The sequence below is a fragment of the Falco peregrinus genome, chromosome 2 (assembly GCF_023634155.1).
Source record: "Falco peregrinus isolate bFalPer1 chromosome 2, bFalPer1.pri, whole genome shotgun sequence".
Lineage (NCBI taxonomy): Eukaryota > Metazoa > Chordata > Aves > Falconiformes > Falconidae > Falco > Falco peregrinus.
Window position 1 is genome coordinate 14,038,050 of NC_073722.1, and position 59,951 is coordinate 14,098,000.

The 59,951-nt window shown below is 38.1% G+C and overlaps 2 protein-coding genes across 6 annotated transcripts; one reads left to right on the forward strand and one right to left on the reverse strand.

The window, feature by feature from the left end:
• Positions 1–2,236: 2,236 nt before the first annotated feature.
• On the reverse strand, positions 2,237–43,895 carry ANAPC10 (anaphase promoting complex subunit 10). Of its 5 annotated transcripts, XR_008746110.1 has the most exons (7): positions 40,923–41,260; positions 34,499–34,615; positions 32,413–32,503; positions 31,537–31,657; positions 12,574–12,705; positions 5,668–7,050; positions 2,548–2,622 (listed from the first exon to the last, which is right to left on the reverse strand). XR_008746110.1 is itself a non-coding variant. In XM_055797599.1 (5 exons), the coding sequence occupies exons 2-5, from the start codon at positions 34,611–34,613 to the stop codon at positions 2,392–2,394; spliced, it is 558 nt and encodes a 185-aa protein (XP_055653574.1). In that variant the 5' UTR covers positions 34,614–34,615; positions 42,033–43,895; the 3' UTR covers positions 2,237–2,391. The 5 variants fall into 5 exon arrangements, 3 of the variants coding, with proteins under 3 accessions (XP_055653574.1, XP_005243379.1, XP_055653572.1); XR_008746109.1 differs by lacking the exon at positions 5,668–7,050 and having other exon boundaries at positions 2,485–2,622; XM_055797599.1 differs by lacking the exons at positions 5,668–7,050; positions 12,574–12,705; positions 40,923–41,260 and adding an exon at positions 42,033–43,895 and having other exon boundaries at positions 2,237–2,622.
• Positions 41,456–58,656, forward strand: ABCE1 (ATP binding cassette subfamily E member 1). Its single transcript, XM_055797596.1, has 18 exons — positions 41,456–41,596; positions 47,245–47,403; positions 47,900–47,985; positions 48,500–48,597; positions 49,011–49,128; positions 51,061–51,198; positions 51,367–51,436; positions 52,595–52,691; positions 53,662–53,751; positions 54,346–54,467; positions 55,159–55,380; positions 55,871–55,930; positions 56,017–56,075; positions 56,245–56,355; positions 56,447–56,589; positions 56,680–56,802; positions 57,772–57,883; positions 58,129–58,656. Exons 2-18 carry the CDS (start codon positions 47,301–47,303, stop codon positions 58,174–58,176), a joined length of 1,800 nt encoding a protein of 599 aa, XP_055653571.1. The 5' UTR covers positions 41,456–41,596; positions 47,245–47,300; the 3' UTR covers positions 58,177–58,656.
• Positions 58,657–59,951: the final 1,295 nt, after the last annotated feature.

The window sequence follows — 59,951 nt, forward strand, 5'->3', positions numbered from 1 at the left end:
CAGTATGAGCAGGAATAGCTCTCTAAAGATGCAAAAATGATACCTACTGAGGCAGGACAGAAATAAGCATAATAAGACTGCACTGCCAGGCCTGTTCCTAGTCTACTGGGTAATGTTTGTCATTGAGCAATATTACTTTGACTTGATTAGCCTAAAGATAACAGCTTCTGCTTTGAACTGTGTACCCTTATTTGTTTATGTAACCCTTGAACTGCTACCCGAACCATTCTTGGGGATGGTTCATGTAGAATGTATTCATGTCCTTTTGAGGACTGGTCTTCTGTGAACTAATTAAAGAATAAATGCAAATATTATTTAAGTACATAATAAATAGAATGACATGTAAGAGAGAAGAAAACATTAAAGCATCTTTGAAACAAAATATTTTAAGTGTTACTGACCAGAGTTCAGAAGATGTACCAGAGAATTATCTGTGGTAGAATCATTAGAGTAGGGAACAGTGGGTTGAGAATACAAAGCTAGGATAGATAACCACAATCTTACCTTCTTGGAGAAAATGGAAAACTGCATGACTAAAAATCTCCTTTTGTAAAAAAATAAATAGATTTATCAATAACTTATCAAGAATAACTGAATAAATGTATTTTTGGTGGGTTGTTTTGTTTTGGGGGGTGTGTGACAGAAAAATACTAAGTGGTACATAAAAAGTACAAATTCTGCTTCAAATAAGTGAATACAAATGTACAACTCCTTAGCACTATAACAAAATCCACTGAACTAACAGAATTGGTGAAAAGCATGAATTCAACCAGCTTCTGATAAACAGGAATTCTGCTGTTCATACATCCTTTACATGGAAAGGTAAAGTACCATTAAGGTCCTCCTGAAATGAATGAATCCACACTTAAATACAGAACTCAGGCTAGTCATGGACTTCTCTAAAAGGTTCAGCATCAGGAAATGCCTATTTTAATTACCCTCCTAAAGACTCTGGAATTCAGCCAGTGGACAAAACTGTTCAGTAAAAAGCTTACTTCATAAGTATATAAAGTATTTTAACAGCTGAATCTTTATCTTTCTTTGACAATCTTCCTGTTTTCCTCCATTTCACTTCCTTTCTCCTCTGGAGGATGCGGTATCATTGTTTGATGAGCCTCCACTATTACCAGCCTTTCCTTGATAACAATTAAGAGGAGTGTCAGAAGCTTTTCTTGGCTGAGATTAGTCTGGATTTACCATCAGCTTTTATGGTGTTAGAAGGAAGAATGGGTCTGATCAGTACTGAACATTTTAAAAGAAACTCTTGTACTTCAAGAGCCTCTCTTGCTAAAATGTATTTAATATTTTAAAAAGGTGAAATAACTAGTAATCAGATTACAAGACATTAGTAGAGGTGTTAAATATTCCTATTCATAGCAAGCAGACAAAGCATACACTGTCCTTGCCTTGTTCTTTACTTAAGAACATGTTAAAGAAGGTAATCTCACACTCATGCTATAAGTTCGTGTTATACAGTTGATTTCTCAGTACTTTAGAAGGTGCATTGGACCTTCAGGTTCATTCCTACTGTTACTGTACTCCTAATTCTCCTCCTGTTTTGAACAGCAACATTTAGATAACCTATACTCGATTTATCTACATTAATGCATAGGCTATATTCAGTTATTTGGAAAGGTTGGGTTTTCTTCATGTTGTTGTGATCTTCATTGCATTATTAGTTACTGGACCAGGCTCCCCAGGCAAGTGGTCATAGCTCCAAACCTGTCAGAGTTCAAGGAGTATCTGGACAATGCTCTTAGACATATGGTTTAGTTTTCGGCAGTTCTGCAAGAAGCAGGGAGTTGGACTTGATGATACTTACGGGTCCCTTCCAACTTGAGATATTCTACAATTCTACGATTACTTTACAGTTACAAAGAAGGCTAAATCCATGCAGATGATCATTAAGCAGGAGAAAAAAAAAAACCCAAACACATACAGAAAAGGGTACAACACATTAACATAAGCAGTGTCAGGAAAATACTACTGGCAATGTCTTTAAACCATGTCTGTTCAAGAAGAATGCTCAAAAAAAAAAAAAAAAGGAAGCAACTTCTAAGTAAAGGAATGAACAGTAACACTATAGAATGAACTGTTTCCATGCATGATCATTAGGGGAAGAAATCACCCCAAAAAAACCCCAATTGTATTATATCAATTACTGATTTCCAGTCACAAATAAGTTCTTTTAAAGTACCCAAGCTTTTTTTGTAATTCAAAATTACAGACTACAATATACTGTAACACAAGATTATCTTTATTTCAAAATTGTACAAAGTATAAACAGAAAATATAATTACACTGCAGTAAACCCTGCCCTTTAACTATTTGAATACTTAAACAATGATACTGCCATCAAAATATGCCTTTATTATTTCTCATCAAGAAATTTTATCTTATTGAGCGATACATCATGAAATCAATTGTTGTACATCTAGGAAATTTACCAATAGAGCTCTCTTCCACTGGGGTGTACACTTTGATTTGTCTCATGTGAGTGTCTCTTCCATTTTGGTGATTCGCTAGAACAGCAATCTGAATCATAAATGTGCGAATAGGCTTCTTATGAGTATCTGTTAAAGGAACATGAATCCAGCCGCTTGGTTCCACTAATTCAAGTTGCTGCCAAAAACAAGACAAAAAAGCAAAACATTCAGAAATTGTTAACATACTTAATATAAATGATCAGATATTAAATCTGTTTTATAGAGCAGAGTCTTCCAAATCAGATTTTAGTTACTTTTTTAAATGAATTTGATATAGTACAGTGGAGTAATCATAGCTAATTTACTGCTGGTGTAATTGGATGCAAGTTGGTTCAGCTGGCTACAGTTCTGTTTGCTTTTGCCTTTCAGAATCTACCCTTTTTTGTACCTTAACATAAAAATCAATATAAAAGGTACAGACTTGAGTATAAATCCAAGTCAACACAGCACTACTTGGAGCTTGTTACTGAAGTACACTGCTCAAAGATGACAAAAATATGCATCTTAAGTTGTTTTATCTAGGCAGTCTGAACCAATATGCTAGAATGACTTACGCAGGAAACCAAATCCACACAAAATCTGGTTTGCAGAAATTCCTTACATTATTAGGGTGAGGAAAAGGAAGGTGACAGAGGAAAACATACAGGATAACTCGGACTTCATCTCATCCGTGTGTCAAAACAGAAGGCTGGCCAATTAGTAATTGCTGCACAGCCATTTATCACATTCTAAGGTCCATTTTGATTTGGCTTTTATACAACAAACCAAGTGTGGTTTTTTTTATTTTAATCCTACAGAAACTAATGTCAAAGCATTGGAAAAGAATTGTGTTTTGTTAACTCTAAACCACATCACTGACATCAGCAAGCTGAAATCAAGCTAGATGTTATGCAGAAGTGTGGTAACAGCTTTGTTTAAAGCTTGTTGCCCAACTTCAAAGCACAGTTCAAAACACATATGGAAGAGTACACAAGTAAGCAGGAGTCTTGAGGGGGAAAAAGCCAACCCCAAACCCAAAACAGTTGTCCACAAGCAAGTGGATTTCACACAGCTAAGCAAGTAAGACTGCTGTTCTTAGCAGTCAAGTCCCTCTAAGAAAGTTCTATGCTACAAGCAGCTCAAAATGCCCATCTTTCTCCTGAAAATACTGCATGACAAACATCCTGTCAAATGCCTTGCCTTTGCTGAAGCTTTCAAAACACCATCTGAGATCTACTGTTTCTGAGGCAGCAAACACCCTGAGGGAATGACCCAAGAAACAAGTTTAAAGTAAGTTTGATGACTACTTTAAGAGATCAAAAAACTCTCTCACACCTCCACCTTAAAAAAAAAAGGAAAGAAAAAACCCACCACAACCCAAAACTCTCCACTGCTGCAGACTGACCAACAAATAATTTCCAAAGCATTAAATTCACTAAACCTTAGCAGCAAATTTTTCACTCCAGAAGATACGGACTTCCACAAATGCACATTGACTTACTTGTTGTAGCCCTGTGCCTTTCAAAAATCTTTTTTTTGCATAGGAAGCATCAGGTAACAGTTGGTTTTATGAAGCGATTAAACTCATGTACTGTTGAAGAGGCTTTGTAATGGGGAAATTTATCATGGAGACGTAGTAGTCAACGGTTTGATTAAGTATGCTTTCCATCTCCACAGTGAACAGAAAGGATGAGGATCCCAGTAATATCATATTCAACTAGTACTAAGGTAGAGAGGCTATTTTAGAAGATAATTAAAAGGTTATTGCTAACTAAACTTGAATTTTAGTATTATTCTCACTCTCACCATTTACAAATTTTGACTGCTGATTCAAAGTGGAAAATTCAAGTTCCCAAGGGATTTTTATGCTTGGATCAGTATGAAATTGATTAGTTAATACAGTAAAAGAAAAAATTAGCACTTTCTGTAAGTTGAAATCATTGGTTTCAGACAGATCCAATATAGTTCAGGTTGGCATGCTTTATTGGGAAAGAAATTGCAAAGACTGAAATAATGACTCCACCTCCAGAAACAACGGATTGGCAAAACGGGAGTATTTGTACAAAAGCAAGTTGGATGCTTACTAAGTTCACAGAGAAAATCACATATTTTATCTCAAAAGAATTATTAGGGTCATGAAGGTAAGCATTGGAAAGTTAAAAGTTGCAAAGGTTATTTTACTAATGTAGTAATATAGTTGTATCTTATTAGATAAACTTTTGATTACACGTTTCCCAATGCTTTGTTTCACCCCTGATCAATGGGAGGTGGTCATATGCTTTATTTATGGCATGTTATTTTTCAGTTCTGCTACAAAGGCCACCAATTGCTTCATGAGCCTTTCTACAGAAGGGACAAGTAATTTCTACATCTGTAAAACAAAGTTTCACATTAAATAAGCCATTAGGTTAATTAGATTAAAATATTCCCTAGTTCCAGATGTCAAATTTCACATAGTTTAAACCTGATTTTTAGTAACATACAGTATTTTACATGAGGCTTGGCTCCCACTGAGTTCACTTGCAGTTACAAGTGTCTGCATTTCTGGAAGTTGTAAGTGTTCTCAAACCAGCTACCAGAAGACACAGTCTGAGCAGCCACTTCAGAACAGTTATTTGAGCGCATCATGTAACAATACCACGACTAAGCACAGATTGCACACAATTCATCAAGCAGCATTCAATTGCCTGAGCCACAAAGCCTTCATTTTTATTCCTGAAATCTCTGCTTCACTTCACAAGTTCAAACTTCTGTAACATATGAATACACAACCTTCACCGTAGAAATCTATCCTGATTTGTCCTCAGAACAGACCCCTTTCCCCGTTGCAATTAAGTAGGTGCTACTTGGACAAAGCATGCAACACTTGTAAATAAGTTGGAAGCTGTACTACAATGTATTAAAGCGCAAGAGGTCTAAGTTAGACTTAAGTGTTTAAAAAAAGTGAGCTCTATTTTTGCCCTCTAAAGAACAGTGTACTGTGACATTTGAGTTTAACTTTTTAAATTGATGCCTACCTAGTTCAGTAAAATGATTAAAACCTTGAGACCCACTCAACGACTGAAGTTTAAATATAACAAACCCCAATAATTATTATCTGAACATCCTCTAGAAAAGGAAGTAATATTTTGCCAGTATGACACACATTTTCTGCGACCAAAGGAGTAGTACAAATCAGACACACACACACACACACACATACTCTCCTAAATTCTTCTTCTCCGCATCTGTCATGTTCTTTTAGATGAATGAGACAGTTTCCTTTTCCAGAGGACCCAAGTCCTTCAGCAGGGATGAACAGGCCATGGGAATAGGCGGTGGTGATACATGACAAAGTGCTGTCCACTCTTAGTTCAATGTCAGCACCCGGATCCAGCCATTACAATTCCTAGCAGAAGTAGGATGAAATATGCAGCTCTACACTGCCTGGAGCACTCCCAGCGTGAACAGAATCTAAAGGAAACTTACTGTGAAGTTTTAAGAAATTCCTATTAAGCCCATGAAAATGGCAACCTTTCAAAGCCTTGTAAACCGGCCTGGAAATTTGGGTGGATTTTTACAGGGAGGCAAAAGGCATATCCTCAACACAAAGGCTGAACTATTGCCAAATTTCAAATCCTTGCTTCAGAGCTTGGGGGCACTGGAGCATCAAAGGAAGACACCAGAATATTCTCACACAAGCAAAATAACATACTCTTCACTAGCCTTATTCTTGGAACAGAACTGCTTTGGCTGAAACTTTAAAAAAAATTCAACCCAAAGCAGACATCTGGCATGGAAAAATCCTTATGAACTGAACTTTGGCAAAAGCTATAAAGTAATTAAGAGTTAAGCCTTAAAAAGGAAAGGGTCATGCAACCTTAAATACAGGTGGCACTAGCATCTCTACCTACAGTAAATACTATACTTTAAATCGATTTCAGTTGACTTTGCTGTCAACCCTGTTCTTCAAAACCACTAGCCACTCTATAGACATACATATATGTTTCACCCCAACTCTACAGCATAAGGCCATTATGAGAAAACGCCAGATTGTTTCCTCCTATGTAGGTCATTAAGAATCAGTCACAATTAACTGGCTTCCAGGAAAGTTTTAAAAATCAGCTGTATTATTAATTACCCGAGTGAAACTAGACATTGGAAGTTCTACTGTTATGTGTTTGCCCAGCAAAGGTTAAAAAAAATGGAAACAAAGGAAAGAATCGATACAAGTTCAACATTAGTAACTCAGGACAGTTCCTGCAGCTGTAGACTAATCTTACATACAACATACTAAAAGCCAGGGTTGTGGAGGGGATGGACTTCTTTTGTGTGTTTTTTTTGTGGGGTTTTTCTGGGGAGGAGGAAGGGGGGTGTGTGTTTGGGGGGTTTTTTTGTTTGTTTTTCTTCCATACTATAGATTTTGTGAAAAGTGGTAAACAACAAAAGCATGAAAGTCAAAATAAAGGAACAAAGGGATAAAAATTGAAGTGGAAAAATCACTCACCTGTCCTTTGCTGCTGCAATACACTCTTATCTATCTCTTCTCCTGCTTTGTCTCCATCGCTTTCTTACTTTTCCTGTCCTTTGTGTGCTACAGCTTTACCTATGGACATATACTCCCACTCCAGTAATCCGTGTTATTTCGAAAGCCAAAGCACAAATAATATTCTCAATGGAAATCTCTTCCCAGGCCAGTTTAATAGCCCTGTTTCTTCACTTTATTGTACATTCCAGAGGTTCTACAGAATTCCATACACATTTGGCAAAGCTACTGTTGCAACTAATGGGTGTTCTACCATAGTAGATGCAAACCACACAAAATATGTATCAAACAAAAAAATAATCAAGGCCAAAGCAACTTGACGCTACAGCTCAGAAAGATGACTGAACACAAGACCAGAGATTTTACAAGGAAGCTTGTTCTATACTGCTATTGCTGGCCTCCTTACAGGGTAGGCAGGAAATTATTTATCCAAAAGAAGGCTTGTCTATTGTACTCAATCCTATTTAAATCGAATATTGACCTCTTTTCCATACCCAGTGATATTCTGCTTAAATTCTGTGAAGTCTTCAATGCAGCATGTAACAAACTGCTACTTCTACTAGGCTTAGAAACCCAGCCCAAGTGGTTTGCTATATTTACAGGAAGCTAACATCCTCAGAAAAATACATGATTTTTGTTGCCCTATGAAGATATCTCTTGTGAAGATACAGAAAGGAAAAGAACTTGCTATAAGTAGTTTCATATTCAGGGTCACTTTACAAACACATCCCAGAGCATAAGCTAGACAGGGCTCCCAGATTTCAGAGGATTAAGTTTTTCTGTGCATGTTTAAGAAAAATCAGCCTGTTTTCTTCCCTGGAGGGAAAAAAAAAAAAATCTCTTCTGAACACACATACTGACAGAAAACTGAGAATTACTGCTGCCGTCACAGCTTCAGCATGATACATGATTCTGGGATATTGGTACCTCATCACATTTCCATTTAATCATGTGTACCACTAGATCTAAATGGCAACAAATATTTCTAGCGGCTGCCTCTAAAACAGGCTGCGAAACCTAACAGTGCTTGATATTGCTCCTACTCTTCTCATAAAACTGTTAAAGCTGCTGCTTTTTATTTTAGTGACTTAGCCACCTTTGAAATGAAGAGGAGTGGCTAGACTCTTCTTCACAAATACAATTTTCCTTTTCTATGTGCTTAACTATTTCTTACCATAAAGTCATATTAAAAAAGCCTAAACTTTTCAGAGGAGAGGTTCTCAACAAATAAAGCATTATTCCAACCAGAAGAGGATTATAAAACTAAGTTCCAGAGAAAATAAATGCTATCTTCAGAAATGAAATATTTATCAATATAGAGATTTTCTCCGAGTTGAGAGATCAAATATGGGAAAGGCTTTTCCCTGTTTAGCCATTGTTTCATTACAGCTATCCAAATATGTTTCCACGACTGGGAAGGAGAAAGAAGGCTGGCTAAATTTCCAAAATTCTCTTTCTGTACCTGACATACCCTACCATATAGCTACCAGGATTCAGAATCAGTAGACCTCTGCATAATTCCAAGTATTGGAACTGTCAACACATGAAGTAGCAGAGCTTGGGTTTCAGCCATCACTTCACTTAGGAAGTAAGAGAACCAGTTAATAGCAGTGATGCACCAGTTCCAGCAGAAAAATGAAGCATGTCCAAAAGAAACTTTGCAAGTTCCAAGTGAGTCAAAGGAGGGACACCACATTAGCAGCTCAACAAGAAACACAGAAACACGCTCAAAGGACCCACTGTGAAAAGCACACTTCTTTACTCTAACGAAGCAACGACCACCTAAGGAGGTGGCTCTGTGGTCTTAATCAATCACCTACTTAAATGGTCAAGAAATCTAACTTCAGTCCATTAGGTAAGAGAAGTTTTCCATTCTTCCAAATAGCAGTTAATGAAGAGTCTAGAGGAACATAGTCCACCCCTCAGGAAGATTCAACTATGGATTTGGGCAGACAGGAGACTTGTTGCAGAATAAGCTGTATTAGGCAGTGAAATTTGCAACTATTAAGAATTCCTATCATATATAAGCTTTATGTTCAAATGAGCTGAAAGTAGTAACTTTTTGAAAGACTGGGAAGGTTTACAAAGAGAAAGGTCAAAAAGAATCCTTGCAAAAAGTTTTATATAATCTCATTCAGACTACTGTGCTCTAGATTAAAAGTAGTAAAAATTAACCAGTGTCCACCTGTTAGAAAGTTGTATCCGATTAAAATAAAGACAACTGAACATACAAGCCAAGCTAGAAAGAGTAAGTAAGGTTTCCTGATATAGATTACCAAAATAAGTATTTGTCAACAGAATATGTATCTGAGGCTAGAAGCAGCATAGACATCAATTAGACCAGAGACTCTGGAAACACTAGAGAAGTGCTCAATCAGCTCAACAAAAGAGGGGAACACTATGACAATGACAAAATATATTAGGCCAAATTTTTACAAATGCGCTAAATTTTACTTCATTTTGCACAGATCAGTTTTAACCATATCTTGCCGAGTTTCTCTCGGAATCATTTGTACCTGTATAAATCAAATACATCAAGTGTGCCAATTCAGTTTATGCAATTAAGCTGTTTGCAAGTGACAGTGTATATATGTCCAGAATCACCCATATAGCTTGTCTTCATTTCACTCATTTCTGAGCTGTTGAATGAACTAGCAGGAAGTCTCACAAAAATTAAATATTCCTTAGAAAGTGCTCTGTAAAGCAAGGCTTCTGCTTTATTATGACAAGCAAAAGCAGTCACCATCACCTTGATAACCTTTCACTGTGAACTCCTGGTAAAAGGCAGACATTTAAAAACTGGACTTAGAGCCTTTGATAGGGAAGGAATCTGCTAAGACAGTATGTTATCCCGCTGTGAGGATCTCATCCTTTGAAGTATGATCAGCAACGTTTTAAATACACTTTACAAGTTGTGGAAGAGCAACAGACTGAGGTGCAAAAAGGATCCAAACCACAGAAAATTTATTTTTGTAAAACAACCAATACATCATAAATAGCATAAAACCATTAAATTGGAGGCTTGTGTAATGCTTGGGACTAAAAACACAATGTTTCTGCATCACTGGAAACTTGCAAGTAGTTTTCACATAAGACCTGCAATGGATGGATGGAGATCTGCAGCCACATTACTGACACAATGCAAAAAAAGCTATCGACAAACTGTCTGAAGTCTGATCAGAGATTTATTCAAACTACATCCTGCCCCCAGCTCATTGCTATAGTTACCAACATAAGCATCAGTATGAGTTTGCCATGGCTATCTAACAGGAACTGTGATACAGAATTGCCAGTGGGCATTACCTCAGGGACACAAAAATACATTTGAAGAACTGGAATTCATCAAAACAGCATCATATCTAACTCCTATACTGCCTAGTGGTTACCTACATAAAAAGAAAAAAACCAAACAATCTCATTCTATTCTCATTTCCTTATGATTTAACACCTAAATTACTATGGTTTCTTAGAACAATGTAGTTTAGCTGCTATGATTGAACCTGCCACACCTCCAAGAATCGCAGTTACTGCAAGTAAATAGCTACTCTACAAGAATGCATTGAAAAGTTCCCAGTGTTGGTAACCAGCAAGCCATATCCTCCTTGCATGGTGGGCCAAGGATTAGCATCTATAATGCTTAAATAGAGATTCTTATAGTGCCTTTCCAAATTTAGTGTTTGGATTACACATGCAGCACAACACATGTTGGAAAATGTCAGTGGGTAATATCACATTGCTACCCTGTAGATCACAGAAACAGGTATGTTTCTGAAGTAAGCAGATGATGTCAATTGAGCTATGACAGAAGTGATTCACCAGCCAATTTATGAAATTGCTTGACTAGTCCATTTTGATATTCTTTAGAATCATGTGTCCTGATTAGAATTTCCCCATACAGTAAAAAAGCAAGAAACCATTTGATTTGATTCTGCTGAAAAACCAATGCAATCTCTTCCCAGCTGTTCTCCATTGATTCAGACAGAATTTCAACGCTACGATAGGAATAAACCTAGGAAGAACACAGCACTGAAGTTTAATCCATGAAATGTTAAACAGGGAAAGTGAGGTTTCACATCATTATTGCCTTCCTAGTTTGTCTCCGAAATCAGAGGAGAAACATGTAAGAGGACAACAATTAAATCTTAGATGTGATAGGAGTCTCTGGTGAGTACGTACGCAGATAAAACTATTGTCAAATGGGTGAAAATGGGATACAATTGCACATGCTGTGTAACACCAAAAATTTTATGGCATGCACTTGCAGGAAAAACAGCTGTTTCAAAAGTATCAAGTGATAAAGAATCGTAAGTACTGATGTCTGCAAAAGGGTCAAGGCTGTACTGAACTGCCTGTATAAATAACTTCTGACAGATGAAATCACTTCAGTGGAAATTCCACAGGCTGATAAAGAGATGGTCTGGACACGTCTGGAGGGGGCCCTGTCCGTGGTACTTAAGCAACCACCACCCTGCCCATCACACTCGCACTGCTGTATCTGCTCACAGTACCTGACAGTAACACTTGTACAGTCAGGTACACGCAGCCTGAGACACAAATAAATAGCCTGCCAAATGGTCAATTACTGTGGATTTGTCAGCAAAAACTTTTTTAATTGTTATTTCAGAAAATACTGTCTGCTTAACTCTGGGTGGCAGAAAAAAAAAAAAAAGAGCAAGTGAAAGGAAAGAAGAAAAAAAAAAAAATAGACAACAGTCTTTGAATACTTCATCTTCCAGAATTTGGCTGAAAACAACTCTCCATTCTAGAAAACGTAACTACAGAAAACATCAGGAATTTGTCACAAACTGTTTGCTAGGAAAGTCTCCCTGGAAAGAAAGGAACTGTTTTCACATTTGTTGAGGCAGATATACTTATTTTTTTTTAATATGTTCTGTGATGGACTACGCATACTAAGCTCAAAATTAATTGAAAAAATATATGTCAAGATGCATATGATGTTTCAGAGAAGGCCAAACGTTAAATAGGCTTAGACAGTTTGCTCTCAAGTCCCACATCTTCAAAATCCTTTTTTTGTTGTTGAGCAAGGTCACTTGAACTTTCACATAATAGAGTTTATACTTGACACATCCATAAATTAAGTCTCATTAGAGAAGGACTGTCTGTTTCTGTATGAAGTGGCAGCCAACCTATCGACTGGAACTTAAGAAAAACACAAAAACTTTCTCCCTGTCCCTTTGAAAAGCTGCGTGATCAAATTAGCAAACAGTGACGACAGTTTTGTATGGAGTTTCACATGGGCATGTATGGAAAGAAAGTCTGAAACACTAAAGCAAATCTTCAACCCACAGCAGGAAGCAATCTATGTTTAGTTTGGTTTCAGCTAAAACAGATTTCATCTTAAGAGGAACCTGTTGCTTCAGAAGAAATCCCATCTCCAACTGAAATCAGTCATAACAGCTGTGAAATTCTGGATGTCTAATGAAAAATGGCTTTCAGAATTCATTTAAGGATCAGTGAAGAGCAGAGGAAGGGAAGGCAAACATATCCTAAAGCTCATTAGTATTCTCCTGCTGGGACCTACATCTCATTAACCAGCTGTCACAATAGACAGGAACGTCATACCTTTGATGGTGCACTGCTATTAAACTTTGAGAAGACTCCGGGTACCAAGGGAAATCCTTCAGACCTACAGGGACTTGGCTCCAATGTGAATCTCAGTTACTTCCCTTGAGCTTGGCAAATAGTATGCTGAAGCTGAAAAAGCAACAAAAAAAATTCTTGAGCTTATACTGTAGAGTGGTGGCCTGGCTGACAGTGACAAAAATAGGTAATGCCACCCAACACAAACTTTCTGCTTCAGTTTGCCTACTTCTGGTACCTAAGTTGTTTAAAGTCTAAGTTGCAGACATACTGGAACAGACTGCATCTGGACAGTCTCGTCTTGGAAATGAATGACAGAAAAGCCATTGTTTGCTGCAAGCCTTTAAACTTCCCAAAATTCCAGCATTCTGAAAGAGGGATGAAGGATATATTTATATTATTATTTACCCAAAACCACCCCACGGTACTATCCAACTAAAATTATCAGTAGCTCAGAGTATTGTAGATGCAGATGGGAGAAAGGAAACTGTACATTTAAACCCACAAAAAATTACTACAAAAACATAGAGCCAAGACTGCACATTTAGAAACTAGTACAAATCCCATTTAGTGAAATCAAACATTTTATACCTTTTTGGAAACACTTCAGATCATAAAAGCTTATCTTACTGCAAAGTTTTTTCATTTCACAGACAACTAAGGAGGAGGCCCCATATACACAAGATAACAGGTAAGTATCCTGCTAAGTAGGAGTCTGGCAGATGATGAGCAACTGATACAAGTCATTCTTGGCATGCTACGTGACAGTACAGAATAGAACCAGAAGACAGTAACAATTTTATGTTTAAAAGAAGATAAACTGTTGTAAAAATTGATCAAACTATTGCATAAACACGGAAAATGTGATTAACAGAACTGTTTCTTCAAAAACCCTTCCAGGAAGTTTTACCTGATCAGAAGACAGGAAAAACACAGGGAGACTGCTTTATAGAAAGGAAGTGTCAGACATTGCCACAAAAAAACCCCAACAATTCCCCAAGTTCATTCCAACAAATGGTACTATCTGTATTCGAACTTTCTAGTCACAACACAAAACAGTGACAGAAGTATCAAAAAACCCCTGTCTGGTTAAGCATATGGACTAAAATTTTCATAATAAAGGAAATGGGGTACAAAGTTCTCAAAAATTACTCAAGATAACACATTATTAGCCCATTAATTTAATTTCTTAGTCATGAATTTCAGTTCCCACCACCCCGCAACAGTACTGAAAAGCCCTAAGATTGCCCAATTCCTGTACTGAGATCTAAAAACTTTAGTCCCTCTTCAAAGCAGCAGCCATGCAAAATAAGGACATCTACAATTTCCAGGTGAGTCAGGCTGCTCTCAGGGAATATAGCAGCACTTCAACCATCTACTGAAGAGAGGCAGGGGAAACCAGGAAGCAGGATAGCAGCAATGAAAGAGCTATACAAAGAGAGCAGAAAACAGATTGAACAAGAGCAGTGGAACATGCTACAGCAAAGAAGTTTGAAAATATATTTTAAAACCCTCAAAGTTCAGGTGAGTTTACATTACAAATGGGACTGCTGACTAAAGAACAGGGCAAGGTGTTAATATTGGCAGCTGCCTTTTCATAAAAGGTAACAGAACACCACAGGATCCTACAAGAAAGGAGAGAATAAGCAGAATTTCCTGTATGCAAAGAAAAAAAGTGCTTAACAAGTAATGATAGTAGGATTTTCTTGTAAAGTGATGGCCTTATAAAAGGTAATCTTAAGATGACCTTGAGGCAAACAGAATTAAGACATCAGAAACAAGGAGACTGAACAGCCTAAATGAAGAGGTTCTATCAATTTTTCCAAACCAGAACTGCTGGGTACGAGCAGAAACAATATACATTGATTGTACAGATGCACTGCATTAATTTATTACAAATGACAGTTAAGTGACTGGAAAAACTACTGAGAAATAACTAATCTTACAAAGGTGCAGAGGTTTGCAAAATGGATGAAAACTGTACTTCTCATGTCTGCAGTTTCCATTTGTCCTAATGTTATGATGGCATGATATTATGTTTGTGTGAAATACTATGTTTTTGTGAAAGTGCAAAAATATCAGCTCATCATTTACCTTCAGAATTGTTCAGCCATATCCAGGAAATATGTCTAGACATAGCTACAGTTAAATTACACAAAGAAAGTGTTTGAAAAAATCAGATTATGCAATGAATATTAAAGATTTAAGTGTCTGAAAACAAGTCGCACCAAGTTAATCCCATATCCAAGCATGTTGATAACTTAGCAAAGATAGCCTAGTGATTACACTTCATGCCTTGCACTTTGCATCTCAGAGAATGCTTGAATGCTTCAGAAAATTACAATGGGAAATTAATAAATGCAAGAAAATGGGAATATCATGAGATTTTAGTAAGTCAACAGCAGTAGTAGCAGCCAGCTGCTAGCTCTCAAGCGGCCTTTATAGATGAGGGAAAGAAAGTACACCTAAAAGAAAAGCATTCCCCTCACTGAAAAAGGCTCTTACTACACATTAACAAGAACTAGATTTCTGATCTTCTACCAGAAGACGGGCCCACAAAACTGCATGGCTCCAATATTTTCTCTGTTACACAAGAATGTAGCTCCTGTGATTTTATTTGTTAGAAAAAAAGACTGCAATAAATTATACCCAAGTGCTACCAAATTAAAAAATCCTACTTCTTTTTTACCAGCAAGAGAATAAGTTGTTGTTTTGTAAGACACAAAAACCACTGGGGTTAAGTGAAAGCATCTCTCCTGGTTTCACAGGAATTACTTGTTTCTGAGCAAGCAGGGAATGAAAGGGGGTTGCCCCTCCTAAAATCAAGGAACATAAAGACCCTAAACCTATATAAATAATTAAAAATGCTGCAGAAGTACAGTATACTAAAAAACTTAAACATTTTTGCATTTGAATAAGGACTCTGTGGATGCAAATACTCAGTAAAGGCAAGTAGGGTGAAACCAGATAAACTGTAACATTACTCAAGTTCATTATAGCATGCCAGATTTCAATAAGCAAACGCAGAATAACATTTCACAGGATCGAGCGCAGATGTAATGCTCAACTCGAGGAATATTTACCCATTGGAAACAAATGCAAGAGACTGTTGTGAAAACTATTTGTGTAAATTTAAAATGCAACGCAATATCTCATCTGAGAAAGATCCCACATTCATAAACACATCTCACTGGAGATATATTTTTGTACAAATGAACTTCAAAAGAAGAAATAGGAGTGTATCTGTCAGAGGTTCAGCTGGGTAGTTTTATGAGCCAGAATACACTTCCATAAATTTGCAAAGCTGGAACCAGAACTGTTGCCCAATGGAAGCATTTAATTTTATACCTACATGCGATTTTTTTCTTTAACATAATGGAACAAACGCAGTAGAGTTTTACCTTTTGCTTGTGCCTTCTTACAAATCCACATACAAGTGTGTCCAGAAAAATGCAAGCTTATGTTTCATTGTTTAATGTGGAGGTCAGACTCTGGAGTCTACTCAGTCTAGATTATTTCTGGAGTTCTTTCTAGGAGTCAAAGATCCCCCAAGTGACCATCCACCCAAAGAATGTACAGTTCAAAAAGATATTCAGATGGAGCTATATGGTGCTGGGCTAATGACTACCATACTGCAACAGCATGTCTACTATAAACAGCAGTCTGGAATAGTCTTAATGCTATGTTCAACAGATGTAAGAATATCAGCTCTTCAGTAAACTGTATGGGAATTGAAATAAAATTGCCTTGTGTATGCTCCTCAAGAATGAGTGGGCAATGGAAAAAACAAAACAAGAATGGCGTAATTGAAAACTTCCTTACTAATAGGCCTACAAAGTCCTAAATCTAGAGTTACTGTTGGATATCATCTTACTGCTTAGATACAAGAAGTCAGTAAGAAGCTGATCGAATTGGATTACAAATATATGTGACTTGCTGTATATCAAAGTCCTGTGGGTACATATGCTCCTCTGCTTAATTTAATTCTACTGTGAGAGTAAATCTTTATCTCCTCGTAACGGACAATATAAATAAAAAGAACAAAGTCTAATAATTCCACAATAGAAGTTCTTAACCTAGCACTGCTAGATTTACGCAAAGCCGATTTATGAAAACCTCATACACAGTGACCGTCATAATCACAACAGAAACCTGTTCAAACAGAAGGAAACCTACCTGATGATTTTACTAAATGATTTCTCCCGATATGGAACTGCAACTCCTTTCACAACAATGAAAAAACAGAATACGATTTCGTTTTACCTTTCTAATTATCCTCAGTAACATCACCTTGCTAAGTAGTAACAAACGAAACTCAACATAAACAAACTAGGGTTTTCTGCATTTGCTAGTAGAAATTATCAAAAAAATTCTTTACACACACAGTTAAATTTGACCCAACTGATACAGATGGGGAAAAAAATTAAAAAAGGTAGTAAGTATTAGGGGCTAGAGCCTCATGATTCACTCAGACCGAGAACAGCATTCATAAAAATCCTCAATAAAAACCGTATTTGCTAACATTCCTTTAACATGACACATAAAACACTCCAGAATTCATTCTGAAATAAAATAGGAGTGGTGAGATAAACCTAGTTTCAGAATCGGACAAAGGCAGTTAGAAAGCACAAGCCCTCGAGCCAGACACATACGCTACATTATCACTCTCATTCCACCCTCTCTTGTGTGTTCCTGCAGAAAATGGGAAAATCCTGGGAAAGGTTTTTCTGTTTCAAATGCATGGTCTCAGTTATCTTACGACAGAAAAGACAAAGAACAGTCCTCAAAGGGAAATAAATTATACTTCAGATCATAGAAACAATTTCATGCACTACTTGAGATAAGGAACAGGATAAAACCACATGCAATTTCCAACCCACCCCACAAAAACAAAACCCAAAAAAACCCCCCCACACAACTTCACAAAGAATACAATATAGACACTGTCTAGCAGAGGTCTCAAAGCTCCTAGCAGACACATCATTCCTGATCAAACTAACATTTGATCAATCAAGGGAGCAAGGTCTAACTCTAGAGAGGACTGTCATGATATCTCTGAAGCAACTAAATTTTTTGCTCAGGAACTCCGTATTTGTTCTGGATATTTACCGCTTACCAGGTAGCATTTTCTTCTGCACCTTGAGGTTTGCTTTAACTTCTCATGTGAACAGCATCCCTTTCCATAACTACTTTCTTAATGACACTGGGAATAATCTCAGTTTTCCACTAAAGTGTTAAGCTCCAGGAACAATGAAAAAAATACTATGAAGTTGAAACCCTCTCATATACCTACACGAAATGCATTTGTTTCTCTACTTTTACCTGAAGAAAAAAGTCTGTCTTTTCACTGTTAGAGATACAGAACAATACATTCTTACTACTGTTTATGCATGCCAATACTAGTTGTAAATTTACGGAAATTTCTGCTTGTTTGCTTTGGTGCTGGCCTGACAAAGCATGGCCACTTCCAGTGCATTTTGTGGATTTGTTTTGGAGTACTACAATTAGTTAAATCTGATTGAATTTGCACTGATGTAAACAAAAGATACTTACAACATGGAAGCTCCACATAGGCCAGAAAACAGTAAGTGGTGGACTAATTGGCTCCTAATTTCTTCTACATAGGGGCCACTTCCTCCCCCCACCCCACTTCGAAACTGTTCGGTGGTTAAGATAGTAACAGGATGTTCCCAGCTGCTGTTGCCTGCAAGTTAGTAAGTGGTGGTGCACCAGTTGAGATGACAGCATAGGACTTTCTTAGTTCTTAGGTATCCTAAAAAGTTCTCATTCCTTTTGTATCTTCTTCTTTTATGCTTAGCCCGGGTTAGATGTCAGCTGCTGGCTCTCCTCTTTGAAGGATTTTAATACTGTGTGCTAGCAGTAGCACCCAGAGGGATCAGAATCTTTGATTTGACCTTTCTGCATGTATCTAGCACTTCCCACTGTTTGGAATTATCTAGTACTCCCTCTAAGGATTTCTTTCCGCAATCAAGTCTGTGAGGATAATCAGGTAAATAAAAGCAGATTATTTATTATGCACTGACTATCCTCCCAATCCTGATCCACAGTTTCTGGAAAAAAAAATAGCTTTAATGCTACTGTAAGTTATTTCCAGCTGGCTAGCAACCTCTCCAGAAAGAGAAAAGCAGGAATGAGTGAGCGACATCTTACTACCATCTTTGACACAAAAGAACTCAGTTTTAAATCTTTCAGTGAAGATGCTGGCATTCAGTATTGGCCTCCTACAATGTTCCATTACATACGGGATCCAAAACCAGAGCAGATAATCAGGTTTTGGGGAACTTCAAGGGAAAAAAATATGGCTGTAGAATGTGGTAGGGGGTAAGAAAAAGAAGAGGAGATAAACAGCCCTCTAACGGTACACGGGGCCCTTTACTACAGGAAAACATAATTTCCCTTTCAAGTGCAGGTCGGTCTGCTGATACCAGGAAACACTTCTCCAAGACCTCCTCCCTAACATGCCACTCACTAGACATTAGAGTCCCTTGTTCCAGTTTCTTCAGTGGTACCTACCTTCTTACTCTGCTAAATGACTGGTAAAGTCAGGTGTGTGAATTCCTCCCAGAATATTCACCACTCCCCCTGCGCTTCCCCAAAAGCCAATAAACGATCCAGCAGGCAAACAAAGGCGGCAAAGATTTTCAGCTTTCGTTAGCTCAAACCTTGACACCTTATGCGACCAGGAGCTACTTCAAACATTCAAGGAAAAAAAAAACTAACTGCCAATCCATGCAGCAATTTACCCTTGGGAACACACACAATTAAAATTGTTACCAGAAGCTTTCCTTCAGATCTTTACAAGCAAGTAAAACTAAAAGGGATACATGATGTTGTTACAGCAATTAACATTGTATGGAAATTCAGACTGCAGGCATTCCCCTAGTGATCAAAAAAATCTAATTCTGTGCTCAAACAACCTGTTGACCCAATTCCTGCAATGGATTGTAGCACATTTGTTCACAAGAACTTATAAAAGCAGTAAGATAAACAGCAGATTACTTATGAGTTTAACAGACAACCACACCTGGGCAGAAAAGCATTATGCTTTAATCTGAAAAAGAAATTAAGATAACCTATACCTAAGAAATAGTCCATTACCGTACTGATAACAGCAAAAATGAAAGACATACATGTCTGCAATTACTTCACTGAAGGAAAAAGAAACACATGTACATGTATGTAGCTATGTGGTCACATGACATGATCTTAACTGCAGTTGAGGGGGGTAGGAACCAAAGAAAACAACCTACAGGTGAAATCAGTCTGCACTTTTTTTTTTTTTTAGATAGACAACCAAAAGCGTAATTTCTGTACTGGCAGGCTTCCACTGACATCATTTGCCACTGGCAATTATACTAGTAGAAGGACTTTAGCAGTGTTTATTCAGTAAGATAAATAGATAATTATCTTAAGTATCACGGTAATCTATCACACATTACCTAGCTTGAACTTTATGATCTGGTTTAGAATAATTTCCTTTTCTCTTAACTTTTATGAATCTAGCAAAAGACTAGAAACTAATCATCTGTCCCTGCATTAAACAGGTTGCCTACCAGAGTCTCCAACAATATGCCCAAGTGCAGAGAGATTGAAAACAAATGAGAAAACAAATGTTGCTACACACTATGGCTTGCAAGTGAATAGTATTACATGTTTTGTAACTACAGTTAAAAGGAATTCCGATCAACTGAGAGGAGTGATCTGATTGAGCACCATGAAGGCATTCTAGATGAGCCTGCACACTGAAACCCAGTACAAACTGTAATGCTGGATGCACACGTACTGTTCTCAAATGTCGACTGGACAACACATTTGCATTAAAAAGGAGGGGGGGTAGGGGGAGGGGTAAGGAAGGGAAGGGGTTAAAATATTGAAGCAGGGACACTAAGTGTTTGAGTCTTTTCTATGATGCTATCATCTCCCCTTCCACCCACCCACGTTATTGCTCACTCCCATGTTCAGTCTTCAAGCAGAACGCTTAAATGAATGGAAGAACATCAAGCTCACTCTTGATACGTTTTTTATGTTGCCAAAACCAAATCTCTGCCTTTTTCTCTTGCTTCTGAAGCATTAATGATTATCTGAAAGAAGTATCTAGTGAGCCTACATTGGTAAACTGTAATTAGAGATCCCTAAAAACTTTGAAAAACCATTGACCAACAAATATCCCAGTACACTCTCCAAACACAGAACCTTTATTCCAACAGGAACTTTTAGTAAAAAATGATGTGTGAACAGCAGACATTGATGTTCACAGAAGCATACTGCATACAACCCAGCAGGCGGGTTTTCTGTTTTTTTTGGATTATGCCCTGGAGGTGCTGGCACAATGGAATTTCAATACCATAATTGCTTATTTCTCTGTGTGCCAGCCTCTGAAATAACAGGTAAAAACAAAATAACAAACAACAAAAAAAAAAAAATCCCCAACACATAAAACAAACATTCTCTTTTTAAATTACAGGAATCACAAAATAAAATGTTTTTAATTCTCTAGTTCAAGCAATGTAATTTATAACCCTGACACAAACAGAGAAGCAGCACAAAAGGGAAAATACAGAAATAACATAACGTTCCCAAGGTTCAGTTTACAAGGACCTCACACAAAGTTTTGTGTGTTTTTTTTTTTTTGCAACTCTTACTAGAAACAGTATTATTTGCTAAAAATGCAGTAGCTGCCAAAAGCTATGATCCATCTAAAGCAAACATGTTTAAGATGGAAATAGAGTGTTAATGCTGAAGAAAGACAGAACTGAGTATACAAGTTTTCTTTTAAAAGTGTTGAAGCAACTGCAGTACAGTGTTAAGTTTATTTTTCATCTTTCTGAGCAAAAATTGATTGCATTTGCAGATAAGCACCTAAATTAGAGAGAAGTACATTAAGACAATAACAGAAGTAATCAAATTTCAAACTTTCTAATTAAACCTCTTTTTCCTGCAGAAGGTTATTGGGAATTCAACACTAGCCTTGGTTCACATGATAGAACAATGGGAAAATTTTCCGAATGGTTGAACGCTAACCCTGACAAGTGTGGAGAGCCAACTACAATACGTTATATGGTAGCATAACCTGCCACCCACGTTGCTGAGAGAACAGCTTTCAAACACATGCACCGAGCTGTAAAACCACAAAATCCCTTATTACACATTGTCCCTTACTTAAGGTGAAATACACTATCCCCCGCCTTTTACAAATCTTGGTGCTTTTTTTAAACCTTCATCTATGAAGTTTATTTAGCAGCTAAACTAGACTGTTTTTCAGACCTTTTTCCCAAATGCCATTTTTCCTGTTTTGTTTCCTAACCAAAATAAAATGATGTTTTTATAGTACACAGCAAAGCCTGTTATGTCTTCTACTGTTGCTTTTTTTTCTAAATACTACCTCCACCTGTGTGACATTGTCCAACTTTTTAAAAGGAAATTTCTGATACCTGAGTAATTCATTTGTGAAGACTTATTTCTGGAGTAAAATATTTCCTTTTTTTAAGAAGACACGTGACTCATCACTGGTAAAGTAAAAAATGGTTCCATCTGATTGGAAGACCAGATACTCTGCTATTTACTGCGATTCTTTTCCAGTGTTATGCAATTTGAATATATTAAAAAATATAAAACTGCCACAGTATGCACAGTTATAGACATGACATTCATGTAAGCCAACCATTGCTGTAGAATGACAAACATACTCCACCCTCATTACAACATGCTGTAGTTATTAGCCAAACATCTTTGCCTTTTCTGAAAGGAGTACGTTATAATAAAAACACACCAGCAAAACAAGTAATACAAGGGGACCTGAGATATGGTAAAAGTAATAGCAATTGTTAGAAAACATAACTCAATGTGGGAAGTGAACTGCTTGATGATTTGGTGAACGCATGTAGCCTCACACCACAAAAAAAGATCACTGAAAAATGCTTGTATATAAAACTTTCTTAGTTAATTATTCCCCACTACTACCCCACCCCCCACCCAGATTGTGAATGTTTTGACATTCTTGTTCTGAGTTAGTTCTTTCTATAATTGCCTGGTTTGCACTGGTAAAATTTCAGTCTACCTAAAAAAAAAAAAATATATTCCACAAAGCCAAAGTAAAGCTGTCTGCTTTACCAATGTCTGCTGCTTGAATCATTGCATTCCACAATAGTTAGAGGATATACACAGTTTCTTCAGGGGTTTCCAGTTGCAACTTTGCTGGCAATGGGAATTTTATTTGCAAGTGTTTCTATTCTACTGACAAGGTCAATTAGTCCACCCAACTATTGGTTGTTCTGTCTGATAGCTCAGTGTATTTATTCAAGCAAGCACTTTTATAACCCACAATTGAATGCAGACAGTTACCCTTGTAAACACGACTGTCCACAGGGATTTTCACTACATTTTGGGCATGTAAAAGAAAAAGATGCTTTTTCTTCCCTCAGCCTGATAGCATGTAAATTTGATTACAACTTGAATTTCAGGGAGTGAAAGGCGGGTGGGGGGCGCTACCGTTTTAAATATATATGATTTATTGTACCTAAATATACATATTTGGACCAATTTCTAGGAGCTAAAGAACACAGACATTTGACTGATCCCTCTAGGAGCTCCAAAAGTTTGGTAATGATATCAAAGAGAGAGATCAGCATCTCTGATCTATCCGGGCATTAAAAAGAAAGAGCTACAGTTTAAAAGAAACAAAGACATGCTATACGTAGCACTAAGGGTTAAAGGCAACATAAAATGCTTTCACAAAAGCCAGAAGGGGGTGTTGGAAATCAGCCGCAGTTATTGGTTAAAAAAAAAAAAAAAAAAAAAAAAAAAAAAAAAAAAGGACTATTCCACAGCACTTGCTAGATTTTTTGTAGGTCAGCAGCACAGCCATGCCACTGACAAAATGTGCAAAGAGAAGTGACAGACCCTTGTTTCACAGACCTTTCATTAACACATATATGTAACTCACTTCACCCTTCATACAAAGTATTCTTGCAAAGAAGAGATTCTTCCTTTTTACTAGTTAGGATTGGTAAAGGTGCTAGTCTATAAGTACACGGCTCTTCATTACTCAAGTCTTCATGAACAAATTCTTCTGGGATATAAAGAAGGTAAGAAACTATCATGGAAAACCAGCAATCTTTCATGGCTGTATTCTACCACTTTTTGTTTTTTGCAGTATCTGTAGAATACCCAAAGCCAACTGAAACCATCTGGGCAGTCTGTAGTATAGGAGACAATCAAGAGATAATCAATGAGGAAATATGGATTCCACAAATTAATAAACCTGGTGAACAACACAGAAGTATACACAGTATATTAAATCTCTAATAGCTATTTTAATCAATTTTAATCAATATTAAAGCACCACTGACAACAAATAGCGTTACCAAGAAAAGTTGAGTTAGTATAACAAACTGATGAACAAACAGGAACAACAGGTTTTAGGGACTGGAAGGGGGAGTGCTTTATTTTGGCTTAACTGAAGTAGGAACTTTTATATATAAAAGTGTGTACGATGCTTTACCTTGGCTTTGTGGAATATTTTTTTTTTTTTTTTTTTTTTTTTTAGGTAGACTGAAATTTTACCAGTGCAAACCAGGCAATTATAGAAAGAACTAACTCAGAACAAGAATGTCAAAACATTCACAATCTGGTACCAATGAACATCACAATTACAGGTTTCAGTCAGTTAGGTATAAACTGGACACAACCCAAAGTGGGCTTTGACTTGACATATTGGTTCAATACCATAGGCAATCTGCACAGACAAACAAATCACTTAACCTTTCTACAAGATGACTAATATTATTACCATTCTACAACAGTATTATCATCCTACATGCTTCAAAAGTGTTGGAAAATACACTTGTTTAAATTTTTGGTTTCCCATACCAATTTTTACTTGTTGTAAGGCCACAATACTAACCCTAATTTCTGAAAAAAGCACCAATATCAACAGTTCAATTATTTGGCACTCTCCTTCTCCCACACAGAGCACTATCTGCAACCTGCTCCTGTCTGCCAGAGAAAGGACCAGAATTTGTTGATAGTATTATTAGAATACACTACTGGAGGCTTGCATTAAAGTTTATGAAAAATTCTTTCATCATGTTGGATGACAGTTTCCCTGCATTGATAATGTGCGCTTTTTTTTATCTGAAGCTTTTAGCCATCCATACCAGAAAAATATTTGATAGAAGTAAAAGATAAATCTCTTCAAATCCACCTACTAGAACTTCATGCAGAGAGAAGAGGTGAAATGACGTAACCAAACACTCCCTACACAAAACAGGTATTACACAGCATAACATAAGGTAGAGTCAATTTGATTATTAAATTATTTTGTCTTTTTCTCATTGGCAGTGGAGAGGAAAGCTCTTTCACTTTACGTGGAAAATCATACACGTTTTCTAATTCCTTTTCCACAGTGGAACTTAGATTGAACAATCATGAAAAAGGTTATAATTCCAGGCAAGGCTTTCACATACATGTAAAATTTTGTGCTTCAATCAGTTCCTAGCCTCCATGTACTTGAGTTCCCTTGAGGAAAGCTCTGTACTTCATCAAGTTCCTGCCTTCCATGGAGCTGTTGCCACTTTCTTTTACATGGCTTTTCCTCGGCTTCAGAAGGTAAAGTCAGACTGACAGAATTAAAAATACAGGGCCTCTTTAATGTACCCTTGCCTAATTGAGTCCCTCTGTGGCAAGAAAAGGTTCCTTCATAGAATTGTTTTTGAATGCTGGGATACAAAACAAGAATATTTTTCTACATACAACACATACCACAGCATAAAAAAAAAAAATGTTTAATTTTCCTCTTTTTTTTCCTCTAAGACCCAACAGAAGACATGTTTATTTCTCTTTAAAGCAGCATTTCACAGCAAGGTAAGATAATGCGTAACAATTTTATGATGTGTGGACCAAAATAATCTTCCATTCTTCAGAATTCTTCTGAATCTAATACGGATCTCTATTTGTATACATGTAACTCATATGCACAAAAGCCTATTTCAACAACTGCATTTCTCACGACTGCATAGTAAGCTCCATTCCAATGTATTTTCATTCCAGGGTACAAAAACCAGGAAAACTGCAATCCTGTTCATAATTTCCACAGTTCCAAGCATGTATTAGTTGATTTCCATAAGCATAAGAACAATGAGCAGGTCATATCATCTACCCTGATGATGACGATAGCATGGAACAGTGATGCTATGCCATTTAATTAGCCTTTCTTTTGTAGAGAGAGGTTCATATGAAGACCCCAGCTGGTGACTCACAAAATATCCTCTCTTCTGGAAGTGGAAATGTGGAGTACAAATCTACATCAAATGGAAATCACCCTGCTTCCTAAACTTGACTACTACCCTTGACATCAAACACAAGGCTTAGTAACTAACCAATACCAGCAGATCATTCTACTCCCCTGGTTTGCAGATTTCCAGTACTGGTAAATTTTTTACGTAAGGAAGAGGTACCATCTACATCCTGATGAATTAAATCCATACGCAACTAGCATAGCAGCAAGGTAACAATCAAAATGAACAAGCTTATGAGATGACCTAATCTGCAGAACATCCCGGACACAGATAAGACAGAATACAGTTTGAAATTCTATGAAACTAAAGCTTACTCAGTCTTTTCTTAGTATCAAGTGTACTTTGCAGAAAGCAGACAATATTTTTAATTGACATTCTGAACCCAAGCAATAATTACGGGTCAGAAATGCATCTTTCCTTATATGGAAGAAAACATCAGCATTATTTCCTCAAATTGCACCAGGGGAGGTTTCAATTGAATATTAGGAAAAATTTCTTCACTGAAAGGATGGTCAAGTATTGGAACAGGCTGCCCAGGGAAGTGGTGGAATCACCATCCCTGGAAGCATTCAAAACAACCATCTAGATGAAGTGCTTAGGGACATGGTTTAGTGGTGGACTTGGCAGTCTTGGGTTAGTGCTTGGACTTCATGATCTTAAAGGTCTTTTCCAGCCTAAATTATTCTATGATTCTAACCAAAGTACTTGAAGCCTAGTCAGGAATCTAAATAAAGCAGTAACAACTCAGTACTCCATCTTCAGAAGAAAGCAGTTTAAAATGCACCTTAGAGATGTCTGATCAGAGACTCGGAAGCAGTACATTTTCTTGATTCATTAGCTTGCAACAGTCCTGTGACAAGTCAGCACCTAACTGTTCCTCGGTATCTAAGTTTACTCCACATACAGAAAACAGGTTGAGATTGCCACCTGCTGAGTTTCAGAAAACATCTAGGAAAGTCCAGCCTCTCCGCTACAATCACTGGACATTACGGGAATAGAAAGATTCAATTGGGTCAGACTTCCTTAACTTCCTCTCAGAAAGGCTTCCCAGTTTTGTCATTCCTCTGGTTGATAATTCCCTGTTCTAGTGCAGAATCTCTTAAAACAGTGAAGAAGCGGCCCTGTCCGTGGTGCTTGGCCACAACACCATGCCACCAGGGAGAATGCTGCGCTTGCCACAGCTCTGGAGTACCTGGTTACAAAACACCAGGCAAGACCAAAAGGGCTAGAAAACAAACTGAAAACAAAGTTGACAGCAATTCAACTAAAGACAACAAAAAGCTGAAACAAAGGACTCACACTGTTGCCAGGAAAGGTGTATTAAGGGCTCTCACCTGAATCTTCAAAGTCATCTTCAGAACAGAGTCTTGTTGAAAAGGCCAAGTAGGCTTTTGTTCCAGAAGAAAAGCATTGGGCAAGTCAGTTAAATAAAGCAGGGCTCTTCCAAAACAATGTTTAATACTTTGTATCACTCTGATGCAAAGTTTACTACACGGGACCTCCAGTGACCAACTGTCTTTTTTCCTACCTAAGGGCCATCCTTCCCTGCGTAGTGGTAGAGCATGGCACGCCTATGAAGGTTGTTAACCAGGGGAGTTACCCTGTTCCATGAGCCTTGCTTCAGACTTAATGGCTTGCCAAGAGCAAACACCTTGCTTAACTAGGTTACACAGAGCCGCGATGCTATCTGCATATTTACTCTACTGCATAGGGAGCACACACTCCCAGCCAGAGGCTTCCCGTTCCCCCTTCAGTGGGTTATTTCTGATCATTTCCTTTTAGGCCTGAACTTTAATACATCTTACCTGCCATGTGGATTATTATTACCTGTGAGCAATTTGAAAAACAACGTACAAAAAGCAATGCCACATGCTAGCAAAGGTTTGGTCCTATGACAAAGCTTCCCAGTTTCTCTGAACTACACAAACAACTAAATGAAAAACACGTCCTACTCCAAATCAAAAAGCATGAGATATCCAAAAGCATGCTGGAGGAATTAACTCCTGCTGGGACAGGAAGGAAATTATACCTGTCTAGTTGCATCTTACCTAGTTACAGCCAAGACATGTACACCACATTCTGTTGTCGAGTCCTCTACAAGGCACAGCAGAAAACTTTGTCTCTTTCAGGAGGGGTTCTGGCTCTTAAAGCAACTTTAATTTGGAAATTAAGCAGCAGTGGCTTCTCAATGTGAACTAATGTAATGACTAACTATTTCTAGAAAGTCTGACCCACACTTTCCCAATGTCTTGTGTTAGCCAGTTCTACATCTTTGGATTTACAAGAGTTTACAGGTGTCTTGCTTTGCTGTGTAAAGGCCCTACATTATAGGCTGACAGCAGAAGCGATTGAAACTACTAGGTGATTATTACCCAAAAACCTATCTGCACTTAGCATTACAACACTTAATTTTTTCATGACAAGATGAACTGCTGATGACCTAAATGTCTTGGAAGGCAACAAGCTGGTGACCATTATTTGAAGAGACCAGAGATCTCTTGCAGCCAAGATTTCACTCACATCCTTTGTGGCAAGTTATTTTCACATTGTGAGAAAGTGTAATAATTTAAATCACATACTGAAGAGTCTGGATACTGTTCCAGAAGTGCCTCTACGGACTACCATCCAGACTGTTTGCACCATTATGTGGGGGAATTCTGAGACTGGAAATGAGAAAATATCTGCTCTTCAAGCTTGACAGCTGTAATAAAAAGGCATTTAAGTTGGAAGAGGCGGCTTACTGCACACTCTTAACTGTAGTTCCTTCAGCCGAGCAAGGGAATAATACTGCCAGATTATGACAGCTATTCTCACCCATTTAATGGGGTACAAATGACTTGTTTCTCAGAGGGGGGGAAAAACCCACCAAACCTTTTATTCAGAAAATTTCATCTTACGTTCCGAAAAGAACATGCCTGCATACTAGACAAACTAAAGCTAATCTTATATTAGTGATAAAAACAAGCCTAACAGCACATTGCATTATTTTGAAAGTTAGACCATTAAAAAAAAAAACCCACATCACAGAACTTTCATTAGACACTATGAGCTGGGCAAGCATCCATGGAAAAATATAAAATCATTTAGCTGGATTTTCCACCCAGTTAATCAGTCCTGAAGCCAATGGAATCACTGTATAATTAAGCAGATTTCTCTGAAGAGCTCATAACAGTTCACACTGTTTTAACAACCTGCCTATGTGTCAGAGAAGCTGAAGGAAAGAGAAAGTTTCAGGATTGAAGAAAAATTTAAGTAACAACCCAAGTATCAAACGGTTTAAGAAATATGAAAATTGATATCCATATTTAACATCACAGTGGTGACAAAGTTAGTCACTAGTATTCTACAGCACTGAAGTATTGTATCTCATTAAGCAGCTTGACCGTGATTTCGTCTCAGTTTTGAAATAAAAAAAGCATATGAGCATGTGGTATGCATAAGAATGACTGCTCTCATGCAACATATTACAGTCATATTAATATACTATAAAAGATACTAGCAACTTGTTTAATTTAGAAGTGCCCTTTTTAACTAAGTACATTATGTGTAAAATCCTGTGTTTAACAAGAAACTAGCCAAAGAAATACTGCCTGAGAAACTGCCTAAGACTGAATAGAATAAGCTTATTATACATTTTATTATTATTCTAAGTTATTGTTTCTATAGAACCTTAACAAGACACATATCCTAAAAAGTGGAAGTTTACCACTGTATAAGAAACTTAAGCTATTGCAGTTACATGTATAATCCTGCACTAAACATTATTATAAAAGGATAACTGAAAGAATGGACAAGCACAAAAATCAAACTGCTAATTACAGACAACAATGACATCTAGTGGACACTCGGAAAACACACCCACAGCCCAACAAGGAAAAGATCATCTGCTGTTACTGTTAAAAAATGTGCAATTCCCAAATTGCTATGTTACGATTAAGACTGAATTTGCAGCTGATTAAGGTCAAAGTAATGTGATGAATCATTTCTTTCAAAAGAATATTTAATTTAAAAAAAAGATTTAGGATAAAGTATAGGTCAACACCTGAGAGATGACAGATCATTCACAGTATATAGATATGTAACAGAGGCATACATGTTTATTACACTTTCCATTCCCACTGCATCTAAAACCTACTTATTAGTTGCTCTTGCTGGGACTTCAAACACTGGAAAAGGTGAAAACAAAAATCCCAAAAGTAAAAATTCAAACCACTATTTAGCACCTCCCTTTTCCTCATCATCCTAAGCCTTCTGTTACTGTAACACCTGCCATAAGGGAGGAAAGTTGAACCCTCCCAATATATCAGTAGCTGCTGAGCTTCAGAGAAGAGCAGTCTGAAACATGAGGCTACTGTAACTCATAATTAGCAAAGATACCTGCTCATGAGTAGTTCACAAGGTAAGCTACAAATATCATGGATTATTTAAAATCTGCTTTTACCACTTACTAAAAGGCTAGCAAAACTAAACAGTTACAGGAACTCAAATCTGATCTCAGTTATTCCATCAAAGAAACTTTTCCTAGCTAGAAGTGTCACCATGAAAAAAAATACTGTTTTGACTATTACACTTACGTAAATAAAAACATTCACAACATACTACAAATCTATGTCCCATTCGAAGTCTTTAGCATCAAATGTCATATCTACAGAAATGGAAACTGGATTTTGCCTCACTGTTAAAAACAAAAACACTGAATCTGTTCCAAAATTTCTACATCTCAGTGACTGTCCAGTATAAAAAACCAACTGCAAAAGATTAGAAATGATACTTGTAAATTATGGTAAGATGTGTTCATAAATGATGTTTTACTTATGTTAGACTTACCCATTTTAATTGGTATCTTGCATGCTTTGTAGATCGTTATGGTAAAGCGAGTGTTGCAATTCTGCTAGCTCTCACCATCAGTAGTGGCTAGAGTCAACTATTATTAACAAATATGTAGTAGATTCTCACTTATATGAAGATTCTCTAACCAGCAGAAAACAAGCAACGTTTGCATAACTGATAACTCATTATTAGGCTTTGTGTCCCAGTTTCTTTTTGCCAGGGTGTCAAAGTAAGCTTTGAACCAGATGCTACTAGTTAGTAAGAGTACACGCAGCTTCCCAAAAATGAAATCCAGACTCCAAAGACATATAAGCACCATACACAGGCATAATTAAAACCTGTAGTTTTAAATTCTGATTCCTAGTCAGGCTCAATAGCGAGCAACCCATTCATAAAATAAAAAACGCATGAATTTGACTTAAGTCTAAATACGTAAGTATTTAAAAGCTAAGTTTCCCTTTTGATATATGCAATGCATAGGGTTTGCAGATATTTTAAGCGAGATCAGTTTAACCATTTTTAACAGCCCTGTTCTAGAAAACCTCAGTCTTTTATTCCATTACAGGTATATCAAGTCTGTTCTAGAACCATGTTGGTAATGGACCCTGAAGAAAACCACAGAAACCAGCCTAGTAAATTTGCAAGATAAAAACTAAAAGCAAGTATCAAAATTAACCCAGGCATTTCCCCCCTTCCAAGCACAAGGTCATATTTTACCTCCAAAAACCATTTTACTACATCAGATGTCCTAATGAGAGAGGACTATTTTAAGACAGAAAGCAAAGCACCATTGACCTACCCGGATTTCCTGGAGATTATGAAAATTATTTCCTACTCTGACAGAGATTTTGCTTGGAGTGTAACTTTCATCAGATTTGTAGTCTGCATAAATACATAATGTCTTCACTGTTGTTTTTCTTCTGCAAGAAGCAAAAAAGCTATGTAAGCATCATACAGGAAAACATTCAGGATAGTTATTACAAACTAGCAAAAACCTAAGGATTGAAATGTTCTAAAACTTAACACAAGTGTGTCTACTGATTTATAAGAACTCCACTGTTAAAGCAGCTAGGTGTTTTTCCACATTGCTATGCACACAGAGTTGATTTTCCCTGCTCCCCTTTGTCTGCCTTCAGAAGTGTCAGTATAACACAAAATACAACAAAAGGCCAAATGCCAACTTTCATGTGATAAAGCATGTTTAGCTTATCAAATATGGGCTCTATTACTATACCAAAGAGTCCTCCAGAAAGCAAATAAAAAAAAAAAAAAAAAAAGGTGACAAACTTCTCACCTCACCTTAAAGAGTCTGGTTAAAGAAAAAAGACTGAAAGCATCCTACACAGAACAGAACAAGAAAAGGTTTCTCAAACCTACCCTTCAAATTACACTCAAAGACAGAAAGTCAGGACAAAAATGTCACCTTAGGAAGGTAACTGAAGCTGTTACAAATTACATACATAAAACCATTCCTTTTTGTTCCTTATTTAGGCATTCAGTAACCATAACATTTGAAATCCTCATTTTTATAAACACTATCTAACTGGCTTCTTACCAGCTGGGTAACAGGATTAACCCTGGAGTCCTTGCACTTCCAGAATTCCTATATTGGTGAACAGTAATAAATACAAAGTTACACAGAACACCCTAACCCATACAGAGTAATTTTTAATACCTAAATTGGATGTTCACCAAATGAGGCTGTGATCCATCTGACTGCCAGTAAGTTTCTAGATTATCATCTCGTAATTGATCCACTCCAAATCCTAAGAAAAAGAAAATGTAATAGTCTTGAATATCCCATTTCTGTGATGCAGGCACCACAGATACAACTTTTCTTCAGCTATTACAAACCAAAGGATGTATCCTCAGTTTTAACATAAGGAAATATTTCTAGATAGCTGAGTTTTGCCTATGGTTTTGTGACCAAAACTGCGATGTGGGAATCTGTCAAAGTTCATTGCTTGAGTGTCTTTATATTCTTATCTCTTGCTGAAGTCTGTGGGGTTTGAAATCATTCAACATGTCCTGGAATATCAAATGGTTAAGTAGTAATTCATACTAATTGCAAGAACAATACCAAATGGTTAAGCTTTTCCACATATTCTATAATCTAACTGCTGAACTAAAGGAAAATTGTTATCAGAGACCATTTGTTTATTGTAAAATTTTAGCCAAATGCAAAATTTTCTTTTCAAATATTCTCCTGAAATATTTGTACCTTTTCAAGTTGGTGACTAGAACAAGAAATAGATGCAAAAACCAGTATTCCTGAAAGTTAATACTGCCACATTAGAAGAAACAACTCCAAATCTTTTTTCCATTCCCTCATTATTTGTCTTTTGAGTAATCACATGCCTTTGTTTGCCCACATTAGCTGCAGTTTTAATTCAGCTGTTTAAGTTTAATCTGCTACAAAAAACTGTCTTCACTCTGAAGCAACTGAACTATGGTATTTTTCTCCAGGACACCAGAACATCAGACCGAAGCCATTCAACGTGAGCTCAATATGGTGGCATAAAGGGATCATTGACTGCAGGCTGCAGCAAGATACCAGATCAGTTCCCAGCAGATATTTCTGAAACAGCAACTCAACCACCTCAGATGGTAAGAATACAGATTTTCAGGTATTTTGAGCAGGTATAAGCTATCATTAACTGCACCTCAAGACCATTTACAATAGTCCCGTTTCACTTGCAGGATTTAGAGAGCTACAATATAATAGCCAAGCCCACACAAAGTTCAGACAGAATGTTTAGGTCATCCAGCTGCATGGCTTTTCTAAGTCAAAAATTGACGATACCCAGGAAAAATGCCAAAGCATAGTAACGATTGCACAGTGCTGGGTATGTTTCTGCTCACATGGTTGTGTTTGTTCACTGTGCAAGTAAAAAAAACTAAATCAGTATAAAATCAGTAAAACATCTGTTTTGTTAATACGAGATATTTCCTCATTGTAGGATATTTCTGATGTAATTACCACTTTCATATTGCATCAAATATAGACTAGGCACAAATCCTTCATAGTAGTGTCCTGGTTTCAGCTGGGACAGAGTTAGCTTTCTTCTTAGTAGCTGGTGCAGTGCTGTGCTTTAGATTTGGTGTGAGAACAATGTTGACAGCACACTGATGGTTTTGGGTGTTGCTGGATAATGTTTATACCAAGTCAAGGACTTTTCAGTTTCTCGGGCCCTGCCAGCAAGAGGGCTGAAGGGGCACTGGAAACTGGGAGGGGACACAGCCAGGACAGCTGACCCAAACTAGCCAAAGGGATATTCCATACCATGGGATGTCATACCGAGTACGTAAAGCTGGGGGAAGAAGTAGGAAGGGAGGGACATTGGGCATTATGGTGTTTGTAACCACGTAACCATTACACATGATGGAGCCCTGCTTTCCTAGAGATGGCTGAACACCTGCCTGCTGATGGGAAGTAGTGAATCAACTCCTTGTTTTGCTCTGCTTGCATGTGCAGCTGTTGCTTTATCTATTAAACTGTATCTCAACCCACTAGTTTTTTCACTTTTAGTCTTCTGATCCTCTCCCCTATCCTGCTGGGGGGGCTGGGGGGAGTGAGTGAGTGGCTGCATGGTGCTTGGTTGCTGGCCAGGGTTAAACCACGGTAAGTGGCTACCCTTATACTACCAGCAGTTTTACTGCTACACTCTGTATGTGTGTTTTCTTATCAAAACGTAAACCATTATATATCCTAATAACAAAAGTGTACACTCAGCTTTTTACATTATTTGTTGTGCTTTTACCTGGCTTACAGGATGAAAGAGACCAAACTGCTTGTGAGCCTATTTCTCTAACAGTACCAGTCCTCTCTAACTGCTTTGGATCAGCACCAGGTGGTGTCTTGTTTGGGGTAGTCATTTCTAGTAAAAGAAAACAATGAGTTAGTTGATACATTTTTAGCTTGATGGGAAAATTAAAGGGTTATGTTCATTCATATAGACACTTTAATTCTCTGGCCTTACACTTACATATAGTCTTCAGAATATGTGCTTTATACATGTATACATATACATTTTTGCATGTCTGTAGAATCTTTTATTTATATAGATAACAAAATACTATACAAGTAAAAACTTTATATCTTTAAATAAAAGGTTCCACATACATCTCAATTTTGTGTCCTTAAAAATTCAATACAAACTTGGAACAATTATAAGACATATTGTACATTCTAATTCATACACACAGAGTTAGTCAGGGTTTCAGGGTGGGTTTTTTTTTTTTTACTTTTTTGTTTGTTTTTAAGAAATTAAAACAGATCTTGTTGATTTAAAGGCTAGCAATACAAATTCGTTTCCCCTTCACATACACTTAAAGGGTTTTCCTAACCTGTAAGTTCAGAAGTCTAATCAGAAGCTAGAGCAAACCTGTCCTCCTGGAGATGCTTCTCCTTAAGAACAGGAAATGAGAGTTCAAACAAATTGAGTAGTGTCTAATTTGGTAGGGATTCATCATTAACACATTTACCCATGGTCCACTTCCTTAACTTCATTTGGAATCCTTAATCTGTGATTTGCACTGCTCAAGTTACCACATTCAGCCTCAACACCTAGACTACTGCTACACATACTACAACATAATCATGCTGGATTTCACATATTATGGAGCACTTTACTACTCCCTAGACTTTTTTTAAAAAAGAAAAAATTCCAAAAGAAGCATAAGTCCCATGCAAGGAACTACATTAAAGTTTAAATTTTAATGTAAAACACTCGAGAGCCAGGGAATTAAGAGTTAACATCTAATCCTTTGTTTACATGTGTAACATCATATTATGCTCTTATTCTTGGGGAACATCTTCCTGCCTAGACAGCAAATGAAGTATTCAACTAGGCTGGCGTCCACAAGATCCAGACCTTACCCACTACAGAACTGATAAAAGGCAGAAACAAGACTTTCTATGTAACAACAACACTGCAGCTAAAAACTTGTCTGACACAGGAAATCCGAATTCTGTAGTGCACATCCCTGTCCATACCAAACATTTTCTATTGGTCCTTGGATAAGTTTGGGGTTTTTTGTTTTTCTTGTGCAAACAGACTTGAAAGACTCCCAGGTTTGGGGGTTTTTTTGCTGCCTTTGCATATACAAGACTGCAGTCCTGACTAGCATTAAAAAAATCTGAAAAAAATAGTTACATGTACAGTAAAATTTAAGTACTGGCAACAGCAAGCATCACAAAAATCCACAAAGTCCTGCTCAAACACCATCCTCAAAAAAGTCAGTTGAACACTACACATAATCCCACATATATCACATATATATTCATATACTCACAAATATACTAATCTTAATGCCATCCAATCAAAAAACTTCATGCAACAAGATGTCTGCCCATGCAGAAAAGTTGTTAAAAAAATAAGCTATTAAAATTAGACAGGCAATTAATTAGTCATTTCTGTAACAATACACTAGCACAGAAATCTTTCCTAGTCACTGTATTTAAATATTACATTCTTCGTTTTAAAACCTTTATCAGATATTTATGATAGACTCTTTTAAAATGTAGCTGTTCTCTATTGATTTGGCTACACCAAAAACCTCTATTTCCATAAGTAACTTACTCTGGTTACTGCTTAGTACAACTTTAATAAAAGTGACAAAGGCATTCTAATCTTCTAAAAATGTAAAACAATTTCAGAAAGACTTACAAAACACTTAGTTCACAGCTACCTGAAAAAAAAACCCAACATTTTTCAGAGTGGTTTGGATTCACGGAACAGACCTTCAAAAAATCATCTAGTCCAACCCCCATCCTACAACAAAACTCAAAATATGTTTATTAAGCATTGGGGAGACTTTTCCCAGACTTATTAAAGCTCAAATCACCCACTAGTCCAAACTGTGCTATTACATTTGTGACAATAAATCAACTACGAGAAGTTGAGCTGCATTCATGTTAATTCTCAGATTTATACAGAAACCAAAAATGCCTTTCTTAACACCTCTAAAATATATACATAGAAAATCCAACTTCACAAGGTAAGGCTAAATTATCCATTTGATACAAAACATCTCTTGAGTATCACCACCGGCAAGTCTTCACAGTCCTTCATTATTTTGACTTCAAGAGAAAAATAACAAAAACCTCCAAGTCTGATAGTCACACCTTCATTCCAAGAAATAGCTATTGTCAGATTACTGAAAAAACCCAACCTTAAGACATAAGGTGTATACAAAACATCCCACCCACCAAAATAAGGTAAATCACAGAAATTACATTTTACATCTAGTAATTTTTTGAAAAAGTATGCATAATCAACTTTCTGAGATGATTAGAATTTTCAAGTATGCAGAATCCCTTAAGACAATTAAGTTGAAATGTCTTATAAGCTTCAGTGTACACAGGAAAGTTCTACACAAATGCCAAGATTTGTATTGTACTGGTTCACAAAAGTTTGAGACACAGATTTTGAGGGTCAAAAATGTACAGCAAGAAACGCCATCCAACTTTTACTATCTTAAACCGAGCTCATTTCCTTCTGTCTAACAGGCAAAGCTGCTCAGAATCCAGATTTCAACTCCAAACCACTGCTGACACAAGTCAACCACAAATTGTGCATTAGTAATGTGAAAAACTGAAAGTCTTTTATGTTTGAACTCATGAATTGAACTAATCAAGTCAGCTTTTCATGACAGAACTTCTGTTTAACCAGCATAGTTAGTAATAATACATTCCGGATAGTTTTGCTGAAGGTTCCCAATACTCCTAAGAATTTTAAGAGCAGAAAGCTTTTACTTTACAGCAGTACTAAGGAAAAATAATACTGCAACAAGCCAGCTCACTCAAGTGAGACTTCTTGACATTTTACTAGCAGAAGTACCTCACTTTGCACAAGACACAAATACTTACCATTAAAAGCAATTTAAGGCACCAATAAAAAAACAAAGCAAAATGTTTTCTTAGCTCAAGGAGACAATGGAATGAGAATCCCTATTTTTTTCAGGCTGTGTAAAAATAAGTAATCTGCCTAGAAGCCCTTCTCCTTGACATGTGCTGAAAAATGGAAAGACACACCTCATCTATAGAACCATTGGCTGGAAGCATCTCCAATTTTCCAATTCAGTTATTCCAAAAAACCATTAATAGGCTGCTTTACTCATGAACAACATTAACATATATGTCTCAATGACATGGCCAACATCACACTTTCATTTTGCCACTTCCCACTATATGGTATGCACATCCTCTGATCAAGACAAGGCAGCAGCTAAGCTCTTCTCCACCCCTTCCTCCCCAACTCTTTATCCCTCAGCATCTTCCTTAGAGAAGTTTGCTCTTATCTAGAGAACACCGCTGTGGAGTAGCAGCCATTAGAAATGTTTTAACAAACATACGGTTTATAAACAGAGTGGAATGGATTTAAACAGTTCAATAATCTACCTTTCACAATCAAGACAGAGAGGTCACTCTCAGAACACCAGTGGAACACATTTTTAAAAAAATGCTTACTTGAAAGCAAAGCCATCACTAAGCACACACATACTCTGCTGCAACATACTGAAGAGAAGATAAAGCATGATACATCGTGGCTCTTTCCTATTGAAGCTCCATAAAAATCCAGGCTCAAGGAAGCTTTTGCAGATTCCAAAGCAGTTTTCTTGAACTAAAATTTCTAATTCCACTATGTTAGTACACACAGAGCTGTTTAAACACACACCTGTAAGGACCTGTGAGAGACCAGATTGTCCTCAACAGATACCAGCTTCAGTGTTTCTGTCAACATAAAAGCCAAATGTTTCACTTTAACCTAACCTAAGCCTAACCTAAGTATTACCTTCTAAAAAAAAGCATTATTTCTTCTCTTGCTCCAGAGAACTCAAAGACTAAATAATCACTAGCCTTCACATAGCAACCCTTTTACAGATGTGAGGGCACTCATCAAATTTGCTTAGTTTCTTCTTCACTAGTGTGCCCATGCCTTTCAAGGTTCTCTCAAACCAAGTTTTATAAACCTCATATTCTTGCATAGTCTAGAGATCTGCATACTATGGTTAAAAAAATAGCCATACCACTTCAGCTAAGGCCCTTAGTTAGAGCAGAGCAATCACTTCCCTTGTCTTTAATCACATCTGTTAACATACCAAAATAACATTTGTCTACTTGAAAGGACATTACATTATTGATTAATATTTGATTTCCTATACACTGCAGCACTCAAGTACTTTTTCGGGATACGGTTTGCTGTTCAGTAATACCCTTACCACTACTCATGCCTTGGATTTTTCGTCCCTTTGTTCACTTCCTCCCTCAGTTCCCATTAACTAAGCTTAATTACACTGATTTCCAATCTGCTATCAATCTTCTCAAGATAATTTTGAGTTCTGACTCTGAGCTGTACAATCCTTGCAATCCTTCCAACTCCGCAACATACCTATTTCGTGTTCACCTTTACAGAAAACAATGAAAATACATTCAAAGCAGAACCCGCCAGAAAGACATTTAGTGACACTCCTGTTTAGAAGTGAACTATTTACAAGTCAGCTTCAAACAGGAATTTTTCAACCAGCTGTAGACGACCTCAAAAACATTATTTTTAGACCACATTTCAGTAGCTTGTTTTTAACAGTGACCCAGAGAATAGCAGAAACCCTGTAAAACTCAAGACAAACCCCTTATATTCCTTCCTCATTAACTGCATTGGTTATTGCAAAAACAAGTTTGATCCAGACTGTTCTTAACAGACAATGAACTAGTTTGGTTTGTTTGCACATTGTTTTTAATTGTCTTCTACTTATCAACAAATTCTCCTCCCAAGCCACCTCCCCAGAATTTTTCAGGGGATCAAAGCTCAGCTAGCTTTGTTTATTTGGTTTTTTTTTTAAACTATTACTGACTGCATTGCCTTCATATTTCATTCAGTTTTAGCAATTACCTGGCTAAAACTTTTCTATCAAAACCAAACAAAGGTTGCACTGACCATTACAGCACTTTTGCAACATCCCTGATTTATAAGGCTGTTTTTCGTTCTTCTTAATAGAAAGGGATTTCATACCTTTTTTTCAAACCTAAGGATTCTCTGATTTTCATCCTTACATTACTCATTTTCCCTCACAAGCTCTGATTTTCTTTGGATGGCCCCTTGTTGGTTTAAAGCTTTTAAAGATCTCAAGATATATCTGGAAACTAGTCTCTTACTATGCTTCCTGGGTTTTATCCAGGTGGAAGATTGAACAGTAACATTGAACATCGAAATTACTAAGATTTAATTAATATTTAACAATGATAGTGTGCGTTCAGTAGCAACCTATTTCAACAACTAGCTCACCTGTACATTTGATCTCTCATATTATGCTCTCAATGCAATTTTAAATACCTATTACTTTTACTCTGCCTTCAGTATATTGCTTTAAGCCTATCAGTGAAAATTACCTTAAGTCCTTCACTGTCACAAGTATATTTCACTAAAAATAAGGTAATCAGAGCAACGGCACAAGAGAAGTACATTACCAGTTTTATACATATATCCCTAATCAATCTAAACGAATACATTTTTTACAAATGTATTTTTGTACAAGCCCAGGCTTCTAAAAGTACCTAGTAGGGATATAAGCTGTTCTGTAAAGGATGCAAGCACTTCTTTACAAGTGCTTATGCAAGTAAAAGCAGCCTTGGAAAAACACTGCAACCAGAGGATGAAGTCAGTTTAACAAACCAAGCTGCTTTCACTCAAGCTCCTTGGTAGCCTTCCCCCTACGACTTCTTTATAGGGCTTTCAATTGCGAATTTAAGTACCATTGATTAGCTTTACAACACTGTACTGTGGCCCCATCTCCCAAGCCCACAAAACGCTTAAGTACTGGAAATAAATCAACACCACCTACTCACGAAATACATCGGCTGTGCTTAATCACCAGATCACGCTCCCCTCTCACAGCTGGGGGGAGTCGCTGAGGGAGGCACCCGGAGGAGGTACCCGATTAAGCAGCCCCCAGCCGCCCACCCGAGCCAGCGGCGCTTCGCTTCTGCCCGGGCACGACCACAGCTCCCGCGGCTGGCCTGACACCTGGAGGCGAGGCGCGGGAGAAGACGCACCCCCTCCACCTCACCCCCCGGCCCGGTCCCCGTCACCGGCTGAGGGTCGGCTACAAGCTACGGTCGCCGCCGTCCTCCATCTTCTCCCTCCCCACCCCGTCCCCCGGGTCGGTACGGAGCAACGTCCCCACCTGATCCTCGAAGCCGCTGCGGTGGGTGAGGGGGCAGCAGGGCGGGCACCTCAGCGCGGGGGATCACCTCAGCGCGGGCAGGACCCGTCACCTTCACCAGGGCCCGCAGCCCGCCAAGGAGCTACCGGACTGGCTCCCGCCGCGCACGCGCAGAACCCCGCACGAGCCCCGTTTAAAAGAGAACGGCGGGGGGGGGGGGGGATGAGCCCGCGCGCAGCCGGTGAGGAGGGGCCGGGCCCGCTGACCCCCGGGGGTTCCCCTCAGCGCGGAACCGGTGCGGCCCGTAGCGGCCCGCTGTCCCCGCAGGGAGCGCTGCGGGTCGAGGGTGGGCTGCCGAGACGCACCTCGCGCGTAACGCGCCTCTTCCCGCGGCGTCACCCGGACGCGGCGTCACCAACCGTCACATCCCCAGCGCGCGCGGGCTGATCCCGCCCCGCGGCGGGAGGCGCCGCTCTCTCTCCGAACGGGCCCCTTCTCTCTATGGTGAGCCTCCCTTCCCTCCCGTCTTCTCTATGGTGCGCGCCCAGGCCCCTCCCTGCGGGGGCGGCGGCCATCTTGGCCGGGTGGCAGCGGCGGGAGCACGTTGCGTGCCGGCCCGCGGGACAGGGGAGGCGGTTCCCCGCTGTGGCCCGGCCCGGGGTGCGGGGGCGCCTCGCTCTCTCCCCCGTTTCCCGGTAAGCGGTCTCCGGCGAGGCGGGTGGGGGGATACCGGCGTTCTCGCACGGGAGGGAGGCGGGTAGGGAAGGGGCCCTTTTTCCCTGCCGGGAGCCGCCGCCGGCTTCCCGTGCTGCCGGCCCTGCCCCGCCGCCGGGCTCGGCCCCCCGCCGGGGCCTGGGGCTCCCCCCACACCCCGCGGGAGCGAGGCCGTGTGGCCGCCCCTCGCCCGGGCGTCAGGGCCGGCTGCTCCCGGGCCGGCAGGCGGTAGCGCCGGGCTGCCCTGAAGCCGTTCCCCACGCCCAGGGGGAGCCGGGCCGCCCGCCCCGCTGCTCCGGGGCTCGCTGCCGGCGCGGGCAGGAGGATGGGCCCGCGGGGGGTGGGAGGCCGCCCCCGCCCGGGCCGGCACTCCCGCTCCGCACAGGCAGCTGGCCCTCGCGGCGGGCCGCCCCTCACCTGCTGGGCCCCGCGTTTGTGGCGGCTGTCCGCGCCGTGTGCCGGGGCGAAGGGAGGCGTGCCCCGGGCATCGCCCCCTGCCCGGAGCCCGCCAGGGCTGCTGGCGCCGCCGGGGCCGGGGGGGCGGCTTTCTGCTGTGCAAGCAGGGGAGTACCTCTTCTGGAGAGGGGGGAAAGCCGTGTTTTGCCCTACTCTGGGGAAAGTTACTACCCGTGTGCCGGCTCGGGGGTGAGGTGATGCTTCTGGCAGCATGCTGAGGTAACGGGTGAGGCTGCTTGGTACCGGACGGGTGCGAAGGCCGGAGGCCCCGGCAGACAAGCCCCTGCCGGAGCGCGGCCGTGGCCCCTCAGGGTGCACCCGGCTGGGTCATCTGCCGCTTTCCGGGGCCGTTTTCCACTTGTGATTTGTTTCTTTGCTCAGGTTTCCTGAGCAAGTGGGTCGTCAAATGTCTCTGCAGTTTTCGTGCTGATTTATGGGTTTATTCTCATGCGCTTTGCTTCATGTTAAAAGGAAATATTAAAGGTTGAGTGGTAATTAACGCTGTGCAGCACCAGCGAAACACACCCGCTCGTTATGCTGCGTCAGTATATTTGACCATATGCTTTTCACGTTAACGTATTTATTTTCATATTCATGTTGTGCCTTATGAGTAATATAATGAGTTAAATACAGTGAGGAGGTTCGGGGCTTGTTTAAACTTATTGGACGTTGCCTCAGTTTCTCAAACAAACGCCGAAACCTTAAGCACAGCCTGGTTCTTAATTCTTAGTAGATTTTGTTTGGGCCCGTAGCATTTATGATTATTTCTGCTTTGGCTCTTAGAAGTTTAGTAATCTCCCATATTGCATATTTGAAAACCTGCACTTTGTCTTTCATTTAAATTTTCTTTGGGTATTCTAATTCTTGATTTTCTTGTTATGGAGTGACCCTATGTAGTCCGTTAGCAATGCACTGAGAGATAATTTTTGAGCTTAATGCTTTTCAGAGGAAAGTGGAAATGCTGCACATCCTCACTTCATTCCACAGCATTTACCTTTGAGGTCTGATGAAATGTAATTTAATAAAATGTTACCTGTTTTTCTGCAAGTTAACTAAGGTATGGCTCAGTTCTGAACTCGGATCTTGCTTTCACATCATTTAGTTGAATTGTCTCTGGTTATGTTTCAGTCTTCGTTTACTTGTTTCTTTTAATGTTTCTTTATGTCTGAATAATTCAATGCAATTACAGGTCCTTCATGGTCATAGTTGACTGGACTTAGTAAATTCTAATGTAACTCTAAAGCCTGTGAAAGTAATAAATGTTCTTAATACATTGCATTTGCTCTATAGATTGTATATTGCTGTTTCCTTTTGTGATGGGTAGCAAGGTTGTCTTATGTGCCTTCTTTTTTTTTCCTTCTGGTTTGTCACAGAGAGCAGCAGTTGTCAGAAAGCCTAAGAATGCTGACTTTAAATGCTTGTGACAACATATTTTGTGTCTTGTTTTTAGACATGTTTTAGTGTTTGTATTAAGTGTTATAATTGGACTTAATGGGCAGCTTTTGGCTTCAGTACTACTGTCAAGTTTTTTAGATTTTTTTTTTATTTTGTTTTATTTGCTAGCAGTTCTTATTCCTTCTCATTCTTTCACCTGTGTCATCGGTCTGTTGTTGTGGAAAGATTTTCTCATGTCACTCCATCATAAGCCACTGATTCAAAAATAACACTTTACTCTTGTAGTTAATAAAAAAATTAATGTTTTTTTACTTTGGTTTTTGTCCTGTTCTTCTTGATTTGGAAAGGAGAAATACAGCTTCTGAATACCAGTTTCTCTTGCCCTTAAACTGCTGACTACACTTAACAACTGCTATGCTGTATTGTATCATATGTATATTGTATGTGTTGCTGAGCTGTGTTCAGTGTATTGAGATTTCTGCTGTCTGCATCCTGAAGTCAGTAGATCCTGTTTGGTATGTTAAATGCCAGCAAAGTGACTGCATATAAATATGTAATTTGAGTCCCGTCTGGTTTTGGACAGTGTTTAATTTGCTCTAAACTGTCATTTCTAAGTAGAAATTTATTTTTCTTTCTTGTGGACCATTATCATCACAGACTTCTGGACAGTCCTGGAAATATTGCCGAAGTGACGGAAGTCACAAGTATTTATTTTTTTTTTTTCTGAAAATGGTTTAAGACCACTGGAGAGTTTTGGATAAACTTACATTTCCATCTTGTAGATGGGACCGGGGGGCATGAGTGTATGTCTCCATGCTGGTTCATTAGTTCTAGTCTCGTCCCCTCCCCACACTTTTGAGTGCTTAGAGTACTTGCCTCTGTGGCCCCTTCAAAACTCTTCACCACAAATGGGCTTTTTCCCTTATAAATAAGTTAGAAGGAAAAAAAAAAAAAAGAATCTTAGACTTGTTTTATTACTTACCAACCATGACTTGATTCAGCAATGGGTAGTAGTGCAGACTTCAGTCTAATTATCCCACTGAGACTAGGTGGAAAGCTTGCGGAGGTAGGTGGCAAAAACTAGTTGTTTCAAGCCATATTTGATTTGGTCTTTTAGAGCAACCCCCATCCCATTTTCCTGCTTTGATGCTTTAAGCCAAACGCGAGGGTGGGTGGGTGGCCGAGGGGAGAGTTTGTCCCATCTGCTGCCGGCACTGCTCAGGCGGTAACCTCAAACCAGAGGTTTGGGAGGTTGGATAGCAGAGGTAAGCTCCTCAAGTGTGGCAGCTTTGTCTTTGTCTCGCTTTTGTAACACATAGAAGTAGCATACGTACCAGTTAGAGCTAAGATAAGAGAACCCTGCCAGAAAGAAAAGCAGTGTGGTCTGGCTGCTCATACTCGGCCACAAAGGCATTGTTGGAGCAAGGGCGGACCCAGATTGGGCACTTGCCTTGGAAAACCAAAGGGAGAGCGAGTGATTCACCCCCAAATACTCTATGCACTGTGAACAGGACTTTTAAAAGCACAGGGATATATTCCCAAAGAATGTGTCTTTATTTGAAGCACTAACAAAATCCAGTATCTATCTCCTAGAAAGTTACCCTGACTCAAAGATCCTTGTAGTTTTTAAGGATAAGACTTTCGGTTTCTTGTTGTCTTATGTAAGAAAAATGTATTAAAGTGAGAATTGCAAACCCGTTATTCCATTCCTGTTGGTCTGGTCTATGGATGTAATTGCAATGTTCAGCCCTACTTTGTCAATCTGGTCTGTTGGTACAGAACTGTAAAATCACTTTTAAAAATACTTTTTTTAAAAAAATCATTTACTTGAAAACATCAACTATGTTATTAGGACACTTGGGCTTAGGAAATGTTAAAAGATGAAAGAAAAAAAAATGTTACAAGTAAAAAGTGCCACAATAAGGTTGGTTGGCAGCATGACAAATAATTACATTCATCTATATCTGGTGAAGAATATATTTTAGACATTGATTTAAAAACTCTTTGGACGTTGAAAAGAGAAATAAGACTACCACCTTCAAAAGGAACTACTTAAAATATTCATAATTATGGTAATAATGGATTTAAAGATACAATAACCTCTTCATTTCTGACCATTGCTCCTTGTTGGATGCCAGTCTCTTCCTTTCCTTCATATTACAGTAGTATCTGTAGGATTCCTTCTATCTAAAATTCACTGGTGTGTTTAGAGAAGAATGGAGTTTTAACGTGATAAATGTGCCGTGCACCTGTTTTATTCTTGCTTCTTTCAGGAGATTGGAAGTCACAGCCTTTCTTCGTATAATAGCTGTATGTAGTAAATAGTCTCTAAACCACTGCAGCATACTTTAGATTGGTGTAGCAAAGATGAACTGGACATCCAGCAGGAAATGCTTTCTTTAATAAGAAATGTTGGAATCCTTTTCTTGGAAGGAAGCGCATGTGTGGGCCATGTGGAAACCTGAAGTATTTCAAGACTCCTTCCCAGTTACGTCTTTGAACTACTGATACGTATTGCATTGAATTGCAATGTTTTTGAATTGGCATCGTCTGTAGGGCTGCTATCACTTTATTTAGCAGTGCTGAACTGGAAATGCTTTGTACTTTGTTTATGGTCTTTCTTTAGACCTAAAAAAAAAAATAAATAATCTGTTTGTCATTTGTAATCGCTTGTAAACTTTGAGCGCCTCATAATTCAGTGGGCTTGTTCTTCTGCAGCGGAAGCAAGTAGAAAGAGTTGTCCTTAGGTGTGTGTTGCTCATAGGAAGTTAAAATCATTATTATTGTTATTCTCAGTACTTTGTGTAAATATAAATGCAATTTTAGATACATTCCATCTTTTTTTTTAAATCAAGAGTTAAATTTAAAATTCTTCATCCTTCCCTGCCCTCTGCTGCAATTGTTGACATAAATTCCCAGTACGGTCCAGTGCTTGCCAATGGGCATTATAAATACCTAAGCAAGAGAAGAGACAGTTATGTAGAGGCATACAAGTAGTGATTTCACTTGAGTGCATTTATTTTTTATTTCAGGAATGTTTAGTCTAGTGCTCCAAGACCTTTCTGTTCTAAAAATAAAGTAATTTTATTAAGAATCTTGCTTATTTTTATTGGGATATATTATAGTTATTGGTGCCATGTTAGGAAATGTAGAATGTAAGTGTAGTTATTCAAATACTAATAGAGCTTAAGATAAAAGAATGAAACGTCACGTATGTTGGTTCACGTTGCTTGGATTACTTTTCTATATGCAACTACAAATCTTCACTTTGAAAGCTAGCTTAAATTTTACAGTATTTTAATCATTTAATATAGAATATTGGCATACAGTTTGAAAAAATATTATGATCAGATTCTTGGAGTAATAGTTGCAGTCACAACTTGACTTGACCAGACGCTGTAGCATGAACAAAGTTACTTTATACAAGGCAGCTTGTGAAACTGGAATTTGTATACATTCTTCTGTTCTTACTGTGACATGCTTTTCTTGGAAACAAATACATTCTCACATATAATCACAGGTTTTTTTTACAGCAGAGAAACAGTAATGAAATAGAAAGCTGATGTTAAAGATATGTGCCATTATTTACACATCAGCACCCTTACTACTTGTATCTGAGACTTTGCCCTGTTTGCCATGTTGCTTAAAAGAGAGGGAAAAATCAAATAATTTTTGCTTTTTTCATTTCTGAACTCTACTAGCAATAACTTCAGATACGTATGTTCTTCTCTGTGCTGTCAGTAATTATGGTATCTTTTGGAATTTTTTTTTCCTTAAGATCTGGAAGATTCCCACTACTCCTCAGAATTGGTGTTTAACCTGAAATTGTGCATTATGGCAGACAAATTAACAAGAATTGCTATTGTCAACCATGACAAGTGTAAGCCAAAGAAATGCCGTCAGGAATGCAAGAAGAGTTGTCCTGTGGTTCGAATGGGTAAGAGATGTGATTTAACAAAGTATTTAAGAAGTTGGAGAATTTTTAAATAATGTTCTACTACAGGGGTCCTCAAACTTTTTAACCAGGGGGCTGGTGTGGGGATGAAGTGGCAGGCAGTCATCTGCGGCTGCTTGGTTCCCCCCCAACCCCCGGCAGGAGGGGTCTGTAAATACCGGGGGCCAGATTTAGGACCCTGGGGGGCCGTATCCAGCCCACAGGCCGTAGTCTGAGGACTCCTTTTCTACTAGAAGGAACTAGGTTTTTATAGTTGCTAGGGTTTTGTTTGTCATTCATACTTCATTTCATAAAGCCTTTAAAGTATCACTGAAAGCATGAACAATTTGTAGTAATAACGCCACTCTTCAGTTCTTTGGATGATCTGAAGCTTCAGTGAACATAAATCAGTTACATGTTCCTCTGGAATTTAGTAGTACTGGCAAGAATTCTGATTAATCAGAAACGTTCTTGAATTAATCTTACCGTTTTTCACCAGGCAAACTCTGCATAGAAGTCACATCACAGAGCAAAATAGCGTGGATCTCAGAAACACTTTGTATTGGTTGTGGTATATGCATCAAGGTAAGAGTGCTCTTTTTAAAGTGATACAGTTTCCTTATTTTGCTGTTGTATTTATTAATGCATACTGTAGCTTCAAAAAGCAATTTTGTTTCCCTGAATAATCAGACATTGTTAATTATTACTGTTTATAGAAGGTAAAATACTGTGTCAGCTTGGTGAACCTGGTTGGGTTGCAGGGTGTGGGTTGTAACTTTTTGTTTGTGGCTTTTGTTAGGTTTTGTTTGTGGCTGTAGACACCTAGCAATAGAAGGATGTTTTTGTAAAAGAGCTAGAGAATATATGCAGCATGCCTTATTGGTATTGTAGGCTGATAGTCTAAATTGCTAACTATTTATTTGAAAACTGTGGCGTAGAACTTCTTTGGAAAGTTGATTGTCTAAATGCAAAGGAAGTAATCTGGTAAAAGTTCTTTTAAAAATATTTAAATCCACAGCTGGGGGCTTTGCAGAACATTGAATTTTGTTAATAAGTTGTTCATGTACACCAGTAATCGATAAATTTCTTTCGATTACAGAAATGTCCTTTTGGAGCCTTGTCAATTGTTAACTTACCTAGCAACCTGGAGAAAGAAACAACACACAGATATTGTGCCAATGCCTTCAAACTTCACAGGTATTTTATTTTTCAAATCAACATAAAAGAGACAAAACATTCAAATTTTTGATAGTCTAAACATAGTGCACATCAAGGAGGCATAGTGCACATCAAGGAGCTCTTGGTTGTTACTTCAGTAGCTTCTTTTTGAATGTTAATTACTTTTTTCTTATTAAAAAGTCTTAAAATTCAATTAAACCTGAGTGTTCATTTTACAGAGCTCCTGTTTAAGGAACAGACTGCTCTTAAGTCTTTCTGTGATCTTCTACTTTTAAGGACTATTGATTTAATTTGAATTATATACTGGCAAGTTAACAAAGTAGGCGGAAATAAACAGAGAGTCTTAAAACAGGTTGTAACATTTACTTTACCACCAAGTGTTGGTGTCTGATGGCATTAATATAATCCAGAGTTATCGCTGTTGTGTACAGGTTGCCTATCCCTCGTCCAGGTGAAGTACTGGGATTGGTTGGAACCAATGGTATTGGAAAATCAACTGCCTTGAAAATTTTAGCAGGAAAACAGAAGCCAAATCTTGGAAAATACGATGTATGTATCAGCAATAAACTACAGTTGGCGTTACAGATAGCTGTATATTTTTTCACTGAATTTTCATTATTTGTGAATGCCATAGAATTTGCGAAGACATTGGCGCTTTCCCTATTAACAGCCAATGACGTATTCCACACGAAACGATAGTAGAAGGATGCTAACAAAGGCTTTTTTGCAAATTCTGTAGAACTTTCAAGAAAGATAAGGATTCTAATTATAATTGTAACTCATTAAAGATAAATATCAGAGGTAGGTTTCTGTCTGTAAGTCCCGCTTAAGGGTGGGGTTGTTTTTTATACCAGTCTTTTAAAATGTCAGGTTTTTTCCCCGGCACAATTTACCTGTTCCTCCTCAAGGGATTTTTGTAGCTGAAGTTTTGGATTTTCTTCAACGTTTTTATCTGAACAGCTCTAGTGTCTGAACGCTTATCATGTATCCTTGTGATCTCTTGGGCTTTTTTATCTTTGATTCTTTTGAAGATGATCTCTTAAAAAATACGTTGTTATCATAAGTTGTTGTTGAAGGTATTTCCCACTGTACATTTTAATACCGAGTTCTGAAAATCTTCAGTTCTTTCATGTTGAGAGTTGCTTAGAAATTTTGATGTATTTTTTCTAGGCATAAAAAAACTTGTAATCTGGTGGTCTTCAAGGGAGATCATAACCCATTTTCCTGTGTATTTACACAAAGTTGAACTGTGCAGCCAGCAGGCAAAATAGCTTATAGCGTTTGTTTGCCCAGCACTACTCCAAAGAGGGAATATTAGAGAAAAGACTTAAATTGTAACTATTGTGACTCTTCTTATCAGACAGTATTTCAATTATCACCTTCTCACCTTCAAATTACATGGTGACAATTGAATTCTGATGCTTACTTTTGTCCTTCAATAAGGACTTGTAGGAACAAGTGTGTTCAAAATTTGTTCATCAGTTTCTTTAGCTGAAAGAGTAACATTTTCATAAATTATTAATTTCATGGCTGCCACTTAAAACTACAAAGAAATAATAATTTCCCAGCTACATTTTCCACTTTCTTTCAAGTTTGCTTTATATTATTTTGTGGACTTCTTGTTTCAGGTGGTAGTATTGCAGAAATAGCAAAACTTTTGACTTTCTGAATGTGTTCTTAATTGAATTACCATGCTTCCAAAATCAGACTTCCCTGTGAAGAGCCAAATCAATATGATCACAGAAACACATGGTATGAATCGAATCTTCCATGTTGCTTCTGCTCTAAAACTTACCAAGCAGTTCCTCTGTGTATTTGCTTGGTTTGGAAATACGGCTGTGTCGCTCTGTTTCCGTGCTGTTTACCATCAAAACAATTAACTCTGCACCATTCAGAGTAGTACTCTGTGTACAACAAAACTGTACAAGTTGGGACTTTTTCTTGGCTGATTGCTCTGAAAAGTTCCCTTTTTGGTTTTGTTTGGTTTGGGTTTTTTTCCTGTCATTTTTCCTTTATCTTCTTCTGTTTCCTTGGAATGAAGTTTGCTAGAAGCAGAGAAAGTGACCAAATTTTATTGAGTTGTTTGTGCAAGCTGATTTTATCAGTCCAACGATCTTCCTTTGGATTAGCTGGATCAGATCACTAATAAGTGCAGTTAAACTAATCCATGCTATCATTTTCTCCATGAAGTAGTTTCACTCGTAGCTTCTTAAGTGTCTTAAGGACAGTTTTGGATGTCCTAGGTGCAAATTAAAAATCCTTTTTCTTGAAGGAGCTAGTGACACCTGGAGAAAAAAATCTCATTCTACCCCTTCAATTTGCAAGTTTACAATTTTTCCTCTATATATTTTTTTTTAAATGGAAACTTTGCAGAGGCAGCATAACAGTTTGGTAACTAAATAGATCAGAATTTAAAAAATTTTTTTTTATGATTTTTTTTTTTAGAACGGTATAAGCAAACACAGGCTTTCTTTTTCACAGGATCCACCTGACTGGCAAGAAATTTTGACTTATTTCCGAGGATCTGAATTACAAAATTATTTTACCAAGATCCTGGAAGATGACCTGAAAGCTATCATTAAACCTCAGTACGTGGACCAGATCCCTAAAGCTGCAAAGGTAAGAAATTTCGTGAGCTAAGAAGGCTGGGAGCTTCTCCTGGAATACTTCTCTTGTGTTTAAAGATTTTATTTAGCAACATAATTCAATGTCAAAAATCCACTACTGTCTGAAACTTATAATGTTGAAATACTGTTTTGGTGGGGTTTTTTGTTATTTATCATGCAGGGAACAGTGGGATCAATTCTGGATAGGAAGGATGAAACTAAGACACAAACTGTTGTATGTCAGCAACTTGGTAAGTGATTTTTGTGAAGTCAAACTTCAAAGCATGTAAGAAATTCATATATACTGAACAAAATAAAGTTACTACTAATGTGACGGTAGATTTAAATTACACCAGTTTAAAAAAAAATAGAGAAAAAAAAGGTATTTTTTAAAGTCTAGGGCTTGCTGTAAGCATATCTGAACTAATGTAAGTAATACTTTCAAGTGGCAAAGGCAAACTAATTGATACATGCTAGTTAACAGAATCTAATGCAGTTTTTGTGTCATGGTAGAAAGTGTTTATTTTTAAATCTGGAAAAATTCCAGTTACCATCTGCCGCTTTGCTTTTGCTTGCTTGCTTACAACTCTGGCAAAATCTTAGCATCCCCTCTTTTGGGAGCCATTGCATATAGAAAATACCGAAGTACAAAAAACTTTTTCTTCCCCCACAAAAAGCCCTGTATAGAACTAATTATAATGGGAGTAATACTGACTTCTGAGAGTAATGCAGTTAAAAAGAACAATTTTTGCATAGTCTAGCCCCAGTAATTTTTTGTATTTATATATATATATAACAGTAATGTTTTGAATTCAGTTGTTGTGAAATTTAGGTGTTAATGTAGGTGTTGCTAAATTAACAGGGTTCTTTTTGGTAGATCTGGGTGGTGAAGGTGGGGGCTGCATTGTACCACTAGGAAACATGGTCTTAGAGTCTCGCTTAACTTACCAGTGAAACAGTGTATACTTGAAATTTGCTGTTCATAAAGATGATGAGAAATTACAGGCTTAACCCCTTTGCTGTAACACCTGGGGGGGAGTTGGTTTTCCCGAAAATCAGAACTCTTCAGCCAGGTCTATTGAAACACTTTTAAAACTGGTATAATTTCCTTTTAGGGCCAGAAATCTTTACCAAATATTTGGTGGAAAAACAAATAGAAATGTACTCCTCCTGCATTATAAGTAGCAGCCGTACCAATTAATCAGCTACTGCTGCAGAGAAGCTGTAACTTGCTGTGACGTACAAATAGCATGATGATCCTTCTATATAAACTGAACACTTATTTTACTACTTTCTGTTTTTTCCTCTGTGTAGGATGTCTGCTGTGATTATACATGTTTCTGTAGGTAATAAAAATATGAACTGTTGTGTTGGTTATAACATATCTAAAATTAACCACTTATTTGCAGACTTAACCCATCTGAAAGAAAGAAATGTTGAGGACCTTTCAGGAGGAGAACTTCAGAGATTTGCTTGTGCGGTTGTTTGCATTCAGAAGGCTGATATGTATGTTTAATATACTTCTGTTACACACTGCTTCTAGTAATCTGTCTCAGAATATGGTCCTCTAATCCACATTTATTGTTAGAAATAACACTTGTTTGAAATAATTTTTAAAAAATAATTTTGAAAAATAAATATTTTTGACCAACTGTGCAGCCAAGATCCACATTTACTCTATATATAAGCTCTGGATTTTTTATACTTTTAATTCATCTGGCTGGAAATAGCTAATTTCAGAGGCCAGTGTTAAATTTCAGCATCACAACTTCCTAACCTTTTCCCTAATCCCACATAAACGTATTCAGTTTGACAGTGTACCTCAGTTGCCTCTCTGAATAAGAAATGAACAGATGCTTCCCCGCTTCTGACAACTTGTGTCCCTCTTCTCCTGTCTTGCAACCAGGAAATTACTGTGTAGTCCATGGTGTTTCCTGACTCCTTGGAACCAAGAAAGCAAGATCAGAAAAGTTGGAGGGGTTTGGGTTTTGGTTTCTATGAATGTCATGATTTATTTTTTTTTTTCTGTTGTTTGGGTTGTGGGTTTTTTGTTTGGCTGAGGGTTTTTTGGTTGGTGCAGGTTTTGGTGGATTTTCTTGTTTGCTTTGTTATTTCGTTTTTCTCTTTTGGAAGATGTTCTTCTTTCAGTCTCCTTAAGCATTTTTGCACTTTTTAGTTCATGTTAAATTTAAGCCGAATCAGAACTGAATGCATGGGATTCCTAATAGATTGCTGATTTCTCGTAATATTTGGTAACTGTCGGAGCTTTTGGCAAAATAATACTTAACTTGAATCTTTTAACAATTTCAAGTGACAGTCATCAGAGGTTCAGGACAGATGTCAGTACATAATTCCCATTCTTTGTCCCTTTTTCTCATTATAAATAATGATTATTTAATGTTTGAAATGTTAGTATTAGGTTGAAATAACTAAAAGCCTGCATTCACCAAGACTTAATTCTTTCTTTTGGGGCTAGCTTCATGTTTGATGAACCTTCTAGCTACCTGGATGTCAAGCAGCGCTTGAAGGCTGCCATTACTATTCGATCCCTAATAAACCCTGACAGGTAAGTACAAACTTTAAATGTCTTGCTAGACTGTAATAATAGGTGACTGTTTACAGAGGGAGGAAACATCCAGTCCCTCTCCCTAGAAATGCTGACTTCTCAGTATGGTAGAGTAATACATGTTTTAAATATTCTAAGTCCATAATATTCTATTCCTTTGCATTTTGGAAACTTATTTCCTATCACTTCTGTACTATTCCGGCATTTTGTAATAAGGATGTGAAAATGCAGGTGGTTATTTTTCACCTGAATGTTGCTGTTCCATCCCCTTCTCACAAAGATTTTTTTTTTTTCTTAAAATGTGGTAAGAATTTTTTTGCTCTAATCAGTCAATATCCTTCCACTTACTGTACATAAAAAAGCTGCCAGATTACACTGAAGATGGACTCTCAGCTTGTCATTCACAATGTCTGTTTATTGTACAGTTTAAAAAAAAGCAGATCAGAGATTTGAACTCTGTTCTTATTTAGTGTAAAGCTAAGAAACCATATTAAATGAAAACCATGTTGATAACTTTTGATTATGCAAGTCTAGAGTAAGAAAAAAATGTGTCGTATTGAAGTATCAAAGCATCTCTCTGGCTCTATTTTTCAGGTACATTATTGTTGTAGAGCATGATCTAAGTGTGTTAGATTATCTCTCTGACTTTATCTGCTGCCTGTATGGTGTGCCAAGTGCTTACGGTGTCGTTACTATGCCTTTCAGCGTAAGAGAAGGTAATTCTTAAATCTGTCTCTTCTAAAATGTACCAAAAGAATTCTATGGAAGGAAAAAAGAAAAGGTGCTAAAATGCTAGTTGTCATGTGAACATGATGTCTTTTTACTGTTACAGTTCAGTAACTAAAAAAACACTTTTTTATTTCGTGCAAAATCTCTGGTTGCTGTGATCCTAAACTTATAACTCAGCCCAGAAGTCTTAATTGTGAAATGCCCTTTGCCTCTCACTATGGACATTATTTTTATACTTGCAGGTGTTTTGTAAATAGTGGAGTTTCACAAAAGACCCTATAAATAGTAGAGAAAGTATAGCAGAGATTTAGTACAGTACAGAGATATGTAGCATTCGACTGAATTGACCACACTTGAAGCACAGAGAGTCAGTAATAAACTGTTTTTGTGAGAATGGGTCCAACAGCAGTAGTTTCTTTAAACCCTACGCACTTTACTAATACTAGGATTTCAGGAAAAGCTTCTATAGCCTTGCTGTAATTTTAGTAAGATTTTTCTTCATTCAATTTGCATAATGTACACACTTTCCATTAGGAGGTTGTGTTGCCTTTTTTAACTTGCCATTTAAAATCCAGTGTTCTCCTTATCTAATTGGAATTTACAGCCAAGAACTGAAATTCGTCTTGTCTTGCTTTATTGTAGACTTCTTTTTAATTATATTTTTTCCCTCCTTCATAGGCATAAACATTTTCTTAGATGGCTATGTTCCAACAGAGAATCTAAGGTTTCGAGATGCATCTCTGGTATTTAAAGTGGCTGAGACAGCTAATGAAGAAGAAGTTAAAAAGATGTGTATGTACAAATATCCAGGAATGAAAAAAAAGATGGGAGAATTTGAACTATCCATAGTAGCTGGAGAATTCACGGATTCTGAAATTATGGTGATGCTGGGGGAAAACGGTAAGTGCAATTCTTGTTTGAAGCTGTTCCTGCAGCCCTAAACATTCTCCTAAAGCCCTTTTGCTGTCTGGGGGCCAGGCTTCAAAACCACTGGGTTTGAGGCAGGTCGAACTGCTGGTTTCCTAGTGAAGATACCCCACCATGAGCTCGGTCTCTGAACAGTGGGAACTTGAAGTTATCGAATGTTCACGCCATTGTGTTTCTCTGTTACCTCATTTTAAGAACTTAAGATTGGCAGGGTGAGCCAACAGAGATGGACCTGGTGAGCTTAGCCAGATGTCTAGGCTGTTGTAGCTTTAGATGTCTCTTCCATTTGGAAAAGCAAGTAATAATGAGTATTGCTTGCTGGAAGTGAGTACAGGAATTCTCAAAGCAGTCTAATTTTAAAATACATTCTTTATTAAGTCTTTTTTTGTATCAGTGACTTAATTGTTAGAGGTCCAAGTTGCTAAAAAGTCTGAAGTAACATGTAACTTGCATTTTATTTTAGGAACTGGCAAAACTACGTTTATCCGGATGCTTGCAGGAAGACTTACACCTGATGAAGGAGGTAGTGCTTCAAAGCTTAGCTGAAACCCGTTTTAAAGATCCTGGGAAGGCTTTTGTTTTCATGATAAAATTTTATCTTCTTTTTAGGTGAGGTCCCAGTTTTAAATGTCAGCTACAAACCACAGAAGATCAGTCCTAAATCTACAGTACGTTCAAACCTTGTTTATTAAGTATTGTTTCCTACAAAAAGCATGTTCATAGTACACGGGTAGAATTTCTTTATGCCTGGAACAAAAAGCTCCACTAATTGTATTTCTTCTTGTTTTCCTGTGGCGCAGTACATAAAAGTGAGTGGCAATGTTTTTCTTCCAATAGGGAAGTGTCCGGCAGCTGCTGCATGAGAAGATTAGAGATGCCTATACCCACCCCCAGTTTGTAACTGATGTAATGAAACCCCTTCAAATAGAAAACATCATTGACCAGGAGGTATTAACGGCCTGAGACAACATCCTAACTTTTCTTCAATTCTCTACCTGTACCGGAACTAAATACGGCCTTATTCCTCCCACCCCGGCAGGTTCAGACATTGTCTGGTGGTGAGTTGCAGCGCGTTGCATTAGCTCTGTGTCTTGGTAAACCTGCAGATGTCTACCTAATTGACGAACCTTCGGCGTATTTGGACTCTGAACAACGTCTAATGGCTGCTAGAGTCATTAAACGGTAAAGTATACACGATGGGGAAAAAAACCTGAAATTTTCAGTACTTTCACAAAAAGTTTACATTCAGCGCTCTTTGTATTTCTATTTCAGTTTCATTCTCCATGCTAAAAAAACAGCTTTTGTGGTAGAACATGATTTTATCATGGCTACATATCTTGCTGATCGTGTGATTGTTTTTGATGGCATTCCTTCCAAGAATACACTTGCAAACAGGTAAGAGATTTGTTTGGATTAGTAAGCAAGATAAAGAAGGGCAACATAGAAAGAAATAAATTATCAGAAGCAGCAACAAAAATAAGGAAGTGCAGCGTCCCTGCCAGTGGAAATTCAAGCCACATTTGAACTGATCCAAGAGTGTCCCAAGGGTTCTGGCTTTTGTTCTGAAGTGAGGACTGACCCACACGTGGAAGCTGCCTAGATGGAGTTGGAGCATAGTTGGAATGTAACCAAGCCCTCAAAAACAAGACCAGCTCCTGGCTTAAACTAACCTTATGCAGCTGTACACCAATGAAGTTAGTATCAGAACAGAACAAATAAGTGGTATCGATTGAAAGGAATGAAAAAAGGACTAATTGTAAACTGTGCTTATGAAAATAACTTTCAGATGTATTAAAAGAAAGCAGTGTACTAACTGAACCTGCGTGCAAACCTTGTCACATGCAGGTCTGCACAGCAACATAAAGGTACATGATCTATGACCAGTGTAACTACCACGTATTTGATGTGAGCCAAATGAAGTAAACAAGGCTGTCTAGCCATGTGTTACATGCTGCTAGCCTGGTTTTGATGGTAGTCTTCTAAGAACAAACTTATTTGAAGTCACAATCACTTAACATTTTCTCAGCATCAGTGTATGTTGTGATCTTTGTTTTACCCTGCTAATGGTGCAGCGCTCTTTTTCTTTAAATGTAAAGAACCAAGTGTTCCAGCACACATAGATAAAAAATAAAAAGCATGTAGAGGTAGCAGTCTGAAGACTTGTAGCACCATGCTGAGATAGTGCTGAAAGATGAGAGGAGTAGTTACAACTTCTTGCCTGAGATGTAATTTGTCTGAAAGTGTAGCCCATCCTGGTACATCCAACAGCTCGCATTTGTGTTACTGCACCTGAGTGAGCTGTCTGTAATCTGCATTGTATAGAATTTCTGAAAACGTAGCTGGAATGTTCTTCTCTCTTCGCAGTCCACAGACTCTTTTGGCTGGAATGAATAAGTTTTTATCTCAACTCGAAATCACTTTTAGAAGAGACCCCAACAATTACAGACCAAGAATAAACAAACTCAATTCCATCAAGGTAAGAGAGAAACACCTTTACCGTGACGAAGCCATGACTGTTCAATATAAAGCCAGGTTTTACAGTAAGCTACAGAACAAAAACTAACCTGGTAGTTTTGCTGTGCTGGAAAACAGTATGTGAAACGAGTAGTAAGAGGAATAAGTAAAGTAGAAAGGAGTTTAGGTAAGTGTCTTGTATTTCAGCTATGTTCAAGTCTGCCAAAGGCTACTTCAACTAATACTGACATTCTTTCTCTTCCCAAGGATGTGGAACAAAAGAAGAGTGGAAACTACTTTTTCCTGGATGACTAAATACTGAATCGGAGCATCTTCGTAACTGGCATGTAGAAATGCATATTGGAACCTAAACATGTGTCGATGAGAAGGCTCAATCAGGTTTTAGAACGCTTAATCATTTGGAGCTTAAAATCTCTTGCTGCGTGTAACATCTGAGACCAGTAGCAGTGTAAATCCTAGTCCAAGTAAAACTGCCACTTTCTATATTTTGGTGACACAGCCCTATTTTCAGTGTAATAATTTCGAAATAGACCACCTTGAAATTGTACAAATGAGTCTCCTGATTTTTCAAAATTTAAGGGAGGTTTTCACTTCAATATATCCTACTCATGTACCAAGTACTGACTGAACTTCCTCATTTTAAAAATCTTTGAAGCTGTTTGGCATTTAAGAGGGAAGCCTACCAAGAATGTCAAGCTACAGAAGCAACTCCTGTTTTAAAAAGGTTGAATCTCTCTGGATGAGGGTGTCATAAATAAATATCCTCCTAACTTATAGCTCTCTTGTGACATAACTCAAGAACTTTGGCACTACTAATTCAGAAGTGTGTTTATTTATATCATGTAGTCATGTACACCTTTTTGCATCCTATAGAAAAGAACACACAAAAGATGGAGTACAAATAATAGAAAGATACACTTTTAGTCATCTGTGCCTGTGCATCTTCTCAGACCTAGCTACAGAAGAAAAACCAATTAAATAAAGTCATAGAAGAAAACACTAAAATCCTTTCAATCTTCTCTAACTTAAACCTCCACAGTAAAGAAAGGTTAATGGCTGTTTTTTCCAACTCATTCCCTTTAACCCATTCAATCATCTTTGAATAGAAAGATTAAGTTTTTCCAGGAATTACTTTTGCCTAAACCAAAAGCTTTAATCCTTACTGTAGACAAAAATGGAGGTAAATAAAAAAATTGCTTATCCATACAATGTAAGGTCCTTCAAGGAGACAGAGAGAAAAGTACCTGTATTTAAGAGGTCACTTCCAAGTTAGTTGTGCAGACATGTAAAACCCCTTTCAGCTATGTATCTTAAAAGTAAGGAAGGGTATTTTCCACGCAACAGTGCTTGTCTTGCCTGCATTAGCATGTGAAAATCATTATAGTTTTGCTCTTTATTTACGTTTTTGCCTGTTAAGTTACAGAAGGCAGTGGTCTGGTGTTTTATAACCTTGGTAGTATCAGGTGTTTATATATACACTGCCCTGTCTACCTGACAACAGAAGTCCACCTCTGTTACACCAGGAGAAGTACTCTGTGAAGTACAGGTGATGAATGCAGCCTTATACCACCCCCACCCTGTGTTTAGACAAAAACTTCCAAAGACCAACTAAAACTTAAGTCATACAGATAAGTAACACATCCCTTTGGACTTGAGTTCTGCATCTTCTGTTAATCAGTCCTAATTAGGGTAAGGGAAAAGATGTTTTTTAGCAAACACCTGAAACTGTATACCTCAGTTCATTATATGCTAGATGTTACATGTAGTCCCCTACTAACCACTGGGATCCTGCAACCTTGCCCCAGGTAAAGGGTTTGGCTAATCAATCGACAAGTTTTTCAGCAAAACCAGAGAAAACCATACTTAATCAGCAAAGGTGAAAAACAATACTAGATCTGCTCATTTCAGTCCTCAACTGCCCTTGAATAGCAAGGCAGAGTTTAAGCTCAGCTTGAATACTTAAAGTCAGTTTTTAAAAGTAATTCGAAAACAGCACGGCTTTAGCAGTTACTGCCATGCCTACGTTTTCCATTATTTCCCAAAAGTTTCTGTAGACCATGTACTGCCTT

Coding starts and splice junctions, on each gene's coding strand:
- ANAPC10 (XM_055797599.1), bottom strand. CDS start 34,613: ATGACTACCCCAAACAAGACACCACCTGGTGCTGATCCAAAGCAGTTA. Junction 31,658..32,412: donor TTGGTGAACATCCAATTTAG/GTATTAAAAATT, acceptor TGCTTCTTGCAG/AAGAAAAACAACAGTGAAGA. Junction 2,623..31,536: donor ATAATCTCCAGGAAATCCGG/GTAGGTCAATGG, acceptor TGTTTTTGGCAG/CAACTTGAATTAGTGGAACC.
- ABCE1 (XM_055797596.1), top strand. CDS start 47,301: ATGGCAGACAAATTAACAAGAATTGCTATTGTCAACCATGACAAGTGT. Junction 54,468..55,158: donor GCCTTTCAGCGTAAGAGAAG/GTAATTCTTAAA, acceptor CCTCCTTCATAG/GCATAAACATTTTCTTAGAT. Junction 56,803..57,771: donor AAGAATACACTTGCAAACAG/GTAAGAGATTTG, acceptor CTCTCTTCGCAG/TCCACAGACTCTTTTGGCTG.